Genomic DNA, 72,089 nt, shown 5'->3' with positions numbered 1-72,089 from the left:
AGCTTCCCAGCCTACATCTTTCTCCTGTGCTGGATGCTTCCTGCCCTCAAACATGGACTCCAAGGTCTTCAGTTTTGGAACTCTGGTAGGCTCTTTTTGCTCTTCACCCAGGAGATGGCCTATTGTGAGACCTGGTGATTGAGTGAGTTAATACTTAATAAACTTCCTGTATTAGTGAGTGACATCTAGAGGCAAAGAACTAACAGGAGATAGATAGATAGATAGATAGATAGATAGATAGATAGATAGATACACACACACACATATATGTGTGTGTGTGTGTGTGTATATATATATATATGGATGTTTACTAACTTAAAGGATCATAAGTTCCACAATGGGCTGTCTGCAAATCCATGAGAAAGGAGAGCTGGTCTGAGTCACAAACTGAAGAACATGGAGTCCAATGTTCTAGGGCAAAAAGCATCCAGCATGGGAGAAAGATGTAGCCTGGGAGACTAGGCCAGTCTCTCTTTTTCAAACTTTTCTGCCTGCGTTATATTTGCCAGCAGCTGATTAGATTGTGCCCACCAGATTATGGGTGGAGTCTGCCTTCCCCAGCCCACGGACTCAAAAGTTAACCTCTTGTGGCAACACCCTCACAGACACACCCAGGATCCATACTTTGTGTCCCTCAATCCTATCAAATTGACACTCACTATTAACCATCACACTCCCTTCATATATTTATGTGCATAGTCCTTTAATTCTGTCACTCTAGAGAACCCTGACTAATACATCTACACTTTTGATGACCTCTTTCCTTTATTTTAGGTCACTTGTTTCCCCTGGGTTGCCTACACTCTCTTCTTCTCACTCCCCTATGAAGGACGTATAAGCCTCTGGACCTCACTGGGTCAGGGCGTGTCCCTGCCTTGCACTATCAATGACAATTTCCTCTTTTACTCTTTAGCAATGAGGGAACATCATCCTTACCCAGATGCCACCCACCTGTCTCACATCCAGGACAGAGAGTCTCCATCTCCTCTCCAGCAAATACCCATGTATGTGGGCATGGTGGCACACCCCTGTGATCCCAGCTACTCCATAGGCTGAGGTTGGAGAACTGTTTGCACTTGAGAACTCAAGGTTAAAATGAGCCACGATCACACCACTGCACTTCATGCTGGGCAACCGAGTGAGTGAGACCCTGTGATGTTTCCCCTGCTTTTTACAGAATTTTTTTGCCTCTTTCTTCTATTAATTTGTGTTTTGTTCATTCATTTTCTGCAAACCTTTAGAGGGCAAATAGGAAATTTCCCTTTTTCCCTTTAAATGAGTAAGTTCCTCATAATTCAGGCACCTGAATAGGTAACAGGAGGGTGAATGCAGGGGATGCACCACAGTGATTTGACCACTCCCAGTCAAGCATCAGTATACTCCCCAGAACCCCAGGCTGAAGCCCACTGATGCTGTGCAGCTCAATCCACTTCCTCTGCAACTGCACCAGGCTGAGATGCCTTGGCCCCTGTTAAAGGTGTGAAATATAATGGGTGCATATCTGTGTTCAGTTATATCCAAATCCAAGTGCTTTCCTACTTTTTCAACTTCCTTGTTTTTCTATTTAACACTCATTGCTCACTCCGTAAGGCATTAGAGACAGCATTCTGCACTAGTTAACCTCAGAGGGAGCTGGCTGAGGACAATAAGTAACACCTTGGTTGTCAATGTCAAATAGATTTTGTAATTTCATGTCAGATGCAAGATCATAATGCTAAATTATTTTTAGAACAATAGCCTCTCGCTGATAGAAAAAGGGAGTTCTTGAAATTCCAAAAGTTGGTTTTAAAAATAAAAAGTAAATCCTGAAAGATATAGAATATTAAAGATGTAGTATTTTCCATGAATCACTGGGAAAATAAAGGATGATATAAACTTTCTATTCCCCACAGTGCAGAATTCAAGATTGGACAGACTGCAGGAATGGGAGGATGAGGGGATACAGGAGAGGTCAGCTATTGTCCAATTAGACTGCCTTGGCTTATGATGGGTGGAGATGTGGATGGTGGTGGGCTTAGCAATTGACGTGGACCCACAAAGAGCCAAATATGATACTTGGAAAGAACCACAGAGTTGAAGGCACTGCTTCTGGTTTCCTGGGTGAAGCCTGTGTCACTGGGAGTCTCACAGTAAAGTAATGTCGTGAGTAGAGCTTTAGGTCTGTAAACACCAAAGGTTTAGTGAAGTCCCTGTGCAAGGAGACCTGAGGTCATGTCACTCAGTCCTAAGTCAAATCACAGCAACCAAGCAGAGCTTCTGAAACTGATTCTGCCCCTAGAGGACATTTAGCAGAGACCACTGTTTGGGTCTGGAGATGTCACAAGCACTGATAAGCTGAGCAGAAGGCCAGGCAGCGTCTACACGTGCTGGGGGAGCAGTGGGGATGGATGTGGATGTTCATGAGTCCGACGTGTATTCAGGATGCTCTGTTCAGCTTTGGGGATCAGAAAACCATGCTGAAACTGTGGGAGGTTTATGTTCTAGCCCATCTCCTCCAGCCTGCCTGGTGAGTCAGACCTCAGCAAATGCTCCATGGAGGACACGGGTCATGTGTAGAGGCTGCCCTGTGCAACCCCTGAGGGTCAGTCTGATTCTCCGTTCTCAGGAGAGTCCCTCTGTTTGTGCCAAGACAGAGCTTCTGTCCACATGCAAACTTGGCAGATATGGCAGGAGGACAAAGAGTCAGGCCAGCGTCAGCTAAACTAGAAGTGGTGCTTTTCAGTTTGGAATTTTAGGTCACTTAGTTCTCATTTCTTCTACTGCTCTCTGATGTTATTAATATAAACTTTTGTATTGTTTTACCTCCAGGTTCTTGCAGTGGTTCTTTTAGCCTTTCAACCCCTATATCGTTGCCCCAGAATAGGAAGATTTCTTTTGAAAGTAGTCATTTAGAAATGACAATTCGGGTATGAAATTATCATAAAAAATAAAAGGTTTTGGAATAAGTAAATGTATAATTTTTACACGATATGGTCAGTACCTGAAAATGTATCTGATTCCATTATTCTAACAGTAATGAGATGGAAAAAGTATGTTTTGCATTGTGTCACTTAAAATAATTCCTCAAAATATTTATGAACGAATCATGGGCAAATCAGTTCCATTTCATAAGGCGATGTAATCAATATGTAGAATTATTTGTACTCAGAGGACAAAATAGTTTTTTTTCTGGTTAAAATAATCAACCCGATGAGAAATGATTGTCCATTCAAGGATGATCCACACCATGGTAAATGAAGTTAAAACCGTATTCCCCAGGAGAAATATCAAAAATAAATTAATAATGAAAGCATGGCATATAGGAAAGAAACTGTCACACATACAAGGATAGACAAGTCTTCAGAGGATTCATGATTGAGAACACACATGCAACCAAAAATACGTTGATTTCACTTCCACAATCAGCAGTGTGGAGACTAAAGATAGTACAATTAAAATTACATTCTTAACCCAAAAGTCCAAAAACAAAGAAGAGATAGTTTACAGAACAGAGTTTGTAAAACACAGAATGACAGGTCTACAGAGGGTATTCACAAGTGAGAAAACACATCTAGCCAAAATTCTAGGGATTTCACCATCACAAACACTACGTTGGAGCCTGGAGATGTTACACAGCCTCCTGTGAGCAGGACACTCACCAGGACTCTGCACAGTGTGATGGCCCCAAACACAAACCTCAAAGGAAGTTCAGGCTCTCATTGTGGCAGTAACAGCTGTGGTGCCAGGGGATGGGTCCCAGCAGTTGGAGTCAGGTGGGCTCAGGGAGATGACTGGAAAGCCTTTGAGGAAGGAAGAGGCCATGAGGCTTTGGTCTCCGGCACAGTCTCCTCTTCTATGTGAACAGGGCCAGAGTCCTCCAAGACAGCTTCCAAAGCCTCCTCTTTCCTCCACACATAGGGTGCTGAATCCCCACTGACCCTCCAGGGTTGGCTGCCCCATCATCGCCGGAGAAGTCCTTAAAGTTCCCTGCCATTCTCATGGCTGTAGGGATGCTCAGTCCTGTCACTGTAAGGGCACCCTAGTGTGTCCTGTCCTCACCTGTGGCCACTGATGACCTTCACAGCCCTTCTCCATGCCTTTCCCAAGTGACTCCGCTCTCACCAACTATCAGGAGGATGGACGGCGGCCCACACTCCATAATGTTCAGCTTATGAGTAAGTCAGGGCTCAGGATAGTCTTATGTTTGTGCAGCTCATAATAATATCACATAGGAATCCTATTTTGACACTCCCTGACTCCTCGTTCTCTCTGAGCAGTTACTCACTCTGCCCCTGCACTCGAAGACATTCTTCTTGTGCAGCTGCTAATGGTGTTTTCATTTGGAGACTGATAGAACTCTATTGGTGGAATACTAGATGTGTGCTTGTCACATCCTCACATTTCTAAGAATGAAAGACCTTCTTTTGAGTAACATTTGTTGGTTTTTTCCTAGTTTGTCAGGATTACATTTCCAGTGATTGATATGAAAACTTCTTTGCTAAAATGCATTGATATTGCTATAAATTAACTGCAGTTTTTTGAATCTCATAAATTTGGATATGCGATGTCTACTTTCAGATCAAAGTACTTTGTAATTTCCATGTTTGTTGTTTGTTTCCTCTACAATTTCTGAGTAAGATGACCTACTCTGAGAAAACCTACAAAGTTAGTTTTAACCCAAAACAAAATCATTATTTTGAAATTTAATACTATTGCAAGCCAGAGGCAAAAGATACTGCTCTTGCTTTATGGCTTCCTTAGGATTATTTTTGACTCATAAGTATTTGCTTCAATCTTCCATAAAATCAACAGGTTTCTTCCTTTTACTTTGTCTTATACGAATAATTGTTGCATAAACAGTTTTCCTAGGGTAACAGATTTGTATACCTTCTTATTTTCAGTTTTAATTTTCACCTAGGGCTGCTAGGATTCCAAAATAGCAAAGAAAGCATTATCTAGGTTGAGGATGTTTCTAATTCACTAGGATAAAACTATTAAATATGAGTGAGATCCAGCTGAATCAGTGTCGGGCAAGAGATTATGCCTCTAGTCCTTTGTTAAACATGGTAGTTTTATTCCTGACAGCTCCTGGGAAGTCTGAATTTATTTCTTTTTATTACTGATAGTTCATTTTTTTTTTTTTTTTTGCTAGCAGATATTTTAGAAGAGTTAATATCTAGAAGTATTCCAACGTAAGGGCAATTGGCTCCTCATATAGCACTTACATTTCGGTGATCCTTAGCTCCTGCCCAAGAATGACCAAATAATAATAAAGTTCACTACCGTGATGTGAAGCTGCTGCTTCCAGAAGGGTAGAGTCAATATTTCCAGGTGTCAGTGCAAAGGTTGTATTATTATTATTATGAGGTAAGAAATGAGCACTAAAGATTTTATTCAGCTCTTGTCTCTCTCTTTTTCTGTACTTTTAATTTTTGCTAATAGGATGTGAAAAGAAGCAGTTAAAAAAGAAATTCAACTGTCTTTAGAACTCAGTTTGATTAATTTGAATCCTAATTTTTCTCTAGACCCTTAAACATTATTAATTATAATTTATATACATATTTGCTTGATTCTTAAAATTGTTTAACATGAAAAATCTGAGTGTGAGAACTCGCAAATTGTATTTCAATTTTTTTACAGGTAAACTGTCTTATCTAAGTTAAAAGTAAATAAGTTATTCCACATTATTTTCTTGTTATATTCATTGAAGTTCTTATATCAACTGCAGCTTCTACAACAGTTTAAACGACTAGAATCCCAATTAGTCTCTAGAAACTTCTTGGGATCTTCATTTCATGTCTGTCAAGTAAACCAGGTTTTACTATAAGGCCTCAAGGCTAACTTTATATTTAAAGAGTAGAAAAATTTTACTAACCTCTCAGGCAATCTATGGTTTTATGGAGTTTTACTTTTGAGGACAGAGACCCCGTTCTTCAAGGGTGAATTCAAAGGGAACCTAAGAGACACAGGAGGCCCAGGAAGCAACGGACTCATGCCTTAACCTTGTACAGTTGGTGGGTGTGGTGGATTCTGCAGAGATATTAACAAGAACAGAGGGGAAGCCCACCACTTAATCCCACTGCTGTGTGGATAGTTCCATAGGATTCTGAAAACCTTTTCCAAGGAAAAGTAAAGACCAAAATGGAAACATTTGGAAACAGGTTCAGATGAGACAGGGTCTTAGAACAGGGTCTGAAGATTCAGAAAAGTCCGATATGGAAACAATGCTGTTTCTTTCAACGTTAGGAGAGAGAGATTCTCAGTAGCTGAAGATACACATTCACAGAGCCTACATTCCCTGTGCTCTCTCCCTGTGTTCCAGAATATTTGTCTATGAATCTATGCTCCAGTGAGGGACAATTTCAGTTAGTGTGACAATGTAGACAGCTTCAATCTCAGGTGCCTAAGAGCCAGGAATCCATTCACAGGACCTGCAGCTTCACAGATGGAAACTCCTGTTGTGGATTTCTTGGTCTTAATTCTCATCCAAGAACAAACTCTCACCTTTAATTAAAAGAAGGTTCACTGAGGCTCATCAGGTAGGGAACAGGCCTCTGTGTGTCTCAGCCTCATCCATAGCAGTGTCGGTTTGCACTGTCTGGACTAATACAGTCTGTAAAACAAAGTGTACATGATGTGCAACAGTGATCTATAAATGAGAAGGCTATGTTGTTTATTTCAAAACTGTAGGCTTAGTTCTCAATGGCCTGTGCCAAACTCAACTTTTAAAATGTAATTGTTTTAAAAACAACTCAAATAAGGGCATTTTTAACCTTTTAGAAAATACTCTATAGGCGCGGAAAGCCTCACCCACATCTGCTAGCAGTAGGTAAGACAAGCCCCAGTTTTTGAAAACCTTACACTTAGTACTGCCCTCTGTAGCTCTCTGACGCAGAAACTCCCCACTGTGCTGCTGTGTGGCATCCCCTAGGTGCATATCCCTTCTCCAGTGTCCCACCCATTTTGAGAAACAAACCTGGCACCTTATTCTCCAGACTGCCTCCTGCTGTGAGGGACTTCTCGCTGCAAATCTGTCAAAGCTTCATCCAATAGAGGGCACGTGTGCTACTGCCATCTATGGTCATCTCTTTTTCCTTGGCCTTGGTCAGCCCACAAATCCCTCAATCCCCCTACAAACAGGATCACAGTGACCACCCCGTAAACACTGACTCCCGGTAATGAACACAAACAATTCCACTTCCAAGACTCTCTTCCCAAGTCATGTGAGTAATACAGTTGCTTTCAATTTTTTGGATCCCAAACTAACTACATCAGAAAAAGGAGCCACAGCCACACTAAACCCTGCCTGTAGAAGTTCTCCTTCATTCAGGTGACCATAGTCCAGATGAGAGACACGCAGAGGCCTGCTCCCACCATGGTTCAAATGTAGGCTGCTCTTCCATCTTGTCTGTGTCCACTGGGACTGACCAGCTTTGTCTGCTGTTCTGAAAGTCCTGGCATGATGTGTCAACAGACAAGAGAGGGAAGTTTCTGGTTAGAGTTAGTAATAGTGTTCTTTAAGTCTACAGGTTAAATTGGGTAGTTTCAAAGCCTTTTTCTGACTAAAAAGGGATTTGTACAAGATTTTACATTTTTGAATATGTAGTGGGACAAATCATTAGATTTGTGTTAAAAATCCCAGGAGTTGCCTTTTTAATGGTTCATTCATTCTCATAGAAAATAGCAATGCTTTCCTAAATTCAAGCAATCTAGATAGTTTGGGAAAATAACATTTTCAAGAATTGGCTTATAGTAAAAGAAAACAGGCCAAATATTTTACTGTTATTCACTTTCCTGCAACTCGAATTTTCGAATTAGGTAACAGATAAAACTGATAATTAATTTAACACCCTTTCAGAATAATTATTTAAAAGTAACAATAAAATCGACCTTTTTTCCCCGTTTTCCTTAAGCTGTTGATGTTTTATGTCTCCTTGTGCTATTCCTTCAGCTTCTGATGTTTCTGACTTTTCTTTCATTATCATGATTAAGAGTCTGACCTTTTCAACACCAAGAAGCACATCAGAATTTGTTGACATCATAAGAAAAAAAGTCGAGCACACATGATTTGTAAAATGTAGTAACAGAAAAGAGTAAATAAAATTTTAACAGTGAAATATGAGATTTTTATTTCAATCCTACCTCGTAGCTACTGTTTGATATCATCAGCCCATATTATTGCCACAGAGTTCAACACTTGAAGGTCAATATCATTTTTACTCAAGTATGGTTTCCAATCTTATTAAAAAATGAGATTTTGGTAGATTTCCCAGATGATATTCAGACCAAGCTTTCCTCGCAATCTTACCTACAATGGCGTTTATTTGTGTTCTTGGGCAATTAAATATGACTTTGTGCTAAATTACCCAAGCTTACATCAATCACACTACAAGCTAGCCCTTCATTGTTCCTGGATTAGTTTTTTTTTTTGTTTTTGTTTTTTGTTTTTTTTTTCATAAATGTGACTGTCCTTGTGAAAGTATTTATTGTTAGCACCATTATTCAGGAGTTGTTCAATGGAATATTAAACGCATCATGACAAATAAAGAATAGTGTAGTTGGTTTTCTGTTTAATGATCTGCTGAATGGGAGATTCACACCCCTAAGCTCTGGGCATTTTTACATAAAGTCAAGAAACAATCAGTTACAGGTACAGGTTACCCAGAGATGTAAAACTGTGAATGCAGTTCTTGCTCTTTATACATAGAGAATTTCCTTTTGAACTGTGGATTCATGCCTGTGGCTGCACCACACCCAGGGTGGGGAGATTCACGTCTCACTCAAAGTTGACAAGAACCTAGAAGCCCTGACAGGACCTGATTCCACATGACCAGGGAGACTGCATGGGAAGAGGTTTTCTAATCACCACTTGAAAAAACATCATGCAAAGTTATTTCTTATTTGTTCTGTGTCGTTAACCTAGAAGATTCTTCCCTTAAGAGAGTTCTCTGGGCCAGACACAATCACTCACACCTGTAATCCCAGCACTTTAGGAGGTCCAGGCAGGCAGATCTCCTGAGGTCAGGAGTTCAAGACAAGACCAGACAACGTGGTGAAACCCCACCTCTACTAAATAAAAAAATACAAATACAAATACAAAAAGAGCCCTCTGATTAGCCTTGTATATGTGAGATGATTGTGATGAGATAGATCCCAGACTGAGTAACTGGTCACCAGGACTTTTATATTCACTGCCTGAGGCACAAAATTGTGTCTTTCTTTCCTTTTCCTTACACTGGACTCTTGGCTCTAAATGTAGAGGTTCACATCATTCTCCCGGTGAGGCCCTAGGACACAGAGCTGTTATGCAGTTCACTCACCAGGTGCCAGGGCAGGGTAGATTCTAGTATTTGAGTTGAACATTCTTGAACAGTTATCCTGGAAACAGCAGATACCAGACAGCCCTTGAACTGGCTCCAGGTCGCTTTTTATCTGCAGGCTCTCAGTCCAGCAGTGCTTGCGGGGATGGGGCTGTTTGGTTCTCTAGATTGACTAGGAGGGAATCAAGTCAGATGGCATTTACCTCCCAGAGATGCATCCTGGACATACATTTCCACATGGTCAGGGTTCTGGTGCTTTCTTACAGTCATGCCCTACACAGTGTGTCCCTATAAAAGGTCCCAACTTTCCCCTTTAGATCCTTCTTCCCTTGATTGTGGACAAACTTGACTGAATCTCTCTGTTTTGTTCCAAGGGACAATTTATATCACATTGTTCACAGAAGAGACATTCCCTCTGCCCCATCAACCTTTTCCACGCCACTGCACCCACCAGGGGATTTGCATAGTGTCCCCTAGGGAGGACCTTCCCTCATGAGTCTGAGATAAAAGCTCAGCTCTAACCTTGCCTTGATTGATCAGGACTCCTCAGGTCACCTTCTCACAATGAGGCTCCCTGCTCAGCTCCTGGGGCTGCTGGTGCTCTGGCTCCCTGGTAAGGACAGAAGGAGATGAGGGAGGATAATTGGGTGGGAGGTGAGCTCTGTGGGTTCCACAGCTTCACCTGTTTATTCCAATAATATGATGGAGTCACACGGTCTATGCTCCAGGGAATGGAATTCGTGTGTGTCCTATGAATAATTAGGATTCACCTCCAGGGAAAGATGACCAGTGCTCTGATTCAGAACTTGAAAATGAAGAGTTCTCTGCTGGCTAGTAAATAATGGGTTTGTTTTGGAAAGTCTACTTTTCATGACAGGAAATCAAAACTTTAAAATGTAACTGTAAATTAATATCAGAAGAGAAATTATGAAAGTTGCTCATAATATACCTATATAAACTTGCACTATTGTGTTGTTTTTTCAGGGAGCAGTGGGGATATTGTGATGACCCAGACTCCATTCTCCCTGCCCGTCAACCCTGGAGAGCCGGCCTCCATCTCCTGCAGGTCTAGTCAGAGCCTCTCGGATAGTGATGGATACACCTATTTGTATTGGTACCTGCAGAAGCCAGGCCAGTCTCCGCAGCTCCTGATCTATTTGGGTTCCAACCGGGCCTCTGGAGTCCCAGACAGGTTCAGTGGCAGTGGGTCAAGCATTGATTTCACCCTGAAAATCAGCCGGGTGGAGGCTGAGGATGTTGGGGTTTATTACTGCTTGCAAGGTACACAGCTTCCTCCCACAGTGCTACATCCTGGAACAGAAACCTCCCTGCTGGGTTGGCCCAGCTGCCCACATGTGCCGCTTGTCTTGGGGAGCAGCTGAGCAGAGTCTCTGAGTCTGCAGAAGGGAAGGCTGTTGGAGACGTCAGGGTGGTGTTTGCTGCTGAGGATGCTGGTCCATGAGAGCCTCAGCAGCACCTCAGATCCCACATGTTAAGGCCCTACCAGCTGCCACAGCCTGAGGAAGGCATCAGGAGGAGGAGAATTCATGGGGCCACGTGCCCTGGGAGCAACCGGCTATGATGTAGGGAGAGTGAATGAAAGCTCCCATCCTCACCCTCCCCGTCTTGCCCATATTTGTCAAGTTCATGCAACTGTCAGAATCAGACCATGGATGCAGTTTAGTGACAACACCGGAAGAACACATATGCAAAATGATCAGCTCGGGGTTTATTTCATACAGGATGACACTTAGTCATATTAGGAAACTCCTTGTCTCCCGTCTCCCTAATTCTACTCTCTTACTCTCATTAAATCCTCCTCTCCAGTGTCTTACAGGAGAAAGCATTCTACACAAGCTGTGTGCAGGGGAGTATGGCTAAGGACACTCAGTAAAAATGTTTGATTTTGGATTATTCAAATAAACTTTGTAAACTCACGGCAGGTATGAAATCCTGATGTCAAAAAATGATTACTCTTAATTATTATTTGTCAAGTGGAAAGCGAGTTTTCACAATTCCAAAAGTGACCTTTGAAAATAACTGCATAAACTCAAAGATAAAAAATAAAATTTATTTCAAGTACAAAGGAAACAGTCAGAATTATGTGAGATTTTTATTTCTCTTCCAAATTCTAAAAGTTTTGAAAGTATTTAGGCTAAGTTCTATTTTAGAGTGGAAATTCATTAGTGCGTTTTCATAAGAAAAGGTTTCAAAGAATACAGAAATGCATTCTTTTTTTTTTTTTTTTTTTTTTTTTTTGAGACGCAGTCTTGCTCTGTCACCCAGGCTGGGGTGCAGTGGTGCGATCTGGGCTCACTGCAAGCTCCGCCTCCCGGGTTCAAGCCATTCTCCATCCTCAGCCTCGGGAGTAGTTGGGACTACAGGCGTCCACCACCACGCCCGGCTAATTTTTTGGTTTTTTTTTTAGTGGAGATGGGGTTTCACTGTGTTAGCTAGGATGGTCTCGATATCCTGACCTCATGATCCAACCTGCCTCTGTCTTCCAAAGTGCTGGGATTACAGGCGTGAGCCACCACACCACGCCAGAAATGCATTGTTTTCACATGATTACATCATTACTTGAAAAGGAATCTGAATTTTATGTTTCAGTTGTCAATGCATGGATAATCTATGCTTTTCATAGATTTTATTAAACATACTGTTCTAAATGATATGGAACCCCATAATGAGTCATGTGAGCTACATGTCATAACACCAGGTAATAGACACAAAATAATGACTAAATCAACAGAAGAAGATCCGCTTCAGGTTAAGGGTATACAGTACACTTGAGATGATTGTTTATTCCAAGATAATGATTCCTTAGTAAGTGCAATTAGAATTCCGAAGTTCCATTTCTGTTAGGTTTAAAAACTGTATGGCAAAATTTTTATTCATATCAATCACACTGGAGTCCTCAAATGAAAAAAAAAAGTGACACAATATGTTTTTAAAAGTACTGATAAATGCATCTTTGAGATTAAAAGTCATTATAAAGAATGTAGTTAAAGAACACAAAGTGTGATGGGGTGCAGTGGCTTGTGCCTGTAATCCAAGCACTTTGAGAGGCCGAGGCAGGTGAATCCACTGAAGTCAAGAGTTTAGGACCAGCCTGGCCAACATGGTGAAACTCTTTCTCTACTAAAAGTACAAAAATTCACCAGGCGTGGTGCCATGTGCCTGTAATTCCACCTACTCAGGAGGCTGATGGAGGAGAATCACTTCAATCCAGGAGGCAGAGGTTGCAGTGAGCTGAGATCATGCCATTTCACTCCAAACTAGTCAACAGAGTGAGACTCTGTCCAAAAAAAAAATGTTGTAAGTAGTATGACCCAGAACTAAGCAATGCTATCGTCATCTTTAGCCCTCATGTGATTGACAGCATCTAGTGATCTTGAATTTCTGCTTTGCCATGAGACACAAGATTAGTCCCAACCCATTCAAGGTGGTTAGATGTATTTAACAAACAAAGAAACAACTTATGTAATGCTGATGTAACAAACAGCTACGCTGTGAAAACAAATGGTGAAAGGTGAACTATCCCCTAAACCTGAGAGAAGATAGCAGGAGAATCAAAATTGGCTGGTACAAAAAAGCCTCTAGTTGCAGTTGACCAAGTGTGATCAGGTTTCTCTGTCTGTGCCATGGCAGTGCAGAGGCAGGCACGTGGCCTTGGTGGTGTCATTGGCTCTTCTCTATGAGTTCACTCAGGTGGGCAGGAGGCACGACCACCCTCAGCGCAGAGCGTCCTTCTTCCTCACAGTCACTGCCTCCACGCTCATCCTCAGAAGCATGAGTGGAACAGAGTGAAAGGAAAGTTGTTTTCTTCTAAAGATCAAAAATCTTGAACTTGCAAGTAGAAATAAATGTTATTTTTGCTCCAAGTATACATTTGAGAAATCTTCCGTTGAGTGCACCTGAAGATAAACTCACATTTTTTTGTGTCTTTTAATCGGAAAATGTATTTATATGATTCTTGGAAATAATTTTTGAGTATAAAATTATATGTTAGCAGCTTATTTCAAGTTGTTATTTACCATATGATAATTCCTCCCAAAATGTCGTCAATTTAAAAAATAATAATCTGTTGCTCCGTCCTCCACTTAAAGTAGTTTCTCTATTTAACCTCATCAGACTCCTTTTAAGCTCTTAAACTCGTCTTTTTTTTACTGATTTGAAACATTAAGTCAATTTATTATTTATGATGAATGTATTTATGTAATTATTTTCAATATCACAAGTAGAAAAAGCCTATAATAAACTACTACGCCAAAAACCTGCCTCTAGATGGCAAACAAACCCCACAATACACAAAAGAGAACCAAGTTCTAACAAACCCTGGGAAAGGAAGAGGGCTAGTGTCCCATTCACAACTTGGAGCTCTTAAGGCAAGAATGAGGTGGAACATCTGGAACATCTGAGAGGACACATCAGAGTGTAGAGTAGTGGGGAACCTGCTCTGTGCTCTGAGACTGAAAGCCCAGCCTTGCCTCTCACCGCTGCCTTGACTGTGTCCCCATCTGCTGTGAAGTGAGTGGTATCTTCTAAATTCATCCTGAGCCCTAATGGCTGAAAAGTGTAAGACCTGGAATGTGGGGATTATGTGCATCTTCCTGACACCAACCTGATGCTCAGGAAAGAGACTCTTGTTTTCTCTTAGGATTCTTTTATTAACCATGATTTTGCCTCTACTGCACATTTCCCTTTCCTGATTGTCCCTCTCTATTGACAGAAGATGGCCCAGGGGATTCACTACTGAGTCTCAAGCTCTTACCCAAAGCCCTCAGTCTAGGGTTGCTCTTTTCCTTCACACTATTTTTGTTTGTTTGTTTTCTTGTAATCATCTTAGTAATAAAATATCACATTTTTATTCCTAGCTATTACAGATGTCATCTTAGTTAGTTGCAATGGTTGCCTTCTGAATAATAAATGGTCTTTCATAATGATGTTAAGAGATCCAAATCCATGTGCTTCAGAAGTTGCAAGAAGCTCTGTTTAGCCCGGCACCAGTGAATCTCCCAGAGTGCTCCATGCAGCTGGCCCCAGAGAGTCCCTCTGTGCTGTCATATCACCCACCGCCTTCTGTGAATGAGATATTCTGATAAGAATCCTGGTGGGTGCTCTTTGAGCCCGTTCCCACACAACTCCCGTGAAAGCTGAGGACCACAGGCCCCTGAAGACAATCACAGTTAGCTGGACTTATAACTCATGACTGTCCTCTGCAGACACAGGTTCTCCCCGGATGGCTAAGGGTAGTCATTGGCTGTGTCCTTCCTTGTGTATGACAACAGGAGACAGAGCAGGTCTGTAAGCAGCCCTGCAAGCCAGGTTTTGTGCAAGCCCTCCTGTGGGTCCTTCTTACCTGGACATAAGTGTGTGAATCAAAAATGAAACTCTATCCTCCCTAGCCAACTGCATAAACTCCTCCTCTCATGCAAGAACACACCAAAATCCACCTGAAATACAATACAGTCCGTGATGGGAATGGATGATCAGATATGCTCCTCCCTTTAAAATTCAGGTACAACTGACCAGCATTTAATGTTAAAACCGAGATCTTGAGACTGACAAAGTAAACTTTTTGTAGCAATAAGATGCCAACATGACAGATACCAGGCCCCAGGGAAATCAAAGTATTTTCCCCAAGATGTTTTTATTTAATGTATTTGAAAATGCCTCTGCTAAGTTGTTTCTTGTGGGGAAAATCTACCTTCTGTAGAGAATCCTGTGCCTTTTCAAGTCTCTTTCCTGACCCAGAGAGATTTAATTAGCAGTCTGGCACCTTTTAAGTCTGCTAAGAAACCATTACAGTCTATTATCTCTGAAGCCTGCTATCTGGAGGCTTCATCTGCATGATGAAACCTTGTCTCCACAACCCTTTGTGTTAACTCAGTAACAGGACTCTATTCTGGAGGTTTTAAGAGAGGGAATTCAATATCCGGCTTCCCATTTTTCTCATGTTCCCATATTCGTGGCTCCATGGCCCCTTCCTCCATCACTCCAGCACCCCTCTCCGTTGACCCAGCTCCTCTCTGGATGTGACTCTTCTCCCTCCCTGTTATAAGGACACTTGTGATTGTGCTGGTCTCAACCAGATAATTCAGGATACTCTCCTGACCTCAAAATTCTTAACCATGTCTGTCAAGTTACTTTTGGCATACTCATAAGTAATAATCATAGATTTCAGATACTAGGACAATGATGCGTTTAGGGGGTATATTATTCATTTCACTAACAACTCTCATTACCCCACGATGATCTTGCCCTAAGGTAGAATAAAAAATATCACAAGGCAGATTTAGGAGGCAGAGGACCTAGAGAAATCCTGAGACTCTAGGATTCTCTGACGTGTGAATGCCAAGTTCTGGAGGATTCTGATTCTCTGTTTTTAGTGGACTTAATGGTGTGTAGCCATTTGTGGAAGTCTTCTTTGATTTTGTGACCAAGAAACAAAAACAAATCTCTTCTAAAATAAAATCTAAGAAAGATTGCCAAAGGGAATTTAATTATTTCTTAAATTTTCTGAGTTTCCGTAGGCATCAAAACATAAGAAGTGGCAATAAGGGAAACCAAAGATGCCCTCCAAGGATTAGGAATTTTTCAGTGCCTTAGGTTGGATACCCCAGTAAGAAGGATGACAAAGATTCCCATGGAGGCAGTACATTTACAAAGTGCAGGAAACAAACAAGTGAGTAAGGGAAGAGAAGAGAGACAGTGAAAGGTGTTTCAGCAAGGAATCACCTCTGAGGATGACCAGAAGTCATGCCCACATAGAAGCAGAAAAAAAAAAGCCTCTGTTATTCCACCTGAGAGGTGAGGGAACTGGGGTATGTATACACCTCCCTTGTCATCACTGATTGATAGCTGTCCTAGGGGATGCTAATTCCAGGCCATGAGGTCCACCACATTTGCAGGCTGAACTGCCTTCCCCAGGTTCAGAGAGAGCAGTGAGGGGCAGAAGGACCATAGAGAGTCAGCTGAAGTAGAATGAATGGAAACACCAAGGTGTAGTAACAATGACTGCCAAAATTATGCCGAAAAATATGTGCATTTGAATCCAGAGATGTATCTCTCTGAATCTGGATATCTGGGTTCTGAAAGTCTGTTCAGTAGCCATTTCCCTGAAATCCAGTCCCCTGGAAAAGCAGGAAGAGGTATGTGCACAGGCTCCACTACCTTGTTCTGGCCACTCCTAGTTGTGCATTTCTTCAATGCCACGAGCGCTAGTTCCTCTGCAGACAACTAATACTTCACAAGAGAAATACTCTCTGGAGTCCTTCGGCTTAAGTCCATTGATACTGATGTAGTTGGCTCCACTTCCCCTGCCACTGAATCAGGCTGAGATGCACTGGGCAAAGGCAGCTGTGTTAAGAATTGAGGTTCAAATTAGTGTTTGAGGTTTATGTGGATTCAAAATATTTTTTCATCTACATGGGCAGTGACTTGGCAGGAGATGGAGACTCTCTCTAAATGGATGTGAAACAGGGAGGCTGGCATCTGGTTCAGGATGATGTCCTCACTCACTGCTAAAGAGTATAAGAGCAAAGGGTGCATGCAAAAACACACACTGAGCAGCAGTCGCTGTCGCAAAGGAGAGAAGGTTCACTGACCTGACCTTTCCCCAGGTCCTCCCCATCACCTGCTCTCCAGAAAGCCAGACTCTAGGGCAGATGCACCTGAGACCCCAGGAACAGACTGGTGGGGAGCGCAACTCAGAGCATTACCCAGGGGATGTGGCCTTTGTCATCCTACTTGGAAACAATTGATTATTTGAGCCTAGATTGATCGAATGTTTCAAGTTGATCCTAATCCAGGCTCTTATCATTAGTGAGTGAAACAGAGATTTTAGTTGAAATAATCATACTTGGCATCACTAGTCAGGCCTCCATGCTGGTGAACCATAGGAAACTATATGCAAGGCAGGAAAGGGGATGGAATATGGGGATCCTCACGGCAGGAATAATGTGCAGCCCTTTAGCACCTGGGCATTAAAGAGACCCATAGCTCAGGAGAATGGCAGATCTATGCATGGCACAGGTATCAACTTTGTGCATCTACAGCGAATTGTGCTTATACTGCTGAGAACAATGCCTTAAGTTTATTAGTAAATTCTATTGGATATATCAAACACACTTCTGATAAAGACGTTTTTATTTTCACTTCAAAAAAGAAACAATTTCACACTGATAGAGACATTGTTAGTACAGCACTAAATACTTTGAGAGTAACTGAAAGTTCTGACAGCCCCACATTCTATAACTTTGTTATGAATTTTCTGCCAAAAACGATGCTTTCCTATACATTCCTAACACAAGGATGAAATATGTTATTTAATCTAGTCTTAGGTTCATTTACAATTTTGAAAAATCAATCCAAAAATATGTTCTTTAACCATATGGCCACGAGAGAAATATATTCTCTCAAGGTAAATCTACGCTGCCTGATCTGACCTGGGACCCTGGGGACATTGCCCCTGTGCTGAGTTGCTGAGATAAGCCAGCCCTGCAGCTGTGCCCAGCCTGCCCCATCCCCTGCTGATTTGCATGTCCCAGAGCACAACCCTCTGCCCTGAAGACTCTTTTATAGGCTGATCACACCGTGTGTAGGAGTCAGTCTCAGTCAGGACACAGCATGGACATGAGGGTCCCCGCTCAGCTCCTGGGGCTCCTGCTGCTCTGGCTCCCAGGTAAGGAGAAAGGATACTGGGAATTTACCAAGTCAGTGTGCTCAGTACTGTCTGGAACTTCAGGGAAGTCTCTGATAACATGATTAATGGTATGGATATTTGTTTCTATGTTTCCAATCTCAGGTGCCAGATGTGATATCCAGATGACCCAGTCTCCATCTGCTTTGTCTGCATCTGTAGGAGACAGAGTCACCATCTCTTGCCGGGCAAGTCAGAACATTTATAGTGGTTTAGCGTGGTATCAGCAGAAACCAGGGAAAGCCCCTAAGCTCCTGATCTATGCTGCATCCAGTTTGCAAAGTGGGATTCCCTCTCGGTTCAGCGGCAGTGGATCTGGGACAGATTTCACTCTCACCATCAGCAGCCTGCAGCCTGAAGATTCTGCAACTTATTATTGTCAACATTTTTATGATACCCCTCCCACAGTGCTATAAGTCATAACATAAACCCCCAGGGAAGCAGATGTGTGAGCCTGGGCTGCCCCAGATGCTCCTCCTGGTGCCTCCATGTGCTGAGAGCATTTCTCAAAGTCAGTCAGGTTTTGAAAGTCATTGGGAGGTTTTCGTAGAGGGGACCAGGGAAGCTCCACTGAACCCTAAGCCTCTTTTGCCCTCCTCCCCAGCAGAAAAGACGTTACAACGCCTGTCCTGGCAGAATAAAGAAGAGAGATAAGTCCACCTGAGAAATCTATGTTATGGGATAATTGGAATTCATAGAGAAAAAGAGAAGCTACTCTCAGTATTCTGAGGAGAAACTGTTCAAGTTGACTAAATTAGAGTCTAAACCACAGGCTTGCTTAAAGCTACAGTATGTCATTCATGAAACAGGTATTAGAGACAGGGGATTCTCAGGTGCTCCTCCAGAAGCCAGAGTGCACCTGCCTCTGGTGGTATGTGCTGAGTACCGTGTGATGATCCTCAGACCTGTTTGGGATGCCTAGGGTGGGGGTGCTGATGCTCTCAGCTGCCTGCAGCACATCTCCAGGTGATTCTCCAGTCCACACCTAACTGCACGTGTTTTACTTCAGGTGTCAGTGTACACGAATCCACCACTCTGACTTCCCAGTGTCGTAGGAGGGCAACTCGTTGACCAACTCTAAAGAAACCATAGATAGCAAAGGAGCTTTGGAAAATGTGCTTCCAGAAGTGATAGTAGTGATGGGGAATTGACAGCTGACAGGCCAGTTAGGTTACTCCTTCCACAAGGCTCAACATTTTTCCTGTTACAGATTGTCCCAGAATACACTTGAATGTGCTTTTGAGTTTTACCAGCAGGTCTGGGTTCATAGCAAGAAAACTTCATTAAGTCGTAGATGAAGCAAAAACATCAGGATATTGTATGAAATATATTATAATGCTGTGTGTGATAGCTCATGCCTGTAATCCGGAGAACTTTGAGAGACTAAGGCAGGAGAATCGCATCGTCCCAGGAGTTTGAGATTGGACTAGTGTTGGGAAGAGGCCCCCAAATCTGGCATAAACAGGCCCCAAAACTGGCCATTAAAAAAATCTCTCCAGCACTGTGACATGCTCCTGATGGCTACGACACCCACGCTGAAGATTGTTGGTTTACCAGAATGAGGGCAAGGAACACCTGGCCCACCCAGGGTGGAAAACCGCTTAAGGCATTCCTAAACGACAAACAATAGCATGAATGGTCGTGCCTTAAGGACATGTTCCTGCTGCAGATAGCTAGCCAGAGCCCATCCCTTTGTTTCCCATAAGGAATGCCTATAATTAATCTATAGTCTATAGAAACAATGCTTATCACTGGCTTGCTGTCAATAAATATGTGGGTAAAACTCTGTTTGTAGCTTTCAGCTCTGAAGGCTGTCAGTCCCCTCATTCCCACGCCACACTATATTTCTGTGTGTGTGGCTTTAATTCCTCTGATGCCACTGGGTTAGGTTCTCCATGACCAAGCTGGTCTAGGAAAGTGGTGCCCATATGTGGGGGTTGAAACTGGGTCGAAGGGTTGCTAGAGTGATGGTTGGAGAATGTGGAACTATGCTGGAGGCCACCTGAGTACTCTTAAGCAATCCCTGTGGTGAGTAAGAAGGGGAACTTGGAAGCCTCAGGGTAACAATGGGACAAGTGTCAGCTCTGGTTTGTTCCACCTTGGAACCTTTTCACAGTGATGATAAGGACGAAGGAGAGTATAACAACGTAACAGAAGAGGTGACAGAGCATTTTTGTTTGCCAGCTAAATCTAAAGTGACAAATGAGGGAGAGGTTTATCCCCCCCTTCTGCACCCCCTCATTAGTTTGAAGTAAAAAAGTGGCTTGACCCTCCAGATCCTTCTTTCCCAGAGGACACTGGGTGAAAAGTAGTTGCTCCAGTGACTGTTCAAGCTGACCTCGAGTGATCACTCTCATTTCTATTCAGGCAGGAATCCAGCAAGCTAGACATGAGGGTGACATAGAGGCTTTGCAGTTCCCTGTAAGAATACACCCCTCAAATCAAATGCAGTTCCTTGTTAGAATACACCCCTCAGATCAACAGGGAAATATTATAGCTACATTTGAGCCTTTTCCTTTTAAATTACTCAAAGAATTTAAACAAGCTGTTAATCAATATGGACCAGGTTCTCCTTTTGTAATGGGACTGTTCTTTTAATCTGTGTTGTTTGTCTAAACAAAAAAGGGAACATGTTGGGAACAGGCACCCAAATATGGCCATAGACCGGCCCCCAAACTGGCCTTAAAAAAAAATCCCTGTATCACTGTGACATGCTTGTGATGGCTATGAGGCCCACGTTGCAGGTTGTTGGTTTACCAGAATGAGGGCGAGGAACACTTGTCCCACCCAGGGTGGAAAATGCCTAAGGCGTTTCTAAACCACAAACAATAGCATGAGCCATCTGTGCCTTAAGCACATGTTTCTGCTGCAGATAACTAGAAAGAACCCACCGCTTTGTTTCCTGTAAGGAATGCTTTTAGTTAATCTATAGTCTATAGAAACAATGTTTATCACTGACTACCTGTCAATAAATATGTGGGTAAAACTCTGTTTGTGGCTCTCAGCTCTGAAGGCTGTCAGCCCCCTGATTCCCAGTCTGCACTCTCTATTTCTGTGTGTGTGTCTTTAATTCCTCTAGTGCTGCTGGGTTAGGATCTCCACGACTGAGCTGGTCTTGGCAGACTGGGCAATGTAGGAAGACTCTGTCTCCACATTCATGAAAAAGGTAGATAGATGAGAGGTAGATAGATAGAGAGATAGATAGATAGATAGACAGACAGATAGATATAACAACCATTTGGCAACCAAATAAGCCTTCTTTGACAAATAGGAAGACAACAAGAGAAAATCCTAAACATGGATATAGGATTTCTCCCTTTAATATGAAAGTCCTTTGCTACTCAAAATTACCCAGAATGCAGCAGCACCTCAGCATCCCTGAGAGGGTGTTTTGCATGACATACAGCAGGCCCACCTCAAATTTCCTGAAAGACAATCTTCATTTTAACACAGTAACAGGTGGTCTATATAAAGTTTAACAAGCTATGTCTTAGGTGACATTTTAGCTAAAGAGATTTATTTTTTTCTCAATGAGGACATTTAAGAAAATTTCAATGGAAGGTCGTATGATAAACGCACTCCCAGCTTTACTTTCAAATTGATGCAACATTACATTTGAAACATTTTGAAGATTATTAAAGTTGAAAATCATAATTATATATTCATGTACTTATCAAATAACTAGTTGTTTAAGTAGAGTAAACATATTTTGAAAGTTTAATAATTACCAAGTGAAAGAACCAACTAAAATTGTGTGTGCCTATGTTAGAGATTCTTGGACTTAGTTGTATCAGGTCAGCTTGGTTTGGGATGTTGTCTACTCCTGAGATCTGCCATGAGAATCTTCTGCCGTGAGTAGTCACTGTTCTCAGTCTTGGCCTCAGATAAATGCCATCCATAGGCTGGTGACAAGCTGAGTTCCCTGTAACCAAACCAACCAGCTGAGCCCTACCTTGATCAGTCAATTGATTATTAAAATGAACATTCATGAATGTGAAAATAAATACTTTGTGTAATAAAGACACTAAGAGTTTAAGTGGTTGATTGTCAATAATTTTTGTGCAAAAACTGGCCAATACAGTATTTATACATCTACCTATTTAGATAGATGCATTTTCCTAAAATTGATGGCATATATATGAATATTTATTAATCCATATATAGAGATACTAAGACAACATTTAAAACATTAAAACTTACTACCAATAAAAACCATGAAATTATATCATTTGGAGAAACGTACATATTTGTGTGTATATAACATACATGTTGGTGTTATATTTATTTTTTTATATTTTTATATTTTTGAAAAATTTTTGGCTGCATATACTTATATGTACACATATTTATGTCTAAATAAGGCCGTTTAAGTATATTTATATATACATATAAAGGCAACACATGCATATTTACAAAGTAATTATATAAAAATTAAATCTGTGAAGGTGATTTCAGTCTCCCCCCATAAAAACACTGGTGCCTAAGACCAGGTATAGTACCCACTCTGGTTACAGACATTTCCTTTATAACCTTTAGTTATAAAACACTCACCTAATGGGTATTTACTCCTTACAATATTTTTCTAACTCAGTGGAGGGGTAAAGGGTTTGTATGGGAATAACTGCCTAATGTTAGTTCCTATGGAAGTCCAAATATGCATATGCCCCCAATGATGCCATGCTGGATGGAGTTCTAAAAACTGGGTGCTGCAGTGATGTCACATCACTGCTATCATCAAGGATGCCCTGGGAGACTAGAAGTCACAATATTGGGCAAACCCCAAGGGTGAAGTCACTGTACACTTTGCAAAGAGAGATTAGCAATTTCATGACATTGCCTATTGGTTTGGAGTAATCATCAGGCCTCAAAAGAAACAAAACTGAAGGACTGGAGAGAAAGTTGGTTTGGAAGAGCTATGACTGCACCTTGGAAAATAGGTCAAGATAAAAATAAATGCTTCTCAAATGAGTATTCATCTCTATTCCATTACTGAGGACCAGTTTTTAGTAATTTAGAGGATCAAATACTAGGACTTCAGTCAGTCATGTTTCCCAGCTTTTTTAGGAAGTCACATGAACCATAGAAATCCATGCATGAGCACAAAAATATGAATTTCAGTGGATAAGGCTTGCATGCCTATAGCTTTTCTGACCATTCAACTTGCCAAGTAGCATAACCCCTCCTGAACCACTGACATTGTACCACACATCAGTGGTCAGACTAAAAACGTGTGTCAAGTGAGTACAGTGGAACTAACCCAACACCCGAAGGACAGTGGCTGTTTTCCGGTATATGCATTTGCCTTTCTCGTCAGTCATGTTTCTGCCAGAATCATCTCTTGGAAGATTTCTGAGTGCTTTCATCAGAGTCAAGAAATCCTTACATCATTTAGCATTGGAAGAAGCAACTTAAATATAACAACAACAACAAAAAAGTGAAGCAACGTATGTTCACGATGCTGTCATGTGTCCAGGGACAGCTGTCCTTACAGAAAGGAGAAAACCCATTATTAGTCAGGGAAAGCCAAAATACATGCCCTTGTAATGTCAAATCGCTGTCTTACCAGATGTGCTGAGGCCCTGAAACACCGATGTGTAAGACGTTGTTACCCCCATCAACAGAAAAGGAGAATCTGAGAGATGACTATTCATTCTGGGTAGAGACAAGATTGAAACATTGTTTCTATTCACTCTTGTCTGGGGTTTTCTGGCTGATAGTTCTTAATTCAAAGAATTGGCATGATAATTACTGCATCGAAATGGAAAGAATGATGACCCTATGGCCGTTTAGTTCTCATTATGATACAGCACAGACTTTGAACACAGTGTCTTATGGTGAGGGCTGGGGTCATAGAACCTGATAATCAAGGGGAAATAGGGTTCCTTTTACATATTTTAGAGAGGAAGTAGAGAATATGTGGAACCTAGAGGAATTTCAGGACTGTTTTTATTTAGTGACGTTTTCACTGGTAAAAGTTTCTCTTAACTTCAACAGACTTCAGAATGAAGCTTTGAGTAATGCAGCTGAAGCATCACATGCACTTGGATGCTAGTGCAGCAGAGGGGAGATGAAACGCACAGTGAGCTTAGGAGATGAGAGCACAAAAGACAACCTCTTAGTCAGCTTGAATTGAGAAGCACAAGAAACAGTCCATTCATTCTTTCTTACTTGTTGTATCATTGAATCAGTTGACCATGAGAGAAGCCACTGTGCCTGGTGAGGCAAAATTGTGTTTATTTTGATGTGTTAGGGACTTAAAACCAGATTGAAAAAGCAGAGGATTGAGCTCAGACAGTTCCCAGCACTCATTTCCCTCCTCCCTGGTACCTGTGTGTTTCAATGATCAAGAAAAGTCCACGGCCGAGTGCAGTGACTCATGCCTATAATCCCAGCACTTTGGAAAGCTGAGGCAGGTGGATCACCTGAGGTCAGGATTTCGAGACCAGCCTGGTCAATATGTCGAAATCCTGTCTCTACTAAAAATACAAAAATTTGCAAAGTGTGCCAGCGCAATCCTGTAATCCCAACTACTCAGGAGGCTGAGCCAGGAGAATCGCTTGAACCCGGGAGCCAGAGGTTGCAGTGAGCCGAGATCAAACCACTGCACTCCAACCTGGGTGACACAGCAAGATTCCTTCTAAAAAAAAGAAAGAAAGAAAGAAAGAAAGAAAGAAAGAAAGAAAGAAAGAAAGAAGGAAAAAGAAGAAAAAGGAAAGTCCTCCTATTGTGACAGGAAGTTGTTGAGGCAGGAGGCTGTGCCTACAGGACAGTGCTGTCTGATCAAGTTTTGTGATCCTGTGTGAATTTGCTTAGGATAACGGCTTCCAGCTGCATTCATGTAGCTGCAAAGGATATTATTTCATTTTTAATTGCTGCATAGTATTTCATGGCATATATGTACCACATGTTCTTTATCCAGCCTACCATTAATAGTCATTTAGGTTGATTTCATATCTTTCCTATTGTGAACAGTGCTGCTATGAACATATGTGTGCACCTGTGTGTATAGTAGAATGATTTCTATTTCTTTGGGTATATATGCAATAATGTGATTGCTGGGTCGAATGGTACTTCTCTTTTCTTTGAGGAGATGTCACACTGTTTTCCACAACTGCTGAACTAATTTGCATTTTCAGTTGTAGGAAGGAGAGTTGTATTATGTTAGGGGTAACTGTGACCTTACTATTGTCTGTATTTTATGATTATGTATGATCTGAGATGTGTATGGGTTCAAGTTGGCAAGGGGTGGGCTTGTGAAGGTTAATACTGAGTGTCAACTTGATTGGATTGAAGGATGTAAAGTATTCACCCTGGGTGTGTCTGTGAGAGTGTTTCCAAAAAAGATTAACATTTGAGTCAGTGGGCTGGGAAAGGCAGACCCACCACTGATCTGTGTGGGCACAACCCAATCAGCAGCCAACACAGCCAGACTATAAGCAGGCAGAAAAATGTGGAAAGAGACAAGCCAAGCCTCCCAGCCTACATCTTCCTCCCATGCTGGATGCTTCCTGCCCTCGAATGTCAGACTCCAAGTTCTTCAGTTTTGGAACTCTGGCTGGCTCTCCTTGCTCTTCAACCAGCAGACAGCCTATTGTGAGGCCTGATGCTTGTGTAAGTTACTACTTAATAAACTTCCTGTATTAGCAAGTGACACATAGAGGGACAGAACAGGATATATAGATATAGATATAAATATATAGATATATAGCTATGCACACATTCATATACATACACACACACATATGAACACATACACATATATACATAGATATGTATATATGTGTGTATATATGTGTATATGCGTGTGTGTGTGTGTGGGCATATATATATATATATATTATAAGGGTAATTTATTAAGTATTAACTTACAGGATCGTAAGTTCCACAATGGGCTGTCTGCAAACTGATGAGAAAGGAGAACCAGTCTGAGTCCCAAACTGAAGAACTTGGAGTCTGACATTCGAGGGCAGGAAGCATCCAGCATGGGAGAAAGATGTTGGTGCTGGGAGGCTAGGCCAGTCTCTCTTTTTCACATTTTTCTGCCTGCTTTACAATTGTTGGCAGCTGATGAAATTGTGTCCACCAGATTAAGGGTGGATCTGTCTTCCCCAGCCCACTGAGCAGCTGTGGTGCCAGGGGATGTGTCTCCAGCAGTTGGAGTCAGGTGGGCTCAGGCAGATGACTGGAAAGCCTTTGAGGAAGGAAGAGGCCATGAGGCCTCAGCCACAGGCACAGGCTCCTCTTCTATGTGAACGGGGCCAGGGTCCTCCAGGACACCTTCCAAAGCCTCCTCTTTCCTCCACACACAGGGTGCTGCATCCCCACCGATCCTCCAGGGTTGGCTCCCACATCATCCCTGGAGCAGCCCCTAAAGTTCCCTACTGTTCTCATGGCTGTAGAGATGCTCAGTCATGTCACTGTAAGGGGACCCTAGTGTGTCCTGTCCTCACCTGCTGCCACTGATGACCTTCACGGCACTTCTCCATGCCTTTCCCAAGTGACCCCACTCCCACCAACTATCAGGAGGATGGACGGCGGCCTGTACTCCATGATGTTCGGCTTATGAGTAAGTCAGGGATCAGGGTAGTCTCATGTTTGTGCAGCTTATAATAATATCACATAGGAATCCTATTTTGACAGTCCTTGACTCCTCATCCTCTCTGAGCAGTTACTCACTCTGCCCATCTACTCTAAGACTTTCTTCTTGTGCAACCGCTCATGGTGTTTTCATTTGGAGACTGATATGACTCTATTGGTGGAATACTAGATGTGTGCTTGTCACATCCTCACATTTCTAAGAATAAAAGACCCTTCTTTTGAGTAACATTTGTTCCTTTTTCCCTAGTTTGTCAGGATTACATTTCCAGTGATTGAGGTGAAAACTTCTTTGTAAAAAAAGCATTCATATTGCTATAAATTAACCGCCTATTTTTGAATCTCATAAATTTGGATATGTGATGTTTACTTTCAGATCAAAGTACCTTATAATTTCCATTTTTGTTGCTTTTTTGCCCCAAACTACATTTAGTGCTACTTTACTTATTTTCCAAATATTTAGATTCTTTTGCCAAATTTTTAAAATATTAAGTTAGAATTTCAGTGGTTTTATGGGTATGAGTGGTTTTTGGTTGCAGTGATGAATTGTGTAGTAGTGAACTCTGGGCTTTAGTTACCCATCACCCGAATAGTGTACCTTGTGCCTAAGAGGTAATTTTTCATTTCTCCTTCTTCTCCCACCAACCCCCTTCTGATAACTTTCTCTTTCTGATTTGTAATACAATCTTCTCAGTTATAAATAATTTATTTTTTATGATTTAATCAGCATGATTTTACTGAAATATCCTGTTGCCTAAAATATAATGTATCATTAGCCAATGTTTCCAAAGACCATGGAATCTGCTGTGGTTTTGTGGAGTGTTCTCTAAGTATCCGTCTTGTCCAGATGGTTGATAGCGTTGTTTAAGTTCTCTGTATCTGCACTGGCCCAAGGGGCTAGGCTGCTTGCATTGCAACCTGGACCTGATGCAGAGCCCTTTTCTACCCTGAGTCCCAATCAAGACTGGCACAATTTCATGTCTCCTGGTGGGCCAAACGTGTATTCCAAGGGGTAGAATATGTAGCCTCTAGAAACCAAAAAAGTAATATTTGTGGCTTCCTTCTTTGAAAGACAAAAATACCCATTAAAAACACTGGAACAAAACAAATATTCCTGTAATTCTGAACTCTGATTCACTCCATCTTTATCTTACATGCATTACAATGGCCTTATTAATGGGAACACCATTTAGTGGCATTTGATGGCAGCTGTAGAGACGAATGCCCAGATTCAAGGTGCAGGGCAACACCTGCCAGGGGAAATCAGCCTCCCAACCACAGCCACGATAGGACTAGGCAGCCACAAAGAGTTCCCAACTAATTTTCTGATCATTTACCTGGTTGTGGTGCAGTATCTGGACTTGCTCTCTCATGAGGAGGGTCTAAAATTGAAAGTTGTGATGTCCTTGAGTCCATTGCATCAACTTTCATCTGGTCTTTCTGTCAGCCACTCACATGGGCACTCAAGTCAAATTTTCTGAAGATATGATTGTCTTCTTACAAATCCTAGAGAAAAGGTTGATTTTAGATTTGCCTAGCAAATTAAATGTTTTAATGCCATTAATATGGTTATTTAAATGGTGTCCTTCTCTTAGTCTCTCTGCGAATGTTACCTTGGGGCAAATTTTCTGACAGATTTCTCTTTATTTTCATTTTCCTCTACAATTTCTGAGTAAGATGACCTACTCTGAGAATACTTACGAAGTTAGCTTTAACCCAAAACAAAATCATTATTTTGAAATTTAATACCATCACAAGCCAGAGACAAAAGATACTGCTCTTGCTTTATGGCTTACTTAGGATTGTTTTTGACTCGTAAGTATTTGCTTCAATCTTCCATAAAATCAACAGGTTTCTTCCTTTTACTTTGTCTTATACGAATAATTGTTGCATAAACAGTTTTCCTAGGGTAACAGATTTGTATACCTTCTTATTTTCAGTTTTAATTTTCACCTAGGGCTGCTAGGATTCCAGAATAGCAAAGAAACCATTATCTAGGTTGAGGATGTTTCTAATTTACTAGAGTAAGACTATTAATTGTGAGTGAAATCCGGCTAAATCAGTGTTGGGCAAGAGATTATGCCTCTAGGCCTTTGTTAAATGTGACAGCTTTTTTCTCACGGCTGCTGGGAGGTCAGAATTTATTTCTTTTTATTACTGATAGTTCATTTTTTTTTTTTTTTTTTTTTTTTTGCTAGTAGATATTTTAGAAAAGTTAATATATAGAAGTATTCCAACGTAAGGGCAATTGGCTCTTCATAGAGCATTTACATTTTGGTGATCCATAGCTAGTGCCCAAGAATGACCAAATAATAATAAAGTTTACTACCGTGAGAGACTGTATTATTATTATTATTAATTATTATTATTATGAGACAAGAACTGAGCACTAAATACTTTATTCAGCTCTTGTCTCTTTCCTTTTCTGTACTTTTAATTTTTGATAGCAGGAGGTGAAAAGAAGCAGTTAAAAAGAAATTCAGCTGACTTTAGAACTCAGTTTGATTAATTTGGATTCTAATTTTTCTCTAGAATCTTAAACATTGCTAATTATAATTTATATAAGTATTTATTTGATTCTTAAAAGTGTTTAACATGAAAAAACTATGAATGTGAGAACTTGTGAATTATATTTTCATTTTTTTCTACAGGTAAACTATCTTATCTAAGTTAAAAGTAAATAAGTTATTCCACATTATTTTCTTGTTATATTCATTGACGTTCTTATATCAACTGCAGCTTCTATGACAGTTTAAATGGCTAGAATCCCCAATTCAGTCTTTGGAAACTTCTTGGGATCTTCATTTCCCATCTCTCAAGTAAAGCAGGTTTTACTGTAAAGTCTCAAGCCTAACTTCACATTCAAAGAGTAAAAAATGTTACTAACCTCTCAGGCAATTTAAGTTTTATGGAGTTTTACTTTTGAGGGCAGAGACAACTTTTTTCAAGGGTGAATTCAAAGAGAACCTAAGAGTCACAGAAGGCTCAGGAAGAAAACGGACTCATGCCTTCACTTTGTGCAGTTGGTGGGTGTGGTGGATTCTGCCTAGATATTAAGAAGCACAGAGGAGAAGCCCACCGCTGAATCCCACAGCTGTGTGGATAGTTTCATAGGATTGCTGAAAACCTTTTCCAAGGAAAATTAGAGACCAAAATGGAAACATTTGGAAACAAGTTCAGATGAGACAGATCTAGAACAGGGTCTGAAGATTCGGAAAAGTCTGATATGGTAACAATGCTGTTTCTTTCAATGTTCAGGGAGAGAGATTCTCAGAAGCAGAAGACACACACTCATGGAGGCTACATTCCTGTGCTCTCTCTCTCTGTGTTCCAGAATATTTACCCATGGATCTATGCTCCAGTGAGGGACAATTTCAGTTAGTGAGACAATGCAGACGCTTCAATTCCAGGTGCCTGGGAGCCAGGAATCCATTCACAGGACCTGCAGTTTCACAGATGGAAGCTCCTTTTGTGGGTGACTTGGTCTTAATTCTCATCCATGAACATACTCTCACTTTTAATTGAAAAGAAGGTTCATTGATGCTCAGGTGGGGAACAGGCCTCTGTGTGTCTCAGCCTCATCCACAGCAGTGAGGGTTTGCACTATTTGGACTAATACAGTCTGTCGGACAAAGTCTATACGATATGTAACCGAGATCTATAAATGAGAAGGCTATGTTGTTTATTTCAAAACTGTAGGCTTAGTTCTCAATGGCCTGTGCCAAACTCAACTTTTAAAATGTAATTGTTTTAAAAACAACCCAAATAAGAATAGTTTTAACCTTTTAGGAAATACTTACTCTACATATTCAGAAAGCCTCACCCACATCTAGCAGTAGGTAAGACAAAGCCCAGTTTATGAAAACCTTACACTTAGTACTGCCCTCTGTAGCTCTCTGATGCAGAAACTCCCCACTGTGCTGCTGTGTGGCATCCCCTAGATGCATATTCCTCCTCCAGTGTCCCGCCCATTTTGAGAAACATACCTAGTACCTTATTCTCTGGACTACCTCCTGCTGTGAGGGACTTCTCGCCTCAAACTGTTCAAGCTTCATCCAATAGAGGTCACATGTGCTAATGCCGTCTGTGGTCATCTCTTTTCTCTTGGTCAGCCCACAAATAACTCAACCCCCCTACAAACAGGATCACAGCATCTACCCTATAAACACTCACTCCCGGTAATGAACACAAACAATTCCACTTCCAAGACTCTCTTCCCAAGTCATGTGCGTAATACAGTTGCTTTCAATTTTATGGATCCCAAACTAACTGCATGAGGAAAAGGAGACACTCAAACCTGTCTGTAGAAGTCCTCCCTCTTTTGGATGACTATGGTTCGGATGAGAGACACACAGAGGCCTGCTCCCACCCTGATTCAAATGTAGGCTGCTCTTCCATCTTGTTTGTGTCCACTGTGGACTGACCAGCTTTGTCTACTGTTCTGAAAAGAGTGGCATGATTTGTCAGCAGATAAGAGAGGGAGATTTCTGGTTAGAATTAGTAATAGTGTTCTTTAAGTCTACAGGTGAAATCAGGTAATTTCAAAGTCTTTTTCTGACTAAAAAAGGATTTGTACAAGTTTTTACATTTTCTGGATATGTAAGGCGACACATCATGAAATTTTTGTTAAAAATCCCAGGGGTAGCCTTTTCAATGATTCACTTATTCTCACGGAAAATAGCAATGCTTTCTTAAATTCAAGCAATCTAGATAGTTTGGGAAAATAACATTTTCAAGAATTGGCTTATAGTAAAAGAAAACAGGACAACTTTTTTACTGTTATTCACTTTCCTGCAATTCAAACTTTCATATTAGATAACAGATAAAACTGATTGTTCATTTAATGCCCTTTCAGAATAATTATTTAAAACTAACAATAAAATGGACCATTTTGTTCTATTTTAGTTAAACTGTTTATATTTTATGTCTCCTTGTTCTATTCCTTCACCTTCTGATGTTTCTGACCTTTTTCACTATCATGATTGTCTGATCTTTTCAACACCAAGAAGCAGATCAGAATTTGTTGACATTATAAGAAAAAAAGTCGAGTAGAGAAAATTTGCAAAATATAGTAAGAGAAAAGAGTAAACAAAATTTTAACAGTGAAATATGAGACTTTTGTTTCAATCCTACCTCGTAGCTACTGTTGGATATGGTCAACTCATATTTTTGCCACAGAGTTCAACATTTGAAGGTCAATATCATTGTTACTCAAATAGGTTTTCCAATCTTATTAAAAAATGAGATTTTGGTAGAGTCCCTAGAAGATATTCAGACCAACTTTTCTTCGCAATCTTACCTACAAAGGCATTTATTTGTGTTCTTGGGCAATTAAATATGACTTTGTGTTAAATTACCCAAGATTACATCAATCACTACAAGCTAGTCCTTCACTGTTCCTGGATTTTTTTTTTTTTCCCAGAAATGTTACTGCCCTTGCGAAAGTGTTTATTGTTGGCACCATTTTTCAGGAACTGTTCAATGGAATATTAAGCACATCACTGACAAATAAAGAATAGTGTGGTTGTTTTTCTGTTGAATGATCAGCTGAATTGGAGATTCATATCCCTAAGCTGTGAGCATTTTTACATATAGTCAAGAAACAATCAGTTACAGGTACAGGTTACCCAGAGAGTAAAAGTGTGAATGCAGTTCTTGCTCTTTATACATAGAGAATTTCCTTTTGATCTGTGGATTCATGGCTGTGGCTGCACCACATCCAGGGTGGGGGAGACTCAGGTTTCACTCAGAGTTGACAAAACCTAGAAGCCCTGACAGGACCTGATTCCACATGACCAGGGAGACTGTGTGAGAAGAGCTTTTCTAATCACCACTTGAAAAAGAAATAATGCAAAGTTATTTCTTATTTGTTCTGTATCATAAACCTAGAAGATTCTTCCCTTAAGAGAGTCCTCTGGACCACGCACAGTGGCTCACACCTGTAATTCCAGCAATGTAGGAGGCCAAGGTAGGCAGATCTCCTGAGGCCCGGAGTTCAAGACAAGCCCAGACAATATGATGAAACCCCATCTCTACTAAATAAAAATAATAATAATAATAAAAGAGCCCTCCGGTTAACCTTGTATGTGTGACATGATGATGATGAGATAAATCCTGGACTGAACAACTGGTCACCAGGACTTTTATGTTCACTGCCTGAGGCACAAAATTGTGTCTCTCTTTCCTCTTCCTTACACTGGGCTCTTGGCTCTAAATATAGAGGCTCACATCATTTTCTCTGTGAGGCCCTTGGACAGAGAGTTCTTATGCAGTTCACTCACCAGGTGGCAGGGCAGGGTAGATTCTAATATTTGAGTTGAACGTTCTTGAACAGTCATCCTGGAAACAGCAGATACCAGACAGCCCTTGAACTGCCTCCAGGCCGCTTTTTATCTGCAGGCTCTCAGTCCAGCAGTGCTTGTGGGGATGGGGCTGTTTCCTTCTCTAGATTGACTGGGAGGGAGTCAAGTCAGATGGCATTCACCTCTCTGAGATGCATCCTGGACACACATTTCCACATGGTCAGGGTTCTGGTGCTGTCTTACAGTCATGCCCAACACTGTGCGTCCCTACAAAAGGTCCCAATTTTCCCCTTCAGATCTTTCTTGATTGTGGACAAACTTGACTGAATCTATCTCTGTTTTGTTTGAAGGGACAATTTATATAACATAATTCACAGAAGAGACATTCCCCCTGCCCCATCAAGCTTTTCCACGCCACTGCACCCACCAGGGGATTTGCATAATGTCCCCTAGGGAGGACCTTCCCTTGTGAGTCTGAGATAAAAGCTCAGCCCTAACCTTGCCTTGACTGATCAGGACTCCTCAGGTCACCTCACAATGAGGCTCCCTGCTCAGCTCCTGGGGCTGCTTGTGCTCTGGCTCCCTGGTAAGGACTGAAGGAGATGAGGGAGGAGAATTGGGTGGGAGGTGAGCTCTGTGGGCCCAACAGCTTCACATGTTTATTCCGATAACATGATAGAGTCACATGGTCCATGCTCCAGGGAATGGAATTCATGTGTATCTGATGAGTAATCAGAATTCACCTCCAGGGAACGATGTCCAGTGCTCTGATTCAGAACTTGAAAAAAAGAGTTCTCTTGTGGTTAGTAAATGATGGGTTTATTTTTGAAAGTCTACATTTCGTGATATAAACCAAAATTTTAAAACATAACTGTAAATTGATATCAGAAGAGAAATTATGAAAGTTGCTCATAATGTATCTATATAAACTTGCACTGCTCTGTTATTTTTTCAGGGACCAGTGGGGATATTGTGATGACTCAGACTCCACTCTCCCTGCCCGTCACCCCTGGAGAGCCGGCCTCCATCTCCTGCAGGTCTAGTCAGAGCCTCCTGCATAGTGATGGATACACCTATTTGTATTGGTACCTGCAGAAGCCGGGCCAGTCTCCGCAGCTCCTGATCTATTTGGGTTCCAACCGGGCCTCTGGAGTCCCAGACAGGTTCAGTGGCAGTGGGTCAGGCACTGATTTCACCCTGAAAATCAGCCGGGTGGAGGCTGAGGATGTTGGGGTTTATTACTGCATGCAAGGTATACAGCTTCCTCCCACAGTGCTACATCCTCAAACAGAAACCTCCCTGCTGGGTTGGCCCAGCTGCCCACATGTGCCGCTTGTCTTGGGGAGCAGCTGAGCAGAGTCTCTGAGTCTGCAGAAGAGAAGGCTGTTGGAGACGTCAGGGTGGCGTTTGCTGCTGAGGATGCTGGTCCATGAGAGCCTCAGTAGCACCTCAGATCCCACATGTTAAGGCCCCACCAGCAACCACAGCCTGGGGAAGGCATCAGGAGGAGAAGAATTCATTGGGGCCACGTGCCCTGGGAGCAACCGGCTATGATGAAGGCAGAGTGAATGAAAGCTCCCATCCTCACCCTCCCTGTCTTGCCCACATTTGTCAAGTTCATGCAGCTGTCAGAATAACCAGACCATGGATGCAGTTGAGTCACAATACAAGTAGAACACATATGGGAAATGACTAGCTCGGGGTTTATTTCATACACGATGGCACTAGTCGTATTGGGAAACTCCTAGACTCCTGTCTCCCTAATTCTGCAATCCAACTTCCACTAAACGCTTCTCTCCAGTGTCTTACAGGAGAAAGCATTCTACACAAGCTGTGTGCAGGGGAGTATGGCTAAGGACACTCAGTAAAAATATTTGATGTTGGATTATTTCAATAGATTTTGTAAAGTCATGGCAAGTATGAGAACTTGATGTCAAAAATTGATTACTCTTAATCATTATTTGGCAAGTGGAAAGCCAGTTTTCAGAATTCCAAAAGTGGTCTTTAAAAATAACTGCATAAACTCAAAGATTAAAAAAAAAGTTTATTTCAAGTACCAAGGAAACATTCGAAATTATGTGAGATTTCTATTTCTCTTCCAAATTCTAAAAGTTTTGAAAGCATTTAGGTTAAGTTATATTTTAGAGTAGAAATTTATTATTGTGTTTTCATAAGAAAAAGTTTCAAAGAATACAGGAATGCATTCTTTTCACATGATTACATCATTACCTCAAAAGGAATCTGAATTCTTTGTTTCGGTTGTCAATGCATGGAGCATCTATGCTTTTCATAGATTTTATTAATCATAGTGTTCTAAATGATTTTGAACCCCATAATTTGTCATGTGAGCTACATGTCACAACACTGTGTGATAGACACAAAATAATGACTGAATCAACAGAAGAAGATCCGCTTCAGGCTAAGGGTAGAAAGTACACACACTTGGGATGATTGTTAATTCTAAGATAACAGATTCCATGGTAAGTGCAATTAAAATTCCAAAGCTCCATTTCTGTTCAGTTTAAAAATTGTATGGCAAAATTTTTATAGCTATCAATCACACCGGAGCTCTCAAATGAATAAAAAAAGTGACCCAATATGTTTTAAAAAATTCTGATAAATATATCATCGAGTTTAAAAGGATTTATACAGAATGCAATCAAAGAACACAAAGTATGCTAGGGTGCACTGGCTCACACCTGTAATGCAAGCACTTTGAGAGGCCGAAGCAGGTGAATCTGCTGAAGTCAGGAGTTTAGGACCAGCCTGGCCAACATGGTAAAACTCTGTCTCTACTAAAAATACAAAAATTAGCCAGGCGTGGTGGCATGTGCCTGTAATTCCAGCTACTCAGGAGGTTGAGGGAGGAGAATCACTTGAACCCGGGAGGCTGAGGTTGAAGTGAGCTGAGATCATGCCACTTCACTCCAGCCTGGTCAACAGAGCGAGATTCTCAAAAAAAAAAAAAAAAAAAAAAAAACAATTTGTAAGTACTATGACCCAGAACTAAGCAATGCTATCATCATCTTTAACCCTCATGTGATTGACAACTTCTAGAAACCTTGAATTTCTGCTTTGCTGTGATACACAAGATTAGTCCCAACCCAACGAAGATGGTTAGATATATTAACAAACAAACAAACAAGTTATATAATGCTGATGTTACAAAGGGCTACACTGTGAAAACAAATGGTGAAAGGTGAACGATCCCCTAAGCCTGAGAGAAGATACGAGGAGAATCAAATTTGGCTGATTCAAAAAAGCCTCTAGTTGCAGTTGACCAAGTGTGACAAAGTTTCTGTGTCTGTGCCATGGCAGCGAAGGGACAGGCATGTGGCCTTCATGGTGTGGGTGGCTCTGCTCCATGTGGTCACTCAGGTGGGCAGGAGGCACAACAACCTTCAGCACTCAGCTTCCTCCTTCCTCACAGTTGCTGCCCCCACACCTATCCTCAGAAGCATGAGTGGAACAGAGTGAAGGGAATGTTGTTTTCTTCTAAAGATCAAAAATCTTGAACTTGCGAATAGAAGTAAATAAAATTTTTGCTCCAAGTACACATTTGAGAAGTCTTCCATTGGATGGACCTGATGATAAACCCACACTTTTTGTGTGTTTTAATTGGAAAATGTATTTATGTGATACTTGGAAATAATTTTTTGATTATAAAATTATATTTTAGCAGCTTATTTCAAGTTGTTATTTACGATATGATAATTACTCCCCAAAATGTCATTGATTAAAAAAAAATCATCTGTTGCTCTAACTATCCTCCACTGAAAGTAATTTCTCTATTTAACCTCATCAGACTCCTTTTAAGCTCTGAAACTCATCTTTTTTTTTTTTTTACTGATTTGATACATTAAGTCAATTTATTATTTATGATGAATTTATTTATGTAATTATTTTCGATATCACAAGTAGAAAAAACCCGTAAGTTGCTATACCAAAAACCTGCCTCTAGATGACAAACAAACCCCACAATACACAAAAGACAGCCAAGCTCTTAGACACCCTGGGAAAGGAAGAGGGCTACTATCCCATTAATAACTTGGAGCCCTTAAGGCAAGAATGAGGTGGAACATCTGGAACATCTGAGAGGAGACAGCAGGCTGCGGAGGAGTGGGGAACCTGCTCTGTGCTCTGAGACTGAAAGCCCAGCCTTGCCTCTCACCTCTGCCTTGACTCTGTCCTCATCTGCTGTGAAGTAAAAGATGTCTTCTAAATTCATGCTGAGCCTGAATTGCTGAAAAGTGTAAGACATGGAATGTGGGGATTATGTGCATCTTCCCGACACCAACATGATGCTCAGGAAGGAGACTGTTGCTTCCTGTTAGGATTCTTTTACTAACCATGATTTTGCCTCTACCACACATTTCCCTTTCCTGATTGTCCCTCTCTATTGACAGAAGATGGCCCAGGGGATTCACTACTAAGTCTCAAGTTCTTACCCAAAGCCCTCAGTCTAGGGTTGCTCTTTTCCTTCATGCTATTTTTGTTTGTTATCTTGTAATTGTCTTAGCAATAAAATATTACTTTATTTTTATTTTTATTTTTTTTGAGATGGAGTCTTGCTCTGTCGCCGAGGCTGGAGTGCAGTGGTGCTATCTCAGCTCACTGCAACCTCCGCCTCTCTGGTTTACACCATTCTCCTGCCTCAGCCTCCCAAGCAGCTGCAACTACTGGCGCCCGCCAACACACCAGGCTAATTTTTTGTATTTTTAGTAGAGACTGGGTGTGACCGTGTTAGCCAGGATGATCTCAATCTCCTGACTTCGTGATCTGCCCGCCTCGGCCTCCCAAAGTGCTGGGATTACAGGGGTAAGTCACCGCACCCGGCCAAAATATCACATTTTCTTTCCTAGTTATTACATAAGTTATCGTAGTTAATTACAATGGCTGCCTTCTGAATAATAAATAGTCCTTCAAAATGATGTTAAAAGATCCGAATCCGTGTGCTTCAGAAGTTGCAAGAAGCTCTGTCTAGCCCGGGTGCCAGTGACTCTCCCAGAGTGCTCCATGCAGCTGGCCCCACAGAGTCCCTCTGTGCTGTCATATCACCCACCGCCTTCTGTGAATGAGATATTCTCATAAGAATCCTGGTGGATGCTCTTTGAGCCCGTTCCAACACAACTCCCATGAAAGCTGAGGACCGTAGGCCTCTGAAGACAATCACAGTTAGCTGGACTCATAGCTCATGACAGCCCTCTGCAGACACAGGTTCTCCTCGGATAGCTGAAGGTAGTCATTGGCTGTGTCCTTCCTTGTGCATGTCAACAGGAGACAGAGCAGGTCTGTAAGCAGCCCTGCAAGCCAGGTTCTGTGCAAGCCCTCCTGTGTGAGTCCCTCTTACCTGGACATAGGTGTGTGAACCACAAATGACACTATATGCTCTCTAGCCAACTGCATAAACTCCTCCTCTCAGCCAAGAACACACCAAAATCAACCTGAAATACAAGTACAGGCCATGATGGGAATGGATGATTGAATATGCCTTAATTTACCTACCACCCTTTACAATTCAGACACAACTGACCAGTTTTTGATATTAAGACAGAGACCTTGAGACTGACAAAGCAAACTCTTTATAGTAGTAAGATACCAACATGACAGGACCAGGCTCGAGGAGAAATCAAAGTATTTTCTCCAAGATATTGTTATTTGATGTATTTGAAAATGTCTCTGCAAAGCTGTTTCTTGTGGGAAAAATCCATATTCTGTAGAGATTCCTACCCCTTTTTAAGTCTCTTTCCTGACCCAGAGAGATTTAACTAAGAGTTTGGCACCTTTTAGTCTGCTAAGAAACAATTACAATCTACTCTCTCTGAAGCCTGCTACCTGGGGGCTTCATCTTCATGATGAAACCTTGGCTCACCACCCTTTTCTAAACCTAGAAACTCCCTTTTGTTGATTACAGGTCATTAGATAAACTCTTTCCTCTTTTATGAAATCTTTGAATCCAACTATGACCTGGAAGTCCCCAACACGCCCCCTCCTTCGGGCTGTCCTGCCTTTCCATATCAAAGCAATGTACAGCTTACACATATTGATTGATATCTTATGTCTCCCTAAAATGTGTAAAATCAAGCTGTAGCCCGACCACCTTGGGCACACATTCTTGAGACCTTCTGAGACTGTTTCACTGATATGTCTTTAACTTTGACCAAATAAATTTCTAAAATGAATGTGACTTGTCTCAGATACTTGTTTATTTATGGGTATCACCGGACACACTTAAGGATGTGAAGAGATTTGTGACATTGAGAAAAGGAGGAAGCCAAGATGTGTGGAGAGAGAGAGAGAGAGAGAGAGAGAGAGAGAGAGAGAGAGAGAGAGAGAGAGATGTTTGTACAGGACTAACACTGAGAACTATTTCTGTAATGATGCAGTACTGAGTATCATCCCCAAAGAGTGAGGTTTCATTACAAGAAGAATATGCATGTATTTTATTTGGGAAAAGGGCTTTTGCAGGTGTAAATTAAGGAGCTTGAAACAAGGAGATGATCTTAGATAAATCAACTGGGCCTTAAATGCGAACACAAGTGTCCTGAGAAAAACAAGAGGTAGAGAGACACTTACCATAGACTGAAGAGGAGAAGGCAATGTGAATACAGAGACAGAGATTGCAGTGATGTGTCCACAGTCAAGGAGAGTGGAAGCCACCAGAAGCTGGAAGAGTTAAATCAGACTGCTCCCTAGAGCTTCTGAAGGAGCTAGACCTGACGACTCCAAGACCTTATACCAGCAAAACTGATTCTGGACTTCTGGTCTTCAGAACTATGAGTGATTCCATTCCTGTCGCTTGTAGCTACCACATTTTTGAGAACTTGTTACAGTAGCCCGAGGACACTAACACAAATGGGGCTCCAGGAAAATCCAGATGAAAGGTGCTGTGTTGGTTTGCAATCTCCTTGCTTAACTTTCTGACACTAGACATAAATAGATTGGTGAAAAATTTTATGATTGAAGAAATGCACATGAAACCTAGTGTACAGAGAGGCATCTGTTAGTTATAAGATAAATATTGATAATTTTAGATGAAAATGACATATGACTGGTAATATCTCACATCAAGTGAGCTTAGCCCAACCACCTTGGGTACACGTTCTCAAGACCTTCTGAGGCTGTTTCACTTATATGTCTTTAATTTTGACCAAATAAATTTCTAAATTGATTGAGATTTTTCTCAGATACTTTTTTGTTTATAGATATCACTGTATACACTTAAGGAAGTGAAGAGATTTATGACCTTGAGAAAATGAGGAAGACAAGATGTGTGGGGAGAGAGAGAGTGAGAAATAGTTTGAACTTGTGATGTGTGTATAGGACTAAAACTGAGACCTTGATCTATGACGGTGTAGTACTGAGTATCATTCCCAAATAGTGAGGTTTCATTCCAAGAAACATATGCCTGTATCTGATTTGGGAAAAGGGCTTTTGCAGGTATAAATTAAGGAACTTGAAAGAGGGAGATGATGTTAGATTAATCAAGTGGGTCCTAAATGTGAACACAAGTGTCCTGAGAAAAAAAGAGGTAGAGAGACATTTACCATAGACTGAAGAGGAGAAGGCAATCTGAACACAGAGATAGACATGGCAATAATGTGTCCACATCCAAGGAGAACTGAAGCCACCAGAAGCTGAAAGAGCTAAATCAGACTCCTTCCTAGAGCTTCTGAAGGAGCTAGAACCGAGGTCTCCAAGACCTTAGCCCAGTGAAACTGATTCTGGACTTCTGGTCTCCAGAACTATGAGTGATTCCATTCCTGTTGTTTGAAGCTACCACATTTTTGAGACTTGTTACAGTAACTCGAGGACACTAACACAAATGGGGCTCCGGGAAAATCCAGACTACAAGTGCTGTGGTGGTTTTTCAATCTCCTTGCTTAACTTTCTGATATTAGACATAAATAGATTGGTGAAAAATTTCGTGATTGAAGAAATGCACATGAAACCTACAGTGTACAGAGAGGCATCTCTTAGTTATAAGATAAATATTGATAATTTTAGTTGAAAATGACATGACTGGTAGTATCTCACATAACATTCTGAGTTACTCAAGGATGCATAAAAGGGGCATTAGATACTCTTCTCGCGTGTGTGTGTGTGTGTCTGTCTATACATGTATGTTCACTTCATGGTGCATCAGCTGGTGGAACCCTCAGGACACCCTTTCATATCCTCAGTGCCCCATTTCACACATGAGGAACCTGTTCATGAGAGCACATGGCTGATTTGCATAAAAGTCACTTGGTCAGCAGTTGTTGAAGCTGAACTTGGAATCTAGGTCTGTCTGACCTTAACTATGTTCCTTCCACAGAGCCACATTCATTCCATAGAGGACCCCACCACCTATAAAACTAGAGAAGAGGCAAAGCCAGAAATGCGTGGTGGAGTTCTTAACACAAACTCACTGCGAATTCTAGTCCCCATCACGCTGACACTAAGCTTGAACCCAGACCCTTCTACAGTTTTGTCTACAAAGCACAACTTGCTCAAAGCCTTTATAAACACCAAGAACCTTTCCTTCAGATATGGCAGCAGGGTCACATCCTACATGGTGCTCACCACATTTAGTGACCTCTGCCACCCCCATCTCTCTGACTCAGTTCTTGCTTACAGCCATAAAAAACGGTGAGTTCATGTCCTTTCTTGGGACATGGATGAAGCTGAAATCCATCATTCTCAGCAAACTATCGCAAGAACAAAAAACCAAACACCACGTGTTCTCGCTCATAGGTGGGAATTGAATAGTGGAAACACTTGAACACAGGGTGGGGAAATCACACACCGGGGCCTGTTGTGGGGTTGGGGGAGGAGGTAGGGATAGCATTAGGAGATATACCTAATGTAAATGACAAGTTAATGGGTACCGCACAGCAACATGGCACATGTATACATATGTAACAAACATGCACATTGTGCACATGCACCCTAGAACTTAAAGTATATATAAAAAAAATGATTGGGTCTTGTACATCTAATTTTCCCTATGAATGTTAAAACAACAAACCTACAGCCCTCTCCTCTGCTCATGTGCTGTGAGAGATGACCTCCAGGCTCCCAGATACCAAGATTGTACAAGACCTAACCCACAGAATTACTCGAGATAGTTTGTATGTAAGAAGAATTGTGGTGCAGCTCTCCTCATAGAAAAAGTGGTTTCTATCTCTCGTTGAAATTGACAGCAAAAGACAACAACATATAACTATTTGGGAGAACAGAGGACAGTGATACACTGGGGAAGTAAAACACACCCCTTCCCCTTGCATTGGTTTCCTGTTGCTGCTGTAACAAATTACCACAGCCTTACTGGCTCCACATAACACAAGTGTATTATCTTATATTTCTGGAGGTCAGAAGTCTCAGTGAAGTAAAATCAAGGAGTAATAGGGCTCTATTCATTCTAGAGTCTTCAAGAGAGAGAATCCAATATCGAGTGTCCCATCTTTTTGATGTTCCCATGTTCCTGGCACCAAGGCCATTTCCTCCATCACTCCAGTTTCACTCTCCGTTGTCCGAGGTCCCCTCTGGCTGTTACCCTCCTCCCTCCCTATTATAAGGACCCTTGTGATTATGCTGGTCTCACCCAGATAATTCAGGAAACTCTCCTGACCTCAAAATTCTCAACTTAACCATATCTGCCAAGTTATTTTTGACATATTAATAAGTAATAATCATATATTCCAGATATTAGGACAATGATGTCTTTAGGAGGGGTGTATTATTCATTCCCCAAATAACTTTCATCATCCCCACGATGGTCTTCCCCTAAAGTAGAATAAAAATATCACAAGGCAGATTTATGAGGCAATAGACCTAGAAAAAACCTGAGACTCTAGGACTCTCTGATGTGTGGATGTCAAATTCTGGGGGATTCGAACTCTCTGCTCTATGTGGACTCTGGTGTGTAGCCATTTGTGGAAGGCTTCTTTGATTTTGTGACCTAGAAAAAATGAATCTCTGCTAAAATCAAATCTAAGAAAGATTGGCAAAGGAGATTTAAAGATTTCTTGAATTTTAGGAATTTCCTTATGCGTTAAAATGATGCCCTCCAAGAATGAGGATTTTTCCAATGCATTAGGTTGGGTCCCCTCAGTGAGAAGGATGCCAAAGATTCCCATGCAGCCAGTATATTTTCAATGTGCAGGAAATAAGCAAGTGAGCAAGGGAAGAGAGGAGGGAAAGGGAAAGTGAAAGGTACCTCAGCAAAGAGCCACCACTGAGGATGACGAGAGCTCAAGCCCTCATGGAAACTCCGGAAAAAGGCCTCTGTTATTCCACCTGAGAGGTGAGGGAGCTGGGGTATGTGTACACCTCCTATGTCATCAGAGATTGATAGCCATCCTAGAGGATGCTAATTCCAGGCCATGATGTTTGCCTCATTTGCAGCCTGAGCTGCCTTCCCCAGGTTCAGATAGAGCCATGATGAGGAGAAAGGGCCATAGAGAGTCAGCCGGAGTGTAATGACATGAATCCCCAAGGCGTAGTAACAATGACTGCTAAAATTATGCAGAAAGAAAGAAGTGCATTTGAATCCAGAGATGTATCTCTCTGAATCTGGATATCTGGATCCTGGCAACCTGTTTGGTAGCCATTTCTCAGAAATCCAGTCCCCTGGAAAAGCAGCGGGAGGTTTGTACACAGACTGCACTACCTTGGTCTGGCCACTGGTAGTCGTGCATGAGAACTTCTCCCTGGAGTATTTCTCAGTCCACTGATACTGATGTAATTGACTCCACTTCCCCTGCTGTGGAGTGAGGATGACTTGTCCTGGGGAAAGGCAGCAGTGTGAGGTATTGAGGTTCAAATCAGTGCTTAAGATATATTTGGATGCAAAATACTTTTTCGTCTACATGGGCAGTGTCTTGGCGGAAGATGGAGATTCTCTCTAAATGGATGTGAGACAGGGAGGCTGGCATCTGGGTCAGGATGATGCCCTGGTGCCCGGCAAGAACATGCGTTGGGCAGCAGCCACCCTCACTAAGGAGAGAGGTTCACTGACCTGTCCTTTCCCCAGGACCTCCCCCTCACCTGCTCTCCAGAAAGCCAGGTTCTTGGGCAGATGCTCCTGAGACCCCAGGAACAGGCTGATGGGGAGCACAGCTCAGAGCATTACTCAGGGGATGTGGCCTTTGTCATCCTACTTTGAAACAATTGATTATTTGAGCCAAGATTCAGAGAGGGCTTCAAGTTGATCCTAATGCAGGCTCCTATAGTCAGCGAGTGAAACAGAGATTTTAGTTGAAATAATCAGACCTGGTACTACTAGTCAGCTCTCCATGCTGGAGAACCACAAGAAATTATACCAAAGTCAGGAAAGGGGATAGAATATGGGGATCGTCACGCCAAGAATAAGGTGCAGCCTATTTTGTCCCTGGCTTCAAAGAGACCCATAACTCTGGCTAACGGCAGATCTATGCGTGACACACTTATCATCTTTGTGCGTCGTTAGTGAATTGTTTTTCCTTGTACTGCTAAGAACAATGTCTTAAGTTTATTAGTAAATTCTATTGCATTTATTGAAGATGCTTCTGATAAGTTCTTTTTATATTCATTTCAAAAAAGAAGCAATGTCACACTGACAGAGACATTGTTAGTATCGCACTAAATACTTTCACACTCATCACATTCCTTCGAGAGTAACTGAAAGTTCTGACAGCCCCACGTTCTACAACTTTATTATGAATTTTCTGCCAAAAATGATGCTTTCCTGTACACTCCTAACACAAGTGTAAAATATGTTATTTAATCTAGTCTTAGGTTCATTTAAAATGAAATGAGTTGTAGTCTTAGGTTCATTAAAATTTTGAAAATTAACTCAAAAAATATGTTCTGTAACCGTATGGTCCCCAAGGAGAAAGGTATTCTCTCAAGGTAAATCTGCACTGCCCTGGTCTGACCTGGGACTCTGGGGACACTGCCCCTGTGCTGAGTTGCTGAGATGAGCCAGCCCTGCAGCTGTGCCCAGCCTGCTCCATCCCCTGCTGATTTGCATGTTCCCAGAGCACAACCCTCTGCCCTGAAGAATTCTTTATAGGCTGATCACACCCTGTGCAGGAGTCAGTCTCAGTCAGGACACGGCATGGACATGAGGGTCCCCGCTCAGCTCCTTGGGCTCCTGCTGCTCTGGCTCCCGGGTAAGGAAGGAGAACACTAAGAATGTACTCATTCAGTGTGCTCTGTACTGTCTGACTCTTCAGGTAAATCCTCTGATAACATGATTAACTGTAAGAATATTTGTTTTTATGTTTCCAACCTCAGGTGCCAGATGTGACATCCAGATGACCCAGTCGCCATCTTCTCTGTCTGCATCTGTAGGAGACAGAGTGACCATTACTTGCCAGGTGAGTCAGAGCCTTAGCAATTATTTAAATTGGTATCAGCAGAAACCAGGGAAAATTCCTAAGCTCCTGATCTATAGGGCATCCAGTTTGCAAAGTGGAATTCCCTCTCGGTTCAGCGGCAGTGGATCTGGGACGGATTACACTCTCACCATCAGCAGCCTGCAGCCTGAAGATTTTGCAACTTATTACTGTCAACAGGGTTATAGTTACCCTCCCACAGTGTTACAAGTCATAACAGAAACCCCCAAGGAAGCAGACGTGTGAGGCTGGGCTGCCCCAGGGCTCCTTCTGGTGCCTCTATCTGCTGAGGGCATTTCTCACACTCAGTCAGGTTTTGAAAGTCATTGGGAGATTTTCCTAGAGAGGGCCAGGAAGGTTCCTCTGAACCCTAAGCCTCTTTCTCTCTCATCCCCAGCAGAAAAGACGTGACAATGTCTGTCTTGGCAGAATAAATAAAAGCGATAAGTTCACCTGAGGATAGTCTGTGTTATGGGACAATTGGAATTTCTACAGCAAAAGAGAAGTTGTTCTCAGTATTTCAAGAAGAAATTGTTCAAGTTCAATAAATTAGAGTCTAAACCACTGTCTTTCCAAAGCCTACCATATGTTATTCATGAAGCAGGTACTAGAGACAGGGGATTCTCAGGTCCTCCTCCAGAAGCCGGAGTGCCCCTGCCCCTGGTGGTATGTACTGAGTACCGTGTGATGACCCTCAGACCTGTTTGGGAAGCCCAGGGTGGGGTTGCTGATGCTCTCAGCTGCTTGCAGCACATCTCCAGGTGATTCTCCAGTCCACACCTAACTGCATGTGTTTTACTTCAGGTGTCAGTTTACATGAATCCACCATTCTGACTTCCCAATCTCATGACAGCGGTAAGTTGTAACTTATTGCAATCTCATTGAGCAACTCTAAAGAAACCATAGAGAGAAAAGGAGTTCGTGTCCTTTTCTGGGAGAAAAGGAAAGTGTGCTCCCAGAAGTGACAGTAATGATGGGGAATTGACAGCTGACAGGGAAGTAAGGTGAGTCTTTCCACAAGGCTCAACATATTGCCAGTTACGAATTGTCGCAAAATACATTTGAATGTCCTTTCAAGTATTACCAGTTTGGGGTCATAGCTGGAAAATGTGATTAAGTCACAGATAAAATGGGAAAATCAGGAAATTGTGTGAAATATGCAATAAGGCTATGTGTGATGGCTCAGGTCTGTAATCCTGTGATAGTTAATACTGATTGTCAATTTAATTTGGTTGAAGGATGTAACCATTGCTCCTGGGTGTGTCTGTGAGGGTCCTGCCAAAGGAGATTGATATTTGAGTCAGTAGGCTGGGGAAGGCAGACCCCCCCCCCCCACAACTTAATCTATCTCTGCCAGTGAATATGAAGCATCTAATCAGCTGCCAGTGAATATGAAGCAGGCAGAAAAAGTTGAAAAAGTGAGTCTTGCCCAGCCTCCCAGCCTACATCTCTCTCCTGTGCTGGATGCTTCCTGACCTCGAACATTGGACTCCAAGTTCTTCAGTTTTGAAACTCAAGCTGACTCTCCTTGCTCCTCACTCCTCATGCTTGCAGACAGCCTACAGTGGGACCTTGTGAACCTGTAAGCTAATATGTTATATATATATACATGCACACATACATATATGTATATATATACACACACACATGCACACACACACGTATAACTAATGCATGAACTTATTAGTTCTGTCCCTCTAGAGAACCCTCACTAATACAGATTTTGGTACCAGGAATGGTTCTACAGGAACAGAATATTAAGAATGGAGTTTTTTGTTGGTTTTGGGGTTTTGGGATTTGGCTGCTAAATATGATTAGACCCCAAAATGCTAAGGACTCTACTTTTAATAGTATGGAGAACATTGATAGTCCTTGGCATGAACAGTTTAAAGAGCTATGCAAAATAAATGCATTTGACACTAATGAATCATCTCTCATGAGAGGCAAGGAGTTTAGTGACTCTGTACCTAATACCCTTGACAAACACCTTGCAAAATGGATTTGTGAGGGCAGCACCTGCATCTTTGAAGAGCCCTGTAATGGCTCTTCTCCGTATGTCAGATCTAGCGGTGAGAACTGTACACACTCAATTACAAAATTTAAATACAATTTGGAATAATTGTATCCTGAAGCAGCAGGGGCCAAGTGGTCACACACAACCCTCAAAGGCACGGTGGGCGTAGCTACTGTAATGGACAGAAAAGACAAGGCAGCAATCTGAACAGTGTAACTCATATAGAGTTCTGGCATTGGCTAATTAACCACAGTGTTCTTAGAAGTGAAACTGATAGGAAGCCTAATGCATTCCTACTTAATTTATGTAAGGAGGAAACTTCAGGTCAAACAGATAAAAGACTAATTGGAATTGTAAAAACAGAGATTCATGGCCCCTCAATCAATTTCCAGACTTGAGGCAGTTTAAAGACCAAGAACCCCATGAATGAAGGGGAGGCCGGGTCCCCTTGAGGTGTCCATGGCAGATAGGAATGCTGCTTTGAGGCTGTGGCAGGCCCCCACAGGTGAATCATGGTGGAGACACTTGGATTTTGCAGCAAGGCCCGGTCATCTTCTGGAGTTAACTACTCTCCTTTTGAGAGACAGCTCTTGTCCTATAATGGGCTTTGGTGGAAACTGTATGTTTGACTATGGGTCAACAAGTCACCATGCAACCTGAACTGCCTATCGTGAACTGGGTGCTTTCTGATTCATGTAGCCATAAAGTGGGTCATGCGCGGCAGCATTCCATCATAACATGGAAACGGTATATAAGTGATTGGGCTCAAGCAGGTCCTGGGGACACAAGTAAGTTACATGAGGAAGTGGCCCAAATGCCCATGATCTCTACTCCTGCCACCCTGTCTTCTTTCCCACAACCTGCACCGATGACCTCATGGGGACTTCCCTTTGAGCAGCTGACAGAGGAAGGGAAGACTAGGGCCTGGTTCACAGATGATTCTGCACAATAGGCAGGTACCACCTGAAAGTGGACAGCTGAAGCACTACAGCCCTTTTCTAGGACATCCCTGAAGGACAGTGGTGAAGGAAAATCTTCCCAGTGGCCAGAACATTGAGCAGTGCACCTGGTTGTGTGCTTTGCATAGAAGGAGAAATTTCCAGATGTGTGATTATATACTGATTCATGGACTGTAGCCAGTGGTTTGGCTGGATGGTCATAGAATTGGAAGAGGCATGATTGGAAAATTGGTGACAAAGAAATTTGGAGAAGGAGTATATAGATGGACCTCTCTGAGTGGTCAAAAACTGTGAAGATATTTGTATCCCATTCACCAACAAGTGACTTCAGTAGAGGAGGATTTTGATAATCAAGTGGATAAGATGATCCATTCTGTGGATACCACTTATCCTCTTTCCCCAGACACCCCTGTCATCATCCAATGAACCCATGAACATTGTGGCCATAGTGGGAGGGATGGAGGTTATGCATGGATTCTGCAACGTGGACTTCCACTCACCAAGACTGTACTGTCTGTGGTCACTGCTGAGTGCCCAATTTGCCAGCAGGAACAGAGACCAACAATGAACCCATTGTATGGCACCATTCTGTGGGGTGATCGACCAGCTACCAGGTGTCAGGTTGATTATATTGGACCTCTTCCATTATGGAAAGCAGAGAGGTTTGTCCTCACTGGAATAGGCACTTACTCCGAATATGGATTTGCCTACCTGCACACAATACTTCTGCCAAGACTACCATTTATGGACTCAAGCAATGCCTTATCCACAATCATAGTATTCCACACAGCATTACCACTGACCAAGCACTCACTTTACAGGTAAAGAAGTGGGACAATGGGCTTATGCTCATAGAATTCACTGGTCTTACCATGTTCCCCATCAACTTGAAGCAGCTTGTTTGACAGAACGGTGGAACGGCCTTTTGAGGTCACATTTACATCAACTAGGTTACAATACTTTGCAGGGCCGGAGCAAAGTACTCCAGAAGGCCATGTATGCTCTGAATCAGCACCCAATGTATGGTACTGTTTCTCCCATAGCCAGGATTCACAGATCCAGGATTCAAGGGGTGGAAGTAAAGTGAAACCATTCACTCTCACCCCTAGTGATCCACTAGCAAAATGTTTGCTTTCTGTTTCCGCGACATTATGTTCTGCTGGGCTAGACATCTTAGTTCTAGAGGGAAGAACACTGCCACCAGGAGACATAATAATGATTCCATTACACCGGAAGTTAAGTTGGCCACCTGGACACTTTGGGCTCCTCCTACCTTTAAGTCAACAGGCTAAGAATGGAGTTACAGTGTTGGCTGCGGTGATTGACCCAGACTATCAAGATGAACTCAGTCCACTACTCCACAATAGAAGTGACGAAAAGTATGTGTGGAATATAGGAGATCCATTAGGGTGTCTCTTGGTATTGTCATGCACTCTGATTAAGGTCGACCTGCTGAGGTGCTTGCTGAAGGCAAAGGCAATACAGAATGAATAGTGGAAGAAGGTAGTGATCAATATCAGCTATGACCATGTGACCAGCTGCAGAAAGGAGGACTGGAACTATCATGAGTATTTCCTTCTTCTTTTGTTAAAAACATATTTGTGCATGTATACACTTGTACTAAGAAATTATCTTCATTTCCAGTTTCTCTATCAGGTGACATAAGATTTATTGACCTCATATGAGCATTTAGGTATTATTCATTTTGTGTAATAGTTTTTGGGTTGGGGATTGGTGCATTTCCAGTTGTAGGAAGCATAGTTGTATTATGTTAGGGGTAACTATGACCTTACTATTGTCTGTATTTTAACATTATGTTTGATCTCAGGAGATGTGTGTGGGTTCCAGTTGACAAGGGGTGGGCTGGTGATGGTTAATACTGAGTTTCAATTTGATTGGATTGAAGGATGTAAAGTGTTGATCCTCGGTGTGTCTGTGAGGTGTTGCCAAAGGAGACTAACATTTGAGTCAGTGGGCTGGGAAAGGCAGATTCACCCTTAATCTGCGTGAGCACAATACAATCAGCTGCCAACACAGCTAGACTATAAGCGGGCAGAAAAATGTGAGAAGAGACGAGCCTAGCTTCCCAGCCTACATCTTTCTCCTGTGCTGGATGCTTTCTGCCCTCAAACATGGACTCCAAGGTCTTCAGTTTTGGAACTCTGGTAGGCTCTTTTTGCTCTTCACCCAGGAGATGGCCTATTGTGAGACCTGGTGATTGAGTGAGTTAATACTTAATAAACTTCCTGTATTAGTGAGTGACATCTAGAGGCAAAGAACTAACAGGAGATAGATAGATAGATAGATAGATAGATAGATAGATAGATAGATACACACACACACATATATGTGTGTGTGTGTGTATATATATATATATGGATGTTTACTAACTTAAAGGATCATAAGTTCCACAATGGGCTGTCTGCAAATCCATGAGAAAGGAGAGCTGGTCTGAGTCACAAACTGAAGAACATGGAGTCCAATGTTCTAGGGCAAAAAGCATCCAGCATGGGAGAAAGATGTAGCCTGGGAGACTAGGCCAGTCTCTCTTTTTCAAACTTTTCTGCCTGCGTTATATTTGCCAGCAGCTGATTAGATTGTGCCCACCAGATTATGGGTGGAGTCTGCCTTCCCCAGCCCACGGACTCAAAAGTTAACCTCTTGTGGCAACACCCTCACAGACACACCCAGGATCCATACTTTGTGTCCCTCAATCCTATCAAATTGACACTCACTATTAACCATCACACTCCCTTCATATATTTATGTGCATAGTCCTTTAATTCTGTCACTCTAGAGAACCCTGACTAATACATCTACACTTTTGATGACCTCTTTCCTTTATTTTAGGTCACTTGTTTCCCCTGGGTTGCCTACACTCTCTTCTTCTCACTCCCCTATGAAGGACGTATAAGCCTCTGGACCTCACTGGGTCAGGGCGTGTCCCTGCCTTGCACTATCAATGACAATTTCCTCTTTTACTCTTTAGCAATGAGGGAACGTCATCCTTACCCAGATGCCACCCACCTGTCTCACATCCAGGACAGAGAGTCTCCATCTCCTCTCCAGCAAATACCCATGTATGTGGGCATGGTGGCACACCCCTGTGATCCCAGCTACTCCATAGGCTGAGGTTGGAGAACTGTTTGCACTTGAGAACTCAAGGTTAAAATGAGCCACGATCACACCACTGCACTTCATGCTGGGCAACCGAGTGAGTGAGACCCTGTGATTTTTCCCCTGCTTTTTACAGAATTTTTTTGCCTCTTTCTTCTATTAATTTGTGTTTTGTTCATTCATTTTCTGCAAACCTTTAGAGGGCAAATAGGAAATTTCCCTTTTTCCCTTTAAATGAGTAAGTTCCTCATAATTCAGGCACCTGAATAGGTAACAGGAGGGTGAATGCAGGGGATGCACCACAGTGATTTGACCACTCCCAGTCAAGCATCAGTATACTCTCCAGAACCCCAGGCTGAAGCCCACTGATGCTGTGCAGCTCAATCCACTTCCTCTGCAACTGCACCAGGCTGAGATGCCTTGGCCCCTGTTAAAGGTGTGAAATATAATGGGTGCATATCTGTGTTCAGTTATATCCAAATCCAAGTGCTTTCCTACTTTTTCAACTTCCTTGTTTTTCTATTTAACACTCATTGCTCACTCCGTAAGGCATTAGAGACAGCATTCTGCACTAGTTAACCTCAGAGGGAGCTGGCTGAGGACAATAAGTAACACCTTGGTTGTCAATGTCAAATAGATTTTGTAATTTCATGTCAGATGCAAGATCATAATGCTAAATTATTTTTAGAACAATAGCCTCTCGCTGATAGAAAAAGGGAGTTCTTGAAATTCCAAAAGTTGGTTTTAAAAATAAAAAGTAAATCCTGAAAGATACAGAATATTAAAGATGTAGTATTTTCCATGAATCACTGGGAAAATAAAGGATGATATAAACTTTCTATTCCCCACAGTGCAGAATTCAAGATTGGACAGACTGCAGGAATGGGAGGATGAGGGGATACAGGAGAGGTCAGCTATTGTCCAATTAGACTGCCTTGGCTTATGATGGGTGGAGATGTGGATGGTGGTGGGCTTAGCAATTGACGTGGACCCACAAAGAGCCAAATATGATACTTGGAAAGAACCACAGAGTTGAAGGCACTGCTTCTGGTTTCCTGGGTGAAGCCTGTGTCACTGGGAGTCTCACAGTAAAGTAATGTCGTGAGTAGAGCTTTAGGTCTGTAAACACCAAAGGTTTAGTGAAGACCCTGTGCAAGGAGACCTGAGGTCATGTCACTCAGTCCTAAGTCAAATCACAGCAACCAAGCAGAGCTTCTGAAACTCATTCTGCCCCTAGAGGAGGTTTAGCAGAGACCACTGGTTGGGTCTGGAGATGTCACAAGCACTGATACACTGAGTAGAAGGCCAGGCAGGGTCTACACCTGCAGGGATGGAGATCGATATTCACGATTCAGACATGTATTCAGTATGCTCTGTTCAGCTTTGGGGATTTGGAAGAACATGCTGAGTCTGTGGAAGTTTTATGTTCTTCTAGACCATCTCCTCCAACCCGCCTGAGTCAGACCTCAGCCTACGCCCCACAGAGGACATACGCTATGTATAGAGGTTGCCCTGCACAACCCCTGAGGGTCAACCTGATTCTCTGTTCCCAGGAGAGTCCCTCTGCTTGTGCCAGGAGAGATCTTGTGTCTACATGCAAACTTGGCAGATATGTCAGGAGGACAAAGAGTCAGGCCAACGGCAGCTAAACTCTAGAAGGGGTGCTTTTCAGTTTGGAACTTTAGGTCACTTAGTTCTCATTTCTTCTCCTGTTCTCTGCTGTTATTAATATAAACTTTTGTATTGTTTTATCACCAGATTCTTGCAGTGGTTTCAATTCCTTTCAACTCCTACATTGTTGCCCTAGAATAGGAAGATTCCCTTTGAAACTTACTAGTCATTTAGAAATGACAATTTGGGTACCAAATTATCACAAAAAATAAAAGGTTTTGAAATAATCATATGTATAATTTTTAGATGATAGGGTCAATACCTGAAAATAAATCTGACTCCAATATTCTAACAGTGATGGGATGGAAAAAGTATGTTTTGCATGGTGTCACTTAAAATAATTATTCAAAAATATTTATGAACAAATCATGGGCAAATCAGTTTCATTTCATGAGGTGTTATAATCAACATATAGAATTTTTTGTATGAATAGGACAAAATACTTTTTTTCTGGTTAAAATAATCAACCCTATCAGAAATGATTCTCTTCTGGAATGATCCACATCATGGTAAATGAAGTTAAAACGGTATTCCCCAGGAGAAATATCAAAAATAAATAAATAATGAAAGCATGGTATATAGGAAATTATCTATCACAAACAAAGACAGACAAGTCTTCAGAGGACTTTTCTACACATATTCATGTGTGAGAACACGCATCGAACCAGAAGTACGTTGATTTCACTTCCACAATCAGCAGTGTGGAGACTAAAGATAGTACAATTAAAATTACATTCTTAACCCCAAAGTCCAAAAACAAAGAACAGAGAGTTTACAGAAAAGAGTTTGTAAAGCACAGAATGACAGGTCTACAGAAGGTATTCACAAGTGAGAAAACACATCTAGCCAAAATTCTAGGGATTTCACCAGCACAAACACCACTTTGGAGACTGGAGATGCTGCACAGCCTCCCATGAGCAGGACACTCACCAGGTCCCTGCACAGTGTGATGGCCTTAAACACAAACCTCAATGGAAGTTCAGCCTCTCATTGTGGCAGGAGCAGCTGTGGTGCCAGGGGATGTGTTTCCAGCAGTTGGAGTCAGGTGGGCTCAGGAAGATGACTGGAAAGCCTTTGAGGAAGGAAGAGGCCATGAGGCCTTAGGCACAGGCACAGGCTCCACTTCTACGTGAACATGGCCAGGGTCCTCCAGGACACGTTCCAAAGCCTCCTCCTTCCTCCACACATAGGGTGCTGAAGCCCCACCGACTCTCCAGGGTTGGCTGCCACATCATGCCTGGAGCAGCCCCTAAAGTTCCCTGCTGTTCTCATGGCTGTAGAGATACTCAGTCATGTCACTGTAGGGGACTCTAGTGTGTCCTGTCCTCACCTGCGGCCACTGATGACCTTCACGGCACTTTCCCATGCTTTCCCAAGTGACCCCACTCTCACCAACTATCAGGAGGGTGGACGGTGGCCCGCACTCCATGATGTTTGACTTATGAGTAAGTCAGGGCTCAGGAGAGTCTCATGCTTGTGTAACTTATAATAATATCACATAGGAATCCTATTTTGACATTCCCTGACTCCTCATCCTCTCTGAGCAGTTACTCACTCTGCCCATCTACTCTAAGACTTTCTTCTTGTGCAGCTGCTCATGGTGTTTACACTGGAGACTGATATGACTCTATTGGTGGAATACTAGGTGTGTGCTTGTCACATCCTCACATTTCTAAGAATAAAAGACCATTCTTTGGAGTAATATTTGTTCTTTGTTTCCTAGTTTGTCAGGATTACATTTCCAGTGATTGATGTGAAAACTTCTTTGCTAAAATGCATTCATATTGCCATAAATTAACTGCATATTTTTGCATCTCATAAATTTGGATATGTGATGTTTATTTTCTGATCAAAGTACTTTGTAATTTCCATTTTTGTTGCTTCTTTGCCCCAAACTACATTTAGTGGTACTTTACTTATTTTCCAAGTATTTAGATTCTTTTGGCAAATTTTTTAAAAGTTAAATTAGAATTTCAGTGGCCTTATGGATACAAGTGGTTTTTGGTTGCAGTGATGAATTGTGTAGTAGTGAACTCTGAGCTTTAGTCACCCATCACCTGAATAGTGTACCTTGAGCCCAATAGGTAATTTTTCATCCCTTCTCCTCCCACCAACCCCCTTCTGATAACTTTCTCTTTCTGATTTCTTACACAATCCCCTCAGTTATATGTAATTTATTTTTTATGATTCAATCAACTTGATTTTATTGAAATATCTTGTTGTCCAAAATATATGTATCATTAGCCAATGTTTTGAAAGATCATGGAATTGGCTGTGGTTTGGTGGAGTGTTCTCTAAGTATCAGTCTTGTCCAGATGGTTGATAGCATTGTTCAAGTCATCTGTATCCGCACTGGCCCATGGGGCTAGACTGTTTGCACTTCCACCCACACCTGCTGCAGACCCCTTTTCTACCCTTGGTCCCACTCACTACTGCAGAATTTCATGTCACCTGGTAGCCAAAGCTGTATTCCATGGGGTAGAATATGTAGCCTCCAGAAACCAAAAAAGTCCTATTTGTGGCTTCCTTGTTTGAAAGACAAGGACACACGTTACAAACACTCAAGTAAAATAAATATTCCTGTAATTCTGAACTCTGATTTGCTCTGTCTTTATGTTACATGCATTACAATGGCCTTATTCTGTGTCTGCACTGGCCCAAGGGGCTGAGCTGTTTGCAATTCAACCTGGACCTGCTGCAGAGCCCTTTTCTACCCTGAGTCCCACTCATGACTGGCAAAATTCCATGTCACCTGGTAGGCCCAACCTGTATTTCAAGGGGTAGAATATGTAGCCTCCAGAAACCAAAAAAATCCTATTTGTGAGTTCCTTGTTTGAAAGACAAAAACACACATTAAAAACACTGGAATAAAATAAATACTCCCTTAATCCTGAACTCTGGTGCACTCCATCTTTATGTTACATGCATTACAATGACCTTATTAATGGGAACACCATTTAGTGGCATTTGATGGCAGTTGTAGAGACGAATGCCCATATTCAAGGTGCAGGGCAATGCCAGCCAGGGGAAATCAGCCTTCCAACCACAGCCACGATATGCCTAGGCAGCCACAAAGAGTTCCCAAGTCATTTTCTGATCATTTACCTGGTCATGGTGCACTATCTGGACTTGCTCTCTCATGAGGAGGGTCTAAAATTTAACATTGTGATGTCCTTGATTCTGTTGCACCAACTTTCACCTGGTCTTTCTGTCAGCCACTCAAAAGGGCACTCAAGTCAAATTCTCTGAAGATGTGACTGTCTTTTTCAAGTTCTAGAGAAAAGGTTGATTTTAGATTTGCCTAGCAAATTAAATATTTTAATACCATTAATATGGTCATTTAAATGGTATCCTTCTCTCAGTCTCTCTGCAAATGTTAACCTGGAGCAAATTTCATAACAGGTTTCTCTTTATTTTCATTTTCCTCTACAATTTCTGAGTAAGATGACCTACTCTGAGAAAACCTATGAAGTAAGTTTTAACTCAAAACAAAATCATTATTTTGAAATTTAATACCATCACAAGCCAGAGACAAAAGATATTGCTCTTGCTTTATGGCTTACTTAGGATTATTATTGACTCGTAAGTATTTGCTTTAATCTTCCATAAAATCGAAAGGTTTATTCCTTTTATTTTGCCTTATATGAATAATTGTTGCAAAAACAGTTTTCCTTTGGTAACAGATTTGTATACCCTCTTATTTTCAGTTTTAATTTTCACCTAGGGCTGTTAAGATTCCAGAATACCAAAGAAACCATTTTCTTGGGGAGGATGTTTCTAATTTACTAGGGTAAGACTATTAAATATGAGTGAGATCCGGCTAAATCAGTGTTGAGCAAGAGATTATGCCTCTAGTCCTTTGTTAAACATGATAATTTTATTCCTGATGGCTCCTGGGAAGTCAGAATTTATTTCTTTTTATTACTGATCCTTCTTTTTTTTTTTTTTTTTTGGCTAGTAGATATTTTAGAAGAGTTATTATCTAGAAGTTTTCCAGCGCAAGGGCAATTGGCTCCTCATAGAGCATTTACACTTTGGTGATTCTTAGTTCCCGCCCAAGTAAGACCAAATAATAATAAAGTTCACCACCGTGATGTGAGCTCCTCTGCTTCTACAAGGCAGAGAATCAGCATTTCCAGTTGTTGATGCAGATACTACATTATTGTTGTATTATTATCAAGATATGGAATGGCACTAAATTATTAATTCAGCTAGTGTTTCTTTCCTGTTCCGAACTCTTGATTTTTTAACAGGAGATGAAAGAGAGAGGTTAAACGAGAATTTCAGTTGATTTTAGAAATCAGTTTAAGTGGTTTAATTTGATCTCTGATTTTTCTTGAGTGTCTTAAATTTCTTTGTTAAAAATTCACATGAATATTTTATTGGTTCTTGAAACTATTTAATATGAAATAAGAAGCTATGAATGTGAGAATTCTCAAATTATGTTCTCATTTTTTCCACAGGTAAGCTATCTTACCTAAATTAAAATTTAAAATGTATTTTCCTTTTTCTTTTTGGTGTATTTATACAAATTCTCAGTGATGTATAAATGAGCCAAACATGGCCTGTGTGCCCTTGCCCTTATGCTGTTTATTTTTAAACTGCAGCCTATTTCTCTGTGGCCTGTGCCAAATTCAAACTGTACAATCCAGTCATTTCAAAAACAGCCCAAACAATTAGCTTCTTAGCCATTCGGAAAACCTCATATACATATGAAAGTAATTGATACTCCCCCGGTTGTGAAAACCCCCATTCACTTCTGCCCTGGGAGCTCTCTAACCCAGAGACTCCCCACTGTGCAGCTGTGTGACATCCCTTAGACACAAAAGCCCCTTCTCCAGTAAATCCCCATCTCCACCTTCTGAGAAGCAGCCCTGGCACTTTAGCCTCTGGCCAGACTCCTGCTGTGAGGGACTTTTCCCTGTAAACCCATCAGAGCTTCACCTAATAAAAGTCACCTGTGCTACTATCCCCCTGTGGACTTCTTCTTTTTGTTGACCAGAACCCAAACTAGCCAAATCCCCCTCAAACAGGAAGACACTTTCCACCCCACAAACACTGACTCCAGCATAATGGACCCAATAATTCTACTTCCAAGACTGTCTTGCCAAGTCTAAAAAATAATACTCTTGATTCTAATTTTATGAACCCCTAAATAACAGCATCAGGCAAATGAGATGCAACTACAATAAGCCCCACCCGTATCAGCCGCTCCTTATTCAGGTGACCATGCTCCAGATGAGAGACAGAGGCCTGCTCCCCCACTAGATCCGAATGGAGGCTGTTCTTATACCTTCTAATCTGTGTCCACTGTGGAGCATCCAGCTTACTCTCTTATCGAATAAGCCTTGGGATAACATGTTAACATACAGAGAGAGAAATTTCTGTTCTGAATTAGGAATATTATTGTTCAAGTAATATAGGGTAATTTAAGAGCCTCTTTATACTTAAAAGGAGTGTTTACAACATTTTACATTTTACAGATACGTAAGGCAATAGATTGTGTGAAAAAATAACGAATCACAGTGATAGACTTTCTAGTGATATATCATTTTCATTGAAAATTGCAATACTGCCTTAAATTCAAGATTTTTTTTTTTTTTTTTTTTTTTTTTTTTTGTTCTCTGACAGGTTTATTAGCTTTCATGTTAATGTATGTTTTTAAACCCTGCAACCTTTTGTCAACTTCTTTCCACATCAAGAGGCCATGAGGTACAGTAATGTGGCTTGACTCAAGCCACATAAAGATGGTGACTTGATGCCCTAGCCTGCCTCCTGTAACAATGTGAGGCTGTTTTGGGTACATGCTGTAATAACAACACGACTATCATAGGAACAATGAAGCAGAGAAGCAGAAGGTGCCTACACAGTTTTACCTAAACATCTTGTTTGTTAGGATGGAGCTGACGCGCCCATACTGGCAGTCAGGAACAATTAGCACAGAGTAGTTCTGAAAAGGAGGAAGAATTCACAAAGCATCAGTTATGGGTGCAGGGAAGTCGCCATCTGCCAACGGGCACCGGAGTGTCACTGCACTGGAAGGGGAAAACGAGTGGGCTGGATGAGATCCAGGGGCCTCTCTGCCCACGTTCAAAGTCAGTAGCTGCTCTGCCTGCCGGCATCACAGTGTCAACACATTTTGTGTGTGTCTCACTCAGTCTCACACCCAAGAAAGTAAAAACAATTGACGTAGGAACAAGGGGAATGGATAAAGAATGGTACACGCTTATTCTAAAGCAGGAGAGCCTACAGATTGTCATCAAAGCTCATATCTTATCTCTTTCCTAGAGGCCTCCAAACCATCTCCCTCTCCCTCCTCCAGAATCCAAGGGATGAACCCGTTTCCCTTTATGAGACAAGGTGGAGCAGCACCTCTAGTTTTTGGCTGCTCATGGCCTCAGAGTTGCTTTTTGGAAAGGAAAAAGAGCAGCAGGGGCAGCAAAGAAAAGTATTAGGGCAGCACCTTTAGGTTAGAAATAGATTCCACAGTGAAAAGCACAAGTATAATGTGCATTAAACAGAGAAGGGCCTCAGTAGAACAGTCACAATATGCAAGTGTGTCCCACTCGTTTACAATATCAGGATTCCAGGAGCTGCCAGAAATAAGTCATCTCCTTAACATACCTACCCACAGTTCTGATGTCTGGCTATGAGTAAACAAGGCCTACGTTTGTTTCTCTAAAATTTAGAATCTTAAACTAAATCCTTTATTTCAAAAACAAACATAAAATAATTTCCCAGGCAGAGAAAAGGTCTGAGATGGAAGCTTTCTTGTTAGCAGTCCCTTCCTGCATAAATGGGGTTGGATAAAGAGGGGAGAGAGAATGGCCAAGGGTACGGAAAGCTTTCACAATGCATGCCGAGTGTGAAGTGACACCCCCATCAGATGGGGTTTATCATCTTTACTTAGTCACACAACATCAAGGACTGGTTAGTTCCAGGGAAGGGCTCCATTTCATCACCTGGGTCAGTTCTCTTCCCCCGCATGCTCCACAATGCAGTAGAACCAAACAACACGTTCACCTACAATAGAATGTTTAAATAACACCTGTCCAATAACTGCCCTTACTTCTTTGTGCTGTCAGGAAAAGAAAAAAACAGAAAGCAATAAAACCCAAACCCTTTGGCAAGCCAGCCGGTGCCTATTCTCCTAGGGCATTTTTAGTGGAACTTCGGCTGGGCCTTGCCCTCCTCCCAATATCAGTGAGGAAAGTGGCAGCAGGACAGGTTTGCTCATGTACACTGCAGTAGAAAGAGAAACCAAACACAATTCGGGCCACAGGTGGATTCTGGCACATTTTTAGATTGGATTGGTTAAAAATGTCATGTTGTGCACAGGATGCAGGCAAAGGAGTTTTTTTTGAGGGATGTAATGCCGGAAGGCAGCATGAACGGTCCAATCTACCCTTGGGGAGGAGCTCCCTGTGTAAGGACAGAGAAACTAGGGGGCCTCGAGGAAAGTGTTGGTTCTGAAGATGGAGGAGACAATCTTTCCGGTGGCATTGATGGTGCCTTCGCTGTCTGAGCTGGACTCGGAGTCGCTGCTCCCAGAGTAGGCGCCCAGGCCCGGGAGGATGCCGATACAGACTGCAGCAGAGGGGCAGTGGATGGAGGGGCCACTCAGGGAAGTGTTTCCGAGAGACTTGCAGGATGAGGGCTCTTGATTCTTGTCATCTGGCTCAGGGTCCGGTTTCAGTCTTTTCACACTGTGGCCACTCTCTGAGCTCTTATGCTTCACAGCTCCTGCCAACAGCTTTGCCTGGGAGAACTTGTTCTTGGTTTCTATGGGCTTCACACTCAGTTTCTTTTCCACTTCCTTCTTGTTCTCTTGAGAAATTCCAACCTTCTTGAGGTTATTTCTGTATTCCTTCAGTTCTTTCAGTTCTTCTTCTCTTCGTTGCTTTTCTATTAGTTCCTGCTGTCGAGAAACCTCATCAAGGAAGTTGGTCTCATCTTCATCTAAGCCTCTTACCATGTTTTTGAATTTGAACTGTTCCTCATACTCCTGCTGCTTCCTGTCCTTCTGTTCCTGTAGTCTTTCATACAGAGAGCGAGGGTCATAAACCTCCTCTGGACATTCTTCTGGATCTTCAGGTTTTCGAACTTTCTCCCATTCTTCTTGCCTCCTTTTGCGCCGTTCATCTAGTTCCGCCTCAGACACAAATCTCTTTTTGATAACAAGGTTACCATCATCCCCTCCATCCATAATGAAACAACCAATCTACCGGCGCGCGGGAGGCGAGACGCCCTCACCTCGGCGGCGCCTACCCCAAACCGCCACCGCAGAGCCGCTCGCTCTTAAAAAAGAAAAAAAAAAAATGAGAGGAAGAAAGAAAGAAACAGGAAGGAACGAATGAAAGAAGAAAAAAAAAAAAAATAGCCTTTGCTTTTGTATTCCTTTTGACCCTTCAGGGCTTCCTGTTCCTCACCGCCACAATAGAGTCCAAATTCAAGATTCTTAAGGAATGCTTTATAAAATTAGCATTTTAAAGAACCGAGTTTGTGTAAGACAAAATACGACACATTTTTATTGTTATTCATTTTCCCGTAAATCAAATATTTATATTAAATAATAAATAGAACTAATTCTTCATTAAACACCTTTTTGGAGTAATCCTTCAAAACTAGCAATAAGATGGCTATGGTATTAGGGTCGTTATATTTTGTATGTTTTTTCCTTTCCATTTCTGCTACTTCTGACTCTTTTTATTGTTGTGATTAATTAGGAGTCCGATATTTGTAAAACCAGGAACCTAATTAGAATTGGTCAACATGAAAATAAAAAAAGTGAAATACACAAATTTATAAAATGTGAAAAAAGGATTAAAAAATTAAATAGTTCTATATGAGACATTTATTCTAATTCTGCCTCTTAGCTACAGTTTGATATCATTGACCCAGATTATTATCATGGATTTCACCAAGTAAACGTCAATACTATTTTTACTCAATTATCTTTTTCAACCCTGTACATAAATATTATTTGGTACATTTATCAGAAGATATTGTGACCAAGATTTCCTTTGAAATCTTACCTAGAAAGGCATTTGTTTGTTCGTGTTCCTTGGCAACATGACTTTGTGTTAAATTACCAAAGACTACATAGTAATACAAAGCAATTTTTAAATTGTTTACCTGGCCACAGTTTTTTTCTGAACTATGTCTATCTTTGTGAAGGGATTTGATGTAGGTACCACTTTTCAGGAGCAGTTCAACAAAATGTTAGGCACATCTCTGAAAAATGAAGAATAGTTCAGTTTTTTCCCTATCTAATGATCAGCCATGTGGTAGATTGGCATTACTGAGTTGTGACCATTTTCACATGGAAGCCCAGGAAAATGGCAGTTATAGGTAAATTTTATGCTAAGACATAAAACTGTGGATCCAGTTCTTGCTCTTCTTACACAGAGTATCTCCATTTGAACTGCGGGTTCAGGGTTACAGCTGCACCACATCCAGGCTGGTGGAGACTCAGGATTCATTCAGAGTTGACAAGAAACTGGAAGTCCTGACAGGACCTGATTCCTCATGACCAAGTAGACTGTGTGGGAAGAGTTTCCCTGAACAGCACACAAAAAAACGTAATGCAAAGTTATTTCTTGTTTGTTCTGTATCATTATCCTAGGAAATTCTTCTCTTAATAAATCCCTCTGGTTAATCTCACATATGTGAGATAATTATGATGAGACATATACCAGATTGCTATAATTGGTCACCATCAATTTTTTATTCACTGCCTGAGGCATGGAATTCTTTCCTCTTACTTAAGTTGCATTATGTGCTTTCTAAATGCAAGAGACACATATCATCCTCTAGGTAAATGCCTTCGAGAGAGCACTCTTATGTAGATAAATCACCAGGTACCAGGGGAAGGCAGATTCTAACATTTGCATCTAACGTTTTTGAACAGTTATCCTGGTAACAGCAGATTCCAGATAACTCTTGAGCTGACAGAAGTCTTCCTTTTTATTTGGAAGCACATTGCTCTGCAGTGCTTGTGAGAAAGCAAGCTCTTTTCTTCTCTACATGAGCTGGGCGAGAGCCAAGCAGGATGGCATTCACCTCCCAGAGATTCATCCTAAACACACATTTTTACATTGTCATGATCTTGGTGCTCTCTCAGAGTGGCACACCTATGTGTCTTTGTTCATGATCCAAATTTCACAGTTAGATCTTCTTTCCACGACTATAGGCAAAATGGATTTTAGCTCTATTTGTTTTTCTCCAAGGAACATTTTATATCACATTGCTCACAAGAAAGACCTGCCCCAACCACTGGCTCTTTCCACATCACTACACCCACCAGGGCATTTGCATGTTGTTTCCTGGGGGGAAACTTCCCTTGCAGTCAGATAAGATAAGAGCTCAGCTCTAACTTCGCAGTTACAGATCAGAACTGCTCAGTTCACCTTCTCAAGATGAGGTTCCCTGCTCAGCTCTTGGGGCTGTTAATGCTCTGGGTCCCTGGTAAGGACAGAAGGAGAGAAGGGAGGAGAATGGGGTGAGAGGGTGTGCTCTTGGAGGCTCCGCAGTCTCTCAGGTTTATTCAAACCGTATGTTAAGGAGTATGTTCTAATTTTCAGGGAAGGGAATTTATACTTTTTCCTATGAATAATTAGAAACCATCTCAAAAGAACAATGACCAGTGCTCTAAGATCTTAGAAAATAAAAAAGTTCCTTGTGCGTATTTTCGTATAATTTAGAAAGTCTATTATTTATGATATGAATAAAATTTGAAAAAAGATTAATCATTAATATCATAACAGAATTCATGAAAGTTGCTCATAATATTTGTAGCTTATCTTGTACTTCTTTCTCATTGTTTTAGGATCAAGTGGGGATATTGTGATGACCCAGACTCCACTCTCCCTGCCAGTCACCCCTGGAGAGCCGGCCTCCATCTCCTGCAGGTCTAGTCAGAGCCTCCTGCATAGTGATGGAAGAACCTATTTGTATTGGTACCTGCAGAAGCCAGGGCAGCCTCCACGGCTCCTAATTTATACAGTTTCCAACTGGTTCTCTGGGGTGCCAGACAGGTTCAGTGGCAGTGGATCAGGCACAGATTTCACACTGAAAATCAGCCGGGTGGAGGCTGAGGATGTTGGGGTTTATTACTGCATGCAAGCTTTACAAAATCCTCCCACGTTGATACAGCCCTTAACAGAAACCTCCCTGTTTGCATGGCCCAGCTGCCCACATGTACTGCTTGTCTGGGGAGCAGCTCAGCCGGGTCTCTGAGTCTGCAGAGAGGAGGCTGTTGGAGAACTCAAGGCAGAGCTTGCTGCTGAGGACTCTGGCCCATGAGAGCCTCAGCTGTGCCTCAGTGTCACATGGCAGCGCTCAATCAGCTGTCACAGCATGAGGATGGCATCAGCAGTAGAACTATTCAGATGTTTCAAGTGTCCTAGAAGCAAACAGCTCTGAGGGAGGGCGAGTGAATGAAAGTTCATCCTCACCCTCCCTGTCTGGCCCACACGTGTCAAGTACATTTATTTGGCAGAACAACCAGACAATGGAAGCAAATTAGTGCCAACTCAAGTAGAATATGTGTTGGAAATAAACAGTTCGAAGTTGAGTTTATTCAAGTTAATACTTGGTAATATGGGAAAAGTATTACTTTCTCACTTTCCGAACATACTATTCTCCTTTATCACTTAACTAAACTGCCCTTTTCATTAACATGTTCGAGAACGCATTCTATGCAAGCTGCCCTCAGGGGAGTATGGCTAAGAATAGTCAGCAAATATGTTTGATTGACTATTCATAGACTTTGTAGACCCACTGCGTATATAAAATCCTCATGCCAAATATCTTAAATTTGATTCAGTTACCATTTGTTCAGTGAAAAGGAAGTTCTTGCAGTTACAAAAGTGAACTCTGAAAACAAAGAAATCATAAACTGGAAGATGGAGAACAGAAAGTTTACTTCATTTACTACAAGAGAAATGTAGAATGAATACAATATGTCAGTAATTAGGTTGCTGTTGTATTTCCCTGATGTGAATTGTAGGATCTCAGGCCTGTGGTCTTATTTAATTACAGAAAAGCCTTTCAAGTGTGGACACTCGTTACTTTCCGGAGTATCTGGAATGATCTACGGTAGAGAAGCTACTAAAAATTACATTAAAAAAGAAAAAGATGGCTGTTTTTGATGATGGGTGACTAGAGGTAGCCAGGAAGAGCTGCTCCCACTGAGAGAAACCAGACCATCAAGTGGACCAGCGCACTCTAGACAGATCTTTGGGAAGAAGACTTTTAAAGTGGAAACAGGGAGGACACATCCTGGGCTGGAAGGGGAGGAAGCTGGGAACCCTGTGCGGGGTTTCTGAATACCAGGACTCCTCCTGACCCTTAGTGGCCCCTAGGGAAGGGGTAAGTGAAACAGGCATGGAGCATCCCACACTTGCCATAGAACTCCATAATCCTAGCTCTGGGAAAACCTATGATCCCCGCAGACATTTGAGTTGGCAAGTAGAACTGCCTGTAGACTGGGCAGAGAGAGAACTTCAGTCCTGCAGAGAGTACAGAGGGTTTGGAGTGGGAGAGGCTGAAGTGGAGCATGGCCATGGGCACCAGCCCCCCAAGGCCTGGCTAATTTTTTGTATTTTTGGTAACAGTGTTTCACCATGTTAGCCAGGATGATCTCGATCTCTCGACCTCGTGATCTGTCCGCCATGCCCTCCCAAAGTGCTGGGATTACAGGCATGAGCCATGGCGCCCAGCCCCAAAGAAGATTTTTAGCCATTCAGAGAATGCTTGCTTTTCATATCACAGAAAACTTCACCCACATCTGTTAGCAGTAGGTAAGATAAGCCCCAGGTTATGAAAATTGCAAACCACTTCTGCCCTCTGGATACCTCAGACCCAGAGTAAGCTGTTGTCTGGCTACCCCTAGACACAGAAGCCCTTTCTCCAATGTTCCTTCACCTTAGGAGTTCCCTTGGTCTCCACCTTTTCTGAGTAGCAACCCCAGCATCTTTGATTCTAGACAGTCTCCTGCTGTGAGGGACTCCTTTGGGCAAATCTCTCAAAGTTTCACCCAACAGTCATGTGTGCTGCTGCCACCCTACGGACATTGTTTTCTCTTTGATCAGAACCCCAATTTCTCAAACTCTCTGTGAACAGATCCACACTGTCCACCCGACAAACACTGACTCCGGCGTAATGGACTCAGTTCCACTTCTGAGACTGACTTCCCAAGTCATACAAATAATACACTTGTCTTCAATTTTACGGACTCCAAACTAACAGCATCTGGCAAGTGACATGCAGTAAACTCCACCTGTTTGAGTCCTTCCTCATTCAAGTGATCATGGTCCAGATGAGAGAAATACAGAGGCCCGCTCCACTTCTGGATCAAATGGAGGCTGTTCATCTACCTTTTTATCTGTGTCCCCGTGGAGTGACTAGCTTTGTCTGCTGTTGTGAAGCCTCTGCATATTCTACTAACATTCAGGAGACAGATTCCTGTTTAGAATGAAGAATATTATTCTTTAAGTTTAACAGTATAGGGCAATTTCAAGGCCTTTAGTATAGGGTGACTTCAGAACCTTTTTATTACTGAAAAATTTTTTTACAAGCTTTTACATTTTCAAATATGTAATGACAAGAGATTATGAGATAAAACAACCAATCCCAATGGTAACCTTTTTAAAGCTTTGTCATTAATTTTCAAAGGAAGCCACAGTACTCTCTGAAATTCAGCACCCTAAAGAATACTTTGTAAAACTAAGATTTGAAGAATTGGCTCATAGTAAAAGCAAGCCTGATAGATTTATTACTGTAATTCATTTTCCCACAGTGCAAGTTTCTATATTGGATAGTGGGTGGAACTGATTATTCATTTAACACCTTTTCAGACTAATCCGTTTATACCAGTGATAAGATGTACCTTAATGTTCTCTTTTAGATTGTGTGTTTCTTTTGTGTGTTTACTTTTATTTTTCTTTTCAGTATCTGATGTTTCTAACCCTTTTAAATATTATGATGAATTAGGAGTTTGACATTTTCAGGGCTAAGAACCATATTTGATCTGATCAGCATCACAAGGAAGAAGAAGTCAATGCCAGGCACAGTGGCTCACTCCTGTAATCCCAGCACTTTGGGAGGCCAAGGCAGGTGGATCGTTTGAGGCCAGGAGTTCGAGACCAGCCTGGCCAACATGTGGAAACCTCTTCTCTACTAAAACTACAAAAATTAGTTGGGCATGGTGGAGAGTGCCTGTAGTCCCATCTACTCCAAAGGCATGAGAACTGCTTGAACCCGGGAGCCCGGGAGGCGGGGTTGCTGTGAGTGGAGATTGCACCACTACACTCCAGCCTGAGTAACAGAGCAAAATCGATCCCCCCCCAAAAAAAACCACTCAAATATATAAGATTTACAAAAAGTAATCGAAGAAAAGAATAAATAAAAATTTAAATAGTGAAAAATGATACATTTATTCTGATCCTACTTTCACATTACAATTTGATGTTCTCAATTTAGGTTACTGCCATGAAGTTCAACATTTTAAAGTCAATATCATTTTTACTTAATTTTTTTTCACCAACTATGTTAAAACATCTTATGCCAGTGCATTTCTCAGAGGATAATCGGACAAGCTTTGTGTGGAATAATAATACCTAGAGCTCTGTTTGGTTTTTCTGGGTGTGTGTTCCTTACCAAGTAAATCAGGCATTGTATTAAATCATTGAAGATCACATAGCACTAGAAACTACTTTTTTAATCGCTCCCAGGATTTTTGTTTTTTTCAGGACAGTGACAGTCCTTGTGACATGATTTGATGGATGCACCATTATACAGTAGCTGCTAAATTCAATAGTAAGCACATCACTGACAAATGAGGAATACTCAGGTTGTTTTCCTATTGTAACGATCCGCTGTGTGGTAGATTCATATCCCTGAGCTGTGATCATCTTTCAGTGAAAACCTAGGAAAATGTCATCCATAGTACTGCCAACCCTGAGACTTAAAACTGTGGATTCAGTTCTTGCTTTTCCTACATAGAGAATCTCCTTTTGAACAGTGGTCTCATAGCTGTAGCTGTGCCACATACAGGTCCGGGGGGAGGCACGGGTTCACACTCAGAGTTGGCAAAAATTTGGAAGCCCTGACATCCTATAAAATGTTACTTGCCCAGAATTGAAACTTTCAAATTCAGGTCCTTCTTCCTACTCTACTGATGAGTTAGATTTTCTTAGTTTTCCACCAAGGGACACTTTCTATCACATTGCTCACAGACAAGACATATCTACCCTCCTTCACCCTCACCCAGTGGCTCTTTTCACACCACTGCACCCACCAGGGCATTTGCATATTGTCCTCTAGGGAGGACCTTCCCTTGTGAGTCTGAGATAAAAGCTCAACTCTAACCTTGTCTGATCAGGACTCCTCAGGTCACCTTCTCACAATGAGGCTCCCTGCTCAGCTCCTGGGGCTGCTGATGCTCTGGGTCCCTGGTAAGGATGGAAGGAGATGAGGGAGGAGAAGGGGGTGGGAGGGTGAGCTATGGTGGCCCCACTGATTCCCATGTTTATTCTAACCATGTATTTAAGGAATGTGGCCTATGATCCAGGGAGAGGAATTTATATTTTGCCCTGACAATAGAAACCTCCTAAAATCAGTGCTCTGAATAATATCTTGAGAAATGAAAGAGCTCTTGTGCCTATTTAATAAAGGGGTCATTTAAAAAGTTTGTTTTTATGATATGAATACAAGTTTGTAAAACTAAAAGATTAGCTATAAATCAATATCATAAGCCAAATCTCAAAAGTTGCACATTATGCTTTCACATAACCTTGTACTTCTCTCTCATAATTTCAGGATCCAGTGGGGATGTTGTGATGACCCAGACTCCACTCTCCCTGCCCGTCACCCCTGGAGAGCCGGCCTCCATCTCCTGCAGGTCTAGTCAAAGCCTCCTGCATAGTAATGGAAACACCTACTTGTATTGGTACCTGCAGAAGCCAGGCCAGTCTCCGCAGCTCCTGATTTATGGGGGTTCCAACAGAGCCTCTGGAGTGCCAGACAGGTTCAGTGGCAGTGGGTCAGGCACTGATTTCACACTGAAAATCAGCAAGGTGGAGGCTGAGGATGTTGGGGTTTATTACTGCATGCAAAGTATAGCGCTTCCTCCCACAGTGGTACAGACCAATACAGAAACCTCCCTGCTGAGGTGTGCCAGCTGCTCACTTGCACTGCTTGTCTGGGGGGTAGCTGGCAGGGTCTCTGAGTCTGCAGAAGAGGAGACTGTTGGAGAAGTCAGGGGCAGGGCTTGCTGTTGAGGACTCTGGCCCATGAGCGTCTCAGCAGCACCTCAGTCCCACATGGTCAAAGCTTTTTAAGTTTTCAGGCTCATCACCACCCTGCCTGTCTTGCCCACATTTGCCAATTACATTCAGTCAGCATAACAGCCAGAACATAGATGCAGTTTAGTGACAACACAAGTGGAATCCATGTGGAAAATGATCAGCTTGGGGTTTATTTTACACAAGTTAATACTTGGTGCTAATACTTGGAATTATTGGGAAATCGGCATTTTCCCACTTTCCTTACTTTCTGTTTCACTTTACCACTCACACTAGATCATAAACAACAGAACTGTGGTTAAGAAAGAGATCAAAAAAAAAAAAAAAACGAAAAAAAAAAAAACTGGAGAAGGCAAAAAATCTAGGGGTTGTGTGCATCTCCTCAACAACAAAATGATGTTTGCAGGTTTCCCCTCCTTCTTTTCCATTTTTGCTGCAAAGAAGCGATTTCACCAGCTGTCAGAGGTTACATTTGGAGTGTTTACAAACAAAAGCTTTAGGCAGTTAGTGCTGGATTCTGGGGAGGGTGGTAGGAGGGTGGGTCTGAATTCCAAACATAGAGGAGGTCAGAGTGAGTCATGGAAAGACTGTGGGTGTGGGAAGAAAAGATTTAGAACTCAGACCTTTGGCCACAACCTTAGGAACCGGAGACTGCAGAACATTTATCAAGGAACAGGAGACAGAAGAGACGCTGGATAATCTTTTGAGAGATGATGATGGAGGTCTAGGTGGAAGATGATGGAAGATGCATGGGGGTGAGGCAGTGGGGGTGAAAGTAGGGGAAGGGGTCAGATTTGAGAAAAATTTGAGATCAAGTAATCTTGGCTCCACTGCTGTTAGTTTCAATGTTCCCAGTACAGTGTGCTGTACATGCGATAAAAATCAAAATTATTTCTTATTTTTTTCATCATTATTTATTTTCATTGACACTTTCCCTCTGCCTGCTGGTGCTTAGGAAGAAGACTCCTTTTTTCCTGTTAGTTTTTTTTTTTTTTTTTAGTAACCAAGATTTTGCCTCTACTGCACATTTCACTTTCCTAATTATCCTTCTGAACAGAGATGGCCCAGGTGCTTCACTACTGAAAGTCTAAACCTCTTATCCAAATCCTTCAGTCTAGTGTTTTGGTCCTTTTCTTTCATGTTATTTTCTTGTTTCTTTGTCATCACCTTAGCAATAAAAATATCACTTTTTTTTTTTTTCATTTGACTCCTAGCTATCACAGATGAGAACTTAACGAATCACACTGATGACCTTCGGAACAGGTAATAGGCTTGTAAAGTGGTATTGAGAGATCCAAATCCATGTGCTCAGGAAGCTACATGAGGAGCCAGGCTCTGTCTAGCACAGGGGCCAGTGCCTCTCCCAGAGTGCCCAATCCAGCTGACTCTGCAGAGTCCCTCTGTGTTGTTATGTCACTCACTGCCTTCTGTGAGTGAGATATTCTGATAAGGATCCTGGCGGATCCTACTGGAATCAGGGGCCACCCATACCCTCTGGGGGGCTGAGGACCACAGGCCCCTGAAGACAATCGCAGGTCTGGAGGTTCTTAGCCCATGACTGTCCTCTCTAGAGACAGCTTCTCCCAGATGGCCAAGGGCTGCCTATGGCTGTGTCCTTCCTTCTGCATGGTAATAGGAGGCAGAGCAGGTCTCTAAGCAAACCCTGAGCAAGGCCATCCTGTGTGTGTCCCTCTGAACTCTGAACTTGGACATAGGTGGTGCTGGATTCACTTAAAGAAGCAAAGCGATTTATGATCATGGGAAAAAGGGAGAGAAAAGGTTGGCAGGAGAGAGAGAGCTCACACTTGTGATGTGTGTACAAGACCAACACTGAGAGTTTAGTATTGAGTATAATCCTCAGGTTCTGTTCTATGGAGCTTATAAATGTACCTTATATGGGAAAAGTGTCTTTGTAGTTGTAAATTAAGGGTCTTGGAATGAAGAGATTCTCGTGCATTAAGCAAGTGAGCTCTAAATGCAATCACAAGTGTCTTTGGAAGAGTGAGGTAGAAATAGATTTAACACAGACTGAAGAGGAGAAGGTACTGTGATCGCAGAGACAGAAACTGAAGTGATGTGGCCAGAGCCAAGGAAAGTTGCAGCCACCAGAAGCTGGAAGAGGCAAGAACAGACTGTCTCCCAGAGCCTCTAGAGGACCCAGCCCTGATTACTCCCTGATCTTGGCCTGGTGAAACCGATTCTGGAATTCTGGCCTCTAGAACTGTGAGTGATTACACTTCTGTTGTTTTATGCTATCACAGTTTTGGTAACTTGTTACAGCAGTCGAAGGACTCCGATACAAATGTGACTGTGTTAGAAAATCCATACTTGGCCAGGCCTGGTGGCTCATGCCTGATTTCCCAGCAGTTTGTGAGGCCGAGGCAGGCAGATCATTTGAGATCAAGAGTTTGAGACCAGTCTGGCCAACATGGTGAAACCCTGTCTCTACTAAAAGTACAAAAAAATTACCTTGGCATGGTGGCATGTGGCTGTAGTCCTAGCTACTCAGTAAGCTGAGGCAGGAGGAGGTTGCAGTGAGCTGAGATCATGTCATTGCACTCCAGCCTGGGCAACAGAGCGAGACTCCATCTAAACTGAAAAAAAAAAATAAAAAAAAAAAAGAAAGAAAATCCATACTAAAGGTAGTATGATGGCTTGCAATCTCGTTGTTCAACTTTCTAATGCTAGCTATAAATGGATTAGTGGGAGATTTTACAGTGGAAAGTATGCACATGAAATTTCACAGTGTATAGAGAGGT

The 72,089-nt window shown here is 41.9% G+C and overlaps 1 protein-coding gene and 2 gene segments (V, D, J or C); 2 read left to right on the top strand and 1 right to left on the bottom strand.

Annotated features, from left to right (window-relative positions):
- Window positions 1-17,924: 17,924 nt before the first annotated feature.
- Window positions 17,925-18,499, top strand: LOC103241325 (immunoglobulin kappa variable 1-39-like). The segment is given in 2 exon segments: window positions 17,925-17,985; window positions 18,109-18,499. Coding segments are annotated over 2 exon segments (366 nt in total).
- A 26,483-nt stretch (window positions 18,500-44,982) lies between these two features.
- LOC119622389 (immunoglobulin kappa variable 1-39-like) lies at window positions 44,983-45,508 on the top strand. The segment is given in 2 exon segments: window positions 44,983-45,037; window positions 45,162-45,508. Coding segments are annotated over 2 exon segments (402 nt in total).
- Window positions 45,509-59,444: 13,936 nt separating this feature from the next.
- On the bottom strand, window positions 59,445-61,462 carry LOC103241337 (PSME3-interacting protein). The gene has a single exon (XM_037994271.2). It carries the CDS (start codon window positions 61,227-61,229, stop codon window positions 60,465-60,467), a length of 765 nt encoding a protein of 254 aa, XP_037850199.2. The 5' UTR covers window positions 61,230-61,462; the 3' UTR covers window positions 59,445-60,464.
- Between the last annotated feature and the right edge of the window lie 10,627 nt (window positions 61,463-72,089).

Source organism: Chlorocebus sabaeus, chromosome 14, assembly GCF_047675955.1.
Source record: "Chlorocebus sabaeus isolate Y175 chromosome 14, mChlSab1.0.hap1, whole genome shotgun sequence".
In the NCBI taxonomy this organism is placed as follows: domain Eukaryota; kingdom Metazoa; phylum Chordata; class Mammalia; order Primates; family Cercopithecidae; genus Chlorocebus; species Chlorocebus sabaeus.
Note: the sequence above shows the minus strand (reverse complement) of the source record. Positions and strands in the feature narration are given on the sequence as shown.

Bases quoted from the DNA above. Each gene is read 5' to 3' on its own strand.
- LOC103241337 (XM_037994271.2), bottom strand. From the start codon at position 61,229: ATGGATGGAGGGGATGATGGTAACCTTGTTATCAAAAAGAGATTTGTG.